Source organism: Cebus imitator, unplaced genomic scaffold (assembly GCF_001604975.1).
Source record: "Cebus imitator isolate Cc_AM_T3 unplaced genomic scaffold, Cebus_imitator-1.0 Scaffold268, whole genome shotgun sequence".
In the NCBI taxonomy this organism is placed as follows: Eukaryota; Metazoa; Chordata; class Mammalia; order Primates; family Cebidae; genus Cebus; species Cebus imitator.
The window spans coordinates 2,962,718-3,027,659 of record NW_016107583.1 but is presented as its reverse complement, the minus strand read 5'-3'; the positions used below and the strand labels follow the sequence as shown (position 1 = coordinate 3,027,659).

Genomic DNA, 64,942 nt, shown 5'->3' with positions numbered 1-64,942 from the left:
GTTCAAGCAATTCTCCCGAGCAGCTGGGATTACAGGTGCAAGCCACTAAGCCCATCTAATTTTTTTGTATTTTTAGTAGAGGCAGGGTTTCACTGTGATAACCATGATGGTCTTGTAACTGGGTGACAGGAGCTAGGCTGCAGGGGGTCCCAAAGACGCTCAGTGTTCCCAGATTAGATGTGTTTTCCCAGGTCATTGGGCCTCACTCACCCAAGAATGGGAGAGGGCCCTGGTGGCCCTGTGAGCTCCAGGTAAATATCGGACCCAAAGAGCTTTGCAGAAAAGCAATTTATTAGGCAGAGAGAGAGAGAGAGAGAGAGAGAGAGAGAGCACGCTCCCACGCTGTTGTGAGAGGGGATCCAGAGATGAAGTCCACACAGGTAAAGAGAGAGAGACAGAGAAAAAGGAGGGGATCCCAGAGAGGGAAATCCGTATAGGTAAGGGAGAAGGGGGAATTTACCCCAAGTTACTCCAGCCCCATTCAAGTTGTTGTGCAGTGAGAAGAGCTTTTTCAAACTTCCTTTGGAGAGACTGATCTTTGACTCTGATGCTGGATTGGCTGCCTGGCTAGCAATAGAGCCCCTCCTTCCAAGGCTTTTGGCAGGCTTTCTAAACAAAGGAAGCTCACCTGGGCTGCCTACCTTCCCACACGCAGGAAAGTTAGGCAAATAACTCTAGGCTCCCAAATGTGGGCCGGGGGTGGATAGAGGTATGGAGCTGGGAAGTTCTTGCCTTTGAAACCACGCCCCTTGTGGACCCAGGAAGAGAAGTTAACATAGTCCCTCAGTATCGATCTCCTGACATTGTGATCCACCTGCCTCGGCCTCCCAAAGTGCTGGGGTTACCAGCGTGAGTCACCACACCCAGGTCTGCTTATGGCTTTCTAAGTGTGCAATGGCACAAGAAAGGAAAGAAACTGTTTTCATATTAGTGGTAAATCTTACAATAAATAATGTTTGCCTAATTGGCTGCACTTACCAAGTATATTGAACAAATTCCTTTTAACCTCTTGCTTTCTAGAGGCCTTGCAGAGAATGTTAATTACGTTAATATTATTGGTACTAAACCATGACCTAAGTTTACAGGTGACCTTCAAATAAATATTTATGTAGCTAAGAACTAGACTTTTACTGCCACCATAAAGCTTGCTTTAAGGAGAGGGCATTCTTGATAAAAATCTAAATAGGCCCAAATCAAACAGACTCATTTTCTGTGCTACAATTATTTTTCTTAATTTCTCTGAGACAACAAATCTGCTATTCAGGACTGACAAACCTTGAATTCTGAAATGGACAACCAGACAAAATGGTTTTTGTGCAACTAAATGAACAGCCATAAAAGACCAAGCTGGAACTACAAACCTGAATGACTAATATATGTTCTTCTTTTCTTTATACTGGAAAACAAAGTTTTACCCAGTTTAGAATGCCTAATCAGCTGTTATAAAGACTTCTCAACCAAATAATTGGTTTATATTTTGGATTATTAACTGAAATAGTATAAATGTAACTTGGTATAATTAAAAAGTAATGACTGAAATAATAGATATTAGCCATATTTCCATCCATTTGAGGATTTCCCTGTTGTTTTTTAAACCTGGTTAACAATTCCCTTGAACTTTAATTAAAACAAAAAAGATATGTGGCCATTTTACAAAGATAACTGTATACGTCAACCATCTCTCTCCTTCATTATATTAAAAAAATAATGCAGATGGAGGCACCCCTTAAATTGGGAGATATATATATATAATTCTATGACATATGCTACATAAGTAGCTTTGATAAGAAGCTGTATTTTTCTTAAGGTATTTTTAACCAAGTTGCTCTTCTTCAAGTGAAGAGCAGTTATTGGCCATGGAAAGACAAAACTCAGTGCTGCAACACCTGTGATGAAGCCTCTGCTCAGTCCCTTATTAGCTAGGAGACATTGGGTTTGTCACTTAATCCTTCTAAGCCTCATTTTCCATGGCTATCAATCAAGAAAAATAGATTACTTCAGAGAGTGAGGATTCAAATTATATAATAGAAATGTATATGCTTTGTACATTATAAAATGCTCTATGAATGTCCTTAATGACATTTTAATAATAAAATCTGCCACCACCCTGGCTGTGCAAGTTTTAGAGATTATTTAAATAATCAAAAAAGAAGGCTGGGCATGGTGGTTCACACCTGTAATCCAAGCAGTTTGGGAGGCTGAGGTGGGTGGATCATCTGAGGTCAGGGGTTCGAGATCAGCCTGGCAAACATGGTGAGACCCCATCTCTACTAAAAATATAAAAATTAGCCAGGTGTGGTGGCTTATACCTGTAGTACCAGCTACTCGCTAGGTTGAGGCACGAGAATTGCTTGAACATGGAAGATGGAGGCTGTAGTTAGCTGGGATTGGGCCACTGCACTCTAGCCTAGGCAACAGAGTAAGACTCAGTGTCAAAAATAATAATAAAATAATAATAATAATCAGAAAAGAAAAGCACCAGAAATTGAACCTGGCACAATTAAGTATGAAGCCCTTACAAGTCATGCTTGCTTCCAAGACTGGTGGACCCACTCCAGGACCCTCCAGCTGTGGAAAAGGCACTCCATGGAGACCCGCGGGCTGAGGACACAAAGTACAGGTTTCTGGACAATTGTGACTAGCTGGTTTCTCACGCACTCTCTGTGCTGGGCTCTGGAGACACAGCTGGCACAAAAAGCCAAAGCACCTCCCCTTCTAGAGCTTAGCATCTAGTACAGGAGACACACATTTATCAAATAATCACTCACATACCTAAAAAGAGTAAAAAGCCTTTAAATGCAGAATTCAGAGGCTCTGAATCGTGTGAGATTTGGACTATCTATTTTTGATGTTGTCACTATGCCTTCCAGAGGAAGTAATATTTGAACTAAAATATGAGGAATGATAGGCAACAACCAGATTTGGGGAGAGGGGCAGAAATATTCCAGGCAGCAGGAACTGCCTTCTAAAAGGCCTTGAGACCAAAGGACCTGGAAGATGAATGCGTAGTTGGAGCCCAAGACTGGCAGCGCAGCAGAGGCCAGCAGGGGCCGTCTTTATCTGAGAGCAATGGGTCTTCATTATAGGATTTAAGGGAGAAGAAAGACAAGATTACTTGATTTAAGTAACACTGTGGAGAATGGATTGGGGGATGGGGAGCAGGAGTGAATAACAGGAAGTTTGATTCGTATGGGAAGTTTAATTCAATGTCTAAAAAGTAGGAGTGACAGCCTGTATCCATGGACATAGATTAGGAGAGTTTAGGGATAGGAAGTGGTAAGAAAGCAAGAGAGACCTTTAGAGGGTTTGGAATCAGGAAAAACAAAAAGCTACTGAGCGGTCAAATAAGACTATGACCAAAGAAATATTCTCATTGTATTTAGTGACATGGAGGTCATTAGCAAGAACGATGTCAGGGGACAGATAGGGACAAAAGCCAGACAAAGACTAACAGGGAATAAGGAAATGGTACTAACTTGCTTTTAAAAATTGGTTGTGAAAATTAGGAGTAAAAGATCATGACAGCTGAGGAAGAAGACTGGTAGGGAACTATTTGGGACATTTTATTCACCCCTCAAATTATAAGAGCCAGGTCACTTAGTTTATTGGTCTAGAATTTCTTTCTCCCTTTAATTTCGGGTAAAGTTGGTCCTATTTATACTATAGCTTTAGAGAGTATTTGAGGAGGAGGAGGAAGATGGAGATTGGATTAATACATATAGACTATTACATTAAAGGCAAGTGAGTTATTCATTCACTCACTTCCAACAAGCTCCACACTAGGGCTTATGGTTTCTAAAAGCTGCTTTCAATGGTATAGTTGTGGAAGAAAATAAAGCACAACATTTCTCTACATAGGTCTGGAGCTTCCCTCTCATTCAAAGACTTCTTTCCTCACAAGTATGCACAGCCATGTCCTGCTGCTTCCTAACACCTCTTGTGGGTCCCTCTCACCCATCGCTGTCTTCAAGGACTTGGAAACCTCCCCCTTACCTAGTCAGGTAAGAGCCCTAGGAGTACCACTACTTGCTGTCTCAGTCACCATGACTCAGTCCTTCTCTTACTGAGGGGAGACTTCCCCAAGCCTCTAGCTCTTGGTGTTATGCTAGTCTGTGCTATGTTAACCAAAATGAAATTCCAGACCGTCTTGTCACTCTTTCAGCTTTCCACTATCAATCACTGATAAGAAATCACATGTCAGGAGTTGGTACTTGGAGCCTGTCTTGCAAGTCCTGCTGATCCCAGCTTCCCAACATAGGTTCAACACCTTCTTAGACCCTGTGGCTATTTCTGGGAAGTTTCTTCTAGCTGAACAGACCTGTTGGTAGGGAGTATAGTATCTTAGGCAAACCTGACATTTTTTTTAAATGTAAATTTATTTTCCATTACTGACCTAATTTGTTGGCTAGTTAATGAAAACAATGAGAATCCCTAAGGATCCCAAATAGTTTATAACACTTAAAAAAATTAGAGAGTATTCTAGAAGCCATTTCCCTAATCCTGGGCTGCTGAGCTCTCAAGTGAATCTAGAGAGTACAAATATAAAGGCTATATCTCTGGGGAATGGGTTGGCTTCTGTCTTTGAAAGGAAACATGACAAATAACTTGTACATGGTATTAATATATTTTCCAATTTGAAAAAAAAATCACAACTTAAGTTAGAAAATTGAATATTTTTAAAATAAAGGCTGGGCATGGTGGCTCATGCTTATAATCTCAGCATTCTGGGAGGCCAAGGTGGGAGAATCGCTTTAGCACAGGAGTTTGAGACCAGCCTAGGCAACACGGCAAAATCCTATCTCTACCAGAAAAAAAAAAAAAAAAACAACCCGGGCATGACAATGTGTGCCTGTAATCCAACCCCTGTAATTCAAGCTACTGGAGGCTGAAGAAGGAGGATCCCTTGAGCCTAGGAGGTCAAGGCTGCAATCAGCTATGAATTGCATGACTGCACTCCAGCCTGGGAACAGAGACCCCTGTCTCATATAAATACATAAAATACAGTACAAGGCAGGGAGGGCAAAAGTCATGAACAGATATTTTACTGTAGAGGATATCTGGATGGCAAATAAGCACAAGAAAAGATACTGAACATCTTCAACCATTAGAGAAATGCTAATTAAATCCACAATGGAGGTCAGATGCAGTGGCTCATGCCTGAATTCCCAACACTTTTGGAGGCTGAGGTGGGCAGATCACTTGAGTCCAGGCATGTGAGACCAGTCTAGGCAACATGGCAAAACTCTTTCTCTACAAAAAATACAAACATTAGCCAGCCTGTCATCCCAGCTACTCAGGAGGCTGTGATGGGAGGATCACTTGAGTCTGGGAGGCAGAGGTTGCAGTGAGCTGAGATCATGATACTGCATTGCAGCCTAAGTGACAGAGTGAGACCCCTGTCTCCAAAAAATAAAAAATAAAAAGGAAATAACACTATGTACCTATCAGAATGGCTAAAATAAAAATAATGACAACACCTTGTGTTAATGAGGATGTTCAAAAACTAGATCACATATACTTTGCTGGTGGAAAGATTACTTTTTTACTAGAAAACAGCTTGGCAGTTTCCTATACATTTTAACATGCAATTAACATTCAACTCAGCAATTGCACTCATGGGCATTTATCTTCAAGAAATTAAAATTTATGTTCATATCAAAATCTGTACGTGAATGTTCATAGCAATCCTTATTTGTAATAGCCAAAACCCTGGAACAGACTAGATGTCTTTCAACAGATGACTGGTTAAACCAAGTTGGTATATCCATACCAATACTACCAGCAATAAAAAGAAACAAACCATTGAAACAACTTGCATATTCAGATAATTATGCTGAATGAAAAAAGCCAATCTAAAAGATTATATACTATATGATTCAATTACTGTGATTTTTTGAAATGACAATTTTATAAATGGACAGATGAAAGGTGTATATATAGAGAGAAGTGAGTGTGGTTACAAAAAGGAAACAAGAGGTATCCTTGCAATGATGGAATTGTTCAGTATCCTGACAGTGGTTGATATGGTTTGGCTGTGTCACCACCCAAATCTCATCGTGTAGCTCCCATAATTCCCACATGTCATGGGAGGGAACCAGTGGGAAATAACTGAATCATGGCAGTGGGTCTTTCCTGTGCTGTTCTCATGATAGTAAGTCTCATGACATCAGATGGCTTTAAAAAATGGGAGTATGCATGCACAAGCTCTCTCTTTGTCTGCCACCATCCACGTAAGATGTGACTTGCTCCTCCTTGCCTTTTACCATAATTCTGAGGCCTCCCCAGCCACATGGAACTTTGAGTCCAAATTAAACCTCTTTCTTTGGTAAATTTCCCAGTCTTGAGTATGTCTTTATCAGCAGCATGAAAATGGACTAATACAGTAAACTGGTACCAGGAGGAGGGTATTCCTAAAAAGGTAGCTGAAAATATAGAAGTGACTTTGGAACTGGGCAACAAGGAGGGGTTGGAACAGTTTGGAGGGCTCAGAAGAGGACAGGAAAATGTGGGGAAGTTTGGAATTTCCTAGAGATTTGTTGAATGGCTTTGACCAAAAGCCTGACAGTGATATGGACAATAAGGTCTAGGCTGAGGTGGTCTCAGATGGAGATGAGGAACTTGCTGGGAACTGGAGCAAAGGTAACTCTTACTATGTTTTAGCAAAGAGATTGGCAGCATTTTCCCCCTGCCCTAGAGATGTGTGGAACTTTGAACTTGAGATGATTTAAGGTATCTGGCAGAATAAATTTCTAAGAAGCAAAGCATTCAAGAAGTGACTGAGGTGCTATTAAAGGCATTCAGTTTTATAAGGGAAGCAGAACATAAAAATTTGAACAATTTGCAGCCTGGCAATATGATAGAAAAGAAAAATCCATTTTCTGAGGAGAAATTCAAGCAGGCTGCAGAAATTTGCATAAAAGTAGAGAGGAGTCAAATGTTAACCCCAAAGACAATGAAGAAAATGTCTCCATGGCACCTCAGAGTTCTTCACAGCAGCCGCTCCCACCACAGTCCCAGAGGCCTAAGAGAAAATGATTTCATGGGCTGGCCCTGGGGTCCCTATGCTGTGTGCAGCCTAGAGACTTGGTGCCCTGTGTCTCAGCAGCTCCAGCTATGGCTGAAAGGGGCCAACATAGACCTCAGGCCATGGCTTCAGAAGATATAAGCCCCAAGCTTGGCAGCTTCCACATGGTGTTAAGCCTGAGACTGCACAGAAGTCGAGAACTGGGGTTTGGGAACCTCTGCCTAGGTTTCAGAAGATATATGGAAATGCCTGGATGCCAAGCAGGAGTTTGCTGCAGGGGTCAGGCACTCATGGAGAACCTCTGCTAGGGCAGTGCAGAAGGGAAATGTGGGGCCAGAGCCCCCACACAGGGTCCCTGCTGAAGCACCATCTAGTGGAGCTGTGAGAAGAGTGCTACCATCCTCTACACCCCAGAATGATAGATCCACCAACAGCTTGCACTGTACGCCTGGAAAAGCTGCAAACACTCAAAACAAGCCAGTGAAAGCCGCTGGGGAAAAGGCTGTACTTTGTAAAGCCACAGGGGCAGAGCTGACGAAGACCATGGAAACCCACCTCTTACATCAGTGTGACCTGGATATGAGACATGGAGTCAAAAGAGATCATTTTGGAGCTTTAAGATTTGACTGCCCTGCTGAATTTCAGACTTGTATGGGGTCTGTGGTCCCTTTGTTTGGCCAATTTCTCCCATTTGGAATGGGGATATTTACCCAATGCCTGTACCCCCATTGTATCTAGGAGGAAACTAACTTACTTTTGATTTTACAGTCCCATAGGCGGAAGGGACTTGCCATGTCTTGGATGAGACTTTGGACTGTGGACTTTTGAGTTAATGCTGAAATCAGTTGAGACTTGGGGGACTGTCGGGAAGGCACGACTGGTTTTGAAATGTGAAGACATGAGATTTGGGAGGATCCAGGGGCAGAATAATATGGCTTGGCCCTGTGTCCACACCCAAATCTTATCTTGTAGCTCCCATAATTCCCATACGTTGCGAGAGGGACCTAGTGAGAAATAACTGAATCATGGGGGTGGGTCTTTCCTGTGCTGTTCTCACATCACCTGATGGCTTTAGAAAATGGGAGTTTGCCTACATAAGCTCTCTCTTTGCCTGCCCCCATCCACATAAGATGTGACTTGCTCCTTCTTGCCTTCCGGCATGATTGTGAAGTCTCCCCAGCCATGTGGAACTGTAAGTCCAATTAAACCTCTTTTTTTTGTAAATTGCCCAGTCTTAGGTATGCCTTTATCAGCGGCATGAAAACAGACTAATACGGTAGTATTAGAATAACTTCATGTGATACCTACATGTGATAAAATTGCATAGAACTACATACACACACACACACACACACACACACACACACACACACACACAAGTAAAACTGAGAACATTTGGATAAGTTCAGGGGATTGTATTAATGTCAGTGTCCTGGTTGTGACATGATACTACAGTTTTGCAAAATGCTACCATTGAGGGAAACTGGGGAAAGTACAAAAGGAATCTCTGTATTCTCTCTTAAATTGCATGTGAATTTATGACTATTTTAATAAAAAGTTTCCAATCAAATCGAATACAAAGCAAATTTTCTTACTGTAGTCTGTACTGTAGATGTGTTCTAAGCAAATGGTGATGAGGAATGTTCATTTTAAGCAAATATTTTGCCATTCGAAGGTTGACAGCTGTGTCAATAGGCTACCCCACCACATGAGCTGGAAAGTGATAGTTTAAACATTTTTTTATTCAGATAGTCAATGCATACTTTATATTCTTTTCAAATAACATGCCGATAGTCAATTCACTATATGAAAACCACAATCAAATTTTTTCCAAATCTGGTTTTTTTTGACAATCCACTTCTATGAAAATGTAGTAGGAATTGCTGTCGGGGCAAGAGTTTGCAAAAGGCTCTTTAATTTGCCCAACAGAATGCTGACTTTGCTGACTTTGCTTTCTACACAAAGAGTAGTTATGTGAGGAACTCCTATTAATCTGCAATCCATAATCCTATGATTTTAGGAGCAGGCATGGTTATGAATTCCCTTCTCTGCTCCTCCTCTCATAAGCTCATCTAAGATATCTGAATCATGAGAGGGGAGCTCATTCTCAGCTTCTCCACAGTTTATTACCATAGCAATCAGATCACATTTTTAAATTCCTATTACTAACTCTAACAGAGACACTTTCACAAATTTGACCTAACATTTTACCTTCTATATTAGAAAGGGTCGTTCATAAGAAATAACCATATAAAGACTATTTCTGCATTTTTTAAACTATGAATAAAATGTGTTGCTTGTCCTCTGTATTAAGTGTCTCATATGTAATGATTTTTCATCAGGAATTTCTTTTTCTTTAGTGTGCTGGGGAAAACAAAACACCCCTTTGGATAAAAGGTAAAATTCCTTAGATTAGATAATGAGAAATATATAAATCCAACATGATTTATTTTGCCCTGACTACTGAGAAACTCAGATGTTTTGTTCTCATTTACAACTTTTAGCCTAGTCACAGCTATTCTCTCCTCCCCCATTCTATGTACATCATTATAATTTGTCTTAAAGGTTGTTTTTTTTTTTTTTTTTTTTTTTTTAGATTGAGTCTTGCTCTGTCGCCCAGGCTAGAGTATAGTAGTGTGATCTCAGCTCACTGCAACCTCCGCCTCCCGGGTTCAAGTGATTCTTTTACCTCAGCCCTCCCAGCAGCTGGGATTACAGGTGTGTGTCACCATGCCTGGCTAATTTTTTATATTTTTAGTAGAGACAGGGTTTCGCCATGTTGGTCAGCCTGGTCTCGAACTCCTGACCTCAAGATCCACCTGCCTTGGCCTTCCAAAGTGCTGGGATTACAGGCGTGAGCCACCATGTCCAGTAAAGGCTGAGTTTTTTTAAATGTTACTTAAATTTTAGCCAACTTGACTAAAATCATTTTTGTAATACAATTTTAATTCTTTTTTACAAAAAAACAATATACTTGAAGGAAATATGTCTATTGAAAGGTCATGTGCAAGATTGCTTAATGGACTTGTGTTTCCACTCGCTTGAAAACTTAAGACTCAGGGATGCTTAGTCCCATTTTAACAATTTCATGTATTTTTCTTGATTTAAGACAAACTGATTGCTCAGATGTGAATTTAAATAACTAATACTAACTCATATAGTAGACCTAAAAAAAAAATAATAAGAAGAAAACACCCTGTCAGAGATTCTCCAGATGGTTTCGTTTCTGGCTCAAAATAAAGGAAATGATTCCTGCAAAAATATATTTTCTGCTGGGGTATAAGCAAAATCACATACGAAGAAAATTTATGATCACTAAAAAGATATGTACTAATTTTTAAAATGACTAGGATGCAAAAGTCCATTAGGTCACCACTGAAGGCATTTCTCTCTCTTTTTTAGGCGGAGTCTAGCTTTGTCGCCCAGGCTAGAGTGCAGTGGTACAATCTCAGCTCACTGCAACCTCTGTTTCCCGGGTTCACCTGATTCTTCTGCCTCACCCTCCCAAGTAGCTGGGATTACAGGTGCGCATCACCATGTCCGACTAATTTTTGTATTTTTAGTAGAGAAAGAGTTTCACCGTGTTGGCCAGGCTGGTCTTGAACTCCTGACCTCAGGTGATCTTCCTGGAAGGCATCTCATTTCTAATCTGCCAGTCTGCAAACCAAAAAGCAGTGATAAAGGACATCACATATTTCTTGGCTTTATGGAGCAATCTTTGTTCTGACCCTCTTCCAAGAGTCCAAAGACAGGATTTAATTCTGTAAGAGCTAGTCTAAGCTCCTGCCAAGAATCTGTTTACCAATTCCTCTCCATCTTTATTTCTGGTCTTATATCAAGAATAACTTTCATTGGAATTTTATAAAACATTGGATATAGACCACTGAGCCATGTGGTCTTCCAACTCGATCCTCTGTCTCCCCTTTCAGCAGCCACTTCCATCGTGAGCCTCTCAGCTATGATTTTCACTGGTTTCTCTTGACAGAAGTTCCCAATGTCAACAGTTCTGGGAGGTAGATTTTGGCAACTTTTCTGGTTTACCATGGCTTTCCTTGATGACAACTCCTACAGGGATGGTTATAATAAATAGTGGCCAATCTTTCAACAGTGTTCCTCCCTTTTGTACAAATCCACCATGACCCTACATCTAAGCTGAGGCCAACATGTTTGTGCAAGTACAAACCAACACAGGAGAACTCAAACATTGTTACTCTGCTCATTGCAAAAACTCCAGACCTCTACCTTTTTGCTCATAAGCTTTTTGTCCCTGTTCATCCTATTCCTAGATTCCTGCTCGACTTTTAGATGCATAACTGATTTGTTTTTTTCTGGGTTTGACCTCTAGTACTGTCTCCTAGACATATACTATAGACTAAGCTCTCTGGATACCTCCAATTCCTATAGTTAAATAGTAACAACCTTGTGTAGTACCCCATAGGCCTGTTCCACTCTCCCTTTAACCCCATTATGAGGTACTACAGTTATTTCAAGGATCATATTCAAAGCCTCTTGTGAATGCTAATTTCCAGTCCTTTAAGGAGGCTACCCCTAGTAAAGGTAGAGAGGAGATACTCAGCGCTGCTGCACAGATGTCTGCTCAGACATGAAGCCAAAGTCCAATTCAGATATAAAGGAAACGACCAAACACTCAAATTCTTTTTCATTTTTCTTGCTCACACAAGGCACTCATCTGAATTGGATCACAGGAGAACCCTTAACTATTTTGTAGTTATCCCAGCTGGATAAATTAACTGAACTCTAATGGTCAAATAGGACACCACTTATAAGGATGATTTTAAATACTTTGCTTAGATGTTCCCATCATAATGGCCTCCTTTCGATTCTCCATGTACACTAAATTCAATTCCTCATATACACCAGACATAATTGCTTACTAGGAATTACACAATCTGGCTTCTGCTCACTTCTCCAGACTCATCCTTTGCCACTTCCCTTCTCACCCCAGCCACAGTGATGTTCTTTCAGTTTTTCAAATGTTCTCACTGGCATCTAGGAGTCCACAGCTGCATTTGCTTTCGACTGACATTTTTTAACCCCAGTTCTTATTCATCCTTAGGTCTTAGCTCCCTTAACAAAACCTCCTTAGCCCAAGTTTGAATTGTATGATCCAACTGTATATATACACCATGTGGAACTGTAGGTATCATGATTTAGCAGGAATTAAAATAACATCTGTTTAGCATTTTCAAAATGTTATCTGTTACACCTGGTTACTTGATAGTCTCTATCATTAGACTGCAAGCTTTGGGAGGTCACAGGCTGTGTCAACATAGAAAATGGTCAATATGTGTTTGTTAAACGAATGAATAATCAAACTATAATTTTCCAATAAATCCCTCTAATGAAGTGTCTTACTTCTACTTAGCTTGGTTACACTATGGGAATATTTATGTTCTTTTGTGAACATGAAAATCTTACCCTGCTGGGCTTGCTTGACCTTATCTCCCTATATCAGTCTTACAGCTGGGCTTTGTCTGTTTTGACAGTGAGAAGTAAAATGGGTTGGCCTTGGTTTTGAAGTAAAATAATCTCCTGAAATAAGAAAAAACTCAGACAGCAGCTATACTACCATGGTCACAGACTAAGCCTATAAACTTCAACTGAAAGGTCCTTGAAAAGCCATTCCATTCTTTATCCTTTATGTATGAAAACACTGATTTTGACAGTTTGTAGTCCAAAACACAGGAACCTCAATGTTGGCAGAGAATATGATCTAGAGGGCAGTGTATGACTGAATACTCAGTTATTATCTCATTCCCAGGAAATATCCTATCAGTCTCTTTTGTTATGATTCTACCCTATGTTTGAAATTGAGAGGATTTTAATAAACAGTCTAGTTTTTCTTCTTAACTTTAAAAGCAATGTTTTTGAGAGTCAGTGGAAAGGACAATAAAGCTATGAATTTGTTTTCCTCTGGCCAACGCCATCCCTGTTTTTGCAAAATCACCAGCTATGGTATGCTTTCCTATTCCCTGCCCCCCTCCATAGAAATGTGTTTATGTATCTTACCAAAATAGAAACAATCCCTGTAATCAGTTCCCTCGGAAATGAAGAAAACATTGGCTCTTCCTTCAGAAAGAGGATGTTGGTCCATGGGAACAAGTACCAGCAGTGAGTCCTGACAAAAATACAGGGGGCACTGATTTTTTTAAAAAAAATCAAATATTTGTATCAGAATAGGTTTCAGCTACTTCAGAAGGTTTAATAGCTTTTGAGAAGAAAAACACTTAAGTATTGAGCTCATCACATCTAATTAATAGGTTCAGTTAATCAAACTTTCAAAGATGTACTATTTCACTCCTAAGCCTTTTAACAATGAAAGAAATAATCATTTTAAACTCTAACTTCAAAAATCCAGAATAACTTCCAAATAGTTTTATTATTAATGCAGACAACTGCCCAAGCAAATACATTAATCTTATTCAACATCTTCAAATCTTCAAAGATTGTCCTGAGATCTGAGATTAGAACATTCAAACTGCAGATCCTACAATTCTCAGATTAGTTCTAATGTCCTGGAGCATGTCTAGCTCAAGAGCCAGGATAATGAAATGGAGCAAGGGGATGGTTCAGTGAACAGCGAGACCAGCCCACTGGGAACAAGATACAGAAATAAGTGTTAATGATGAGGAGGAAGAAAAGATTCTAGACTTGAGTTGAGCCACAGACTATCTTAGGATAGTAACCCAAGGAGAGATGTCTGTACCTTATTAGCATTCTTGAGTTGTGAGAGCAACTTAACCAAAAAGGGCAAGCCCCAGGCATGGAATGTTCTGCTTATTGCTCTGAGCAAAATGATATCCTTTCTTACCCGTTGCATGTCTATCATGCATGCTATCTAATCATAGAGCTGTCTTTTTATGCATCTTGAGGCCAACATTTGTGCCCTATAATAATCTTTCCTACCATGTAACAATGCCTGGCACAGAATAATATGCAAAAAAATTTTTAAATAGATGAATAAATGAATATTATACTCGTTACAATACTTGAGCTTCAATGGAACAAATCACTGAAAAGTATACCATTGGCATCATTCAAACTGTATATTTAGATTATATACAATATATAATTTGTTTCTTAATTAATGCCTTTGGATTCACAAATTTAAGGAAAACAGTAAGTCACCAACAGAAAAATGTAAGACCATGTCTTCATATTTCGAATATGCTGGAATTTAAATGGAACAATATTCAGCATTTAAAAATGCTCAGTTTGGAGCTATTTCTGCCTTCTCATGTTTGCTAATGTTCATCCTTGTCACCAGCACAAACACATCCTTATCACCAGCATAGTCACACCTGTATTTATTCTACATTAGTTCACCTTTAATCGAAATGTGGTGCTTCCTCTTTTCATCCTTGTCACCAACACAGTCACACCCTGTATTTATTCTACATTAGTTCACCTTTAAGCGAAATGTGGTGCTTCCTGTCTTTTGCAATCTTCTGTTGGAGCTTCCTCCACAACAACCCCCATCACGCTCTCTAAAGCCATCTTTCATCATCACTGTTCAACAAAACATTTATTAGCAATAAGGACAATATTCATTGGCCTTTATTATCTCTGAAACATAACAGACATGTTTGATTCAGTCTTAAAATAATATTTTACAGATAATGAAGTTAAAAGTTTAGAAAATTTACATAAATTGTCCATAATCACATGGATGTCAAAGCCACTGTCCTTCAAATATAAATGGAACTCAAAAGAGGGGTTAATGTGGGAGTAATAAATTTGATATTATTAATTGACAACACATTGGTGATTGTTGATGCCAAGAGAATGCATGAAATAACTTAGGGAGAGAGCATTGAATAAGAAAAAAGGATGCCAATGCTTATGGCAGCACAATTCAAATTGCAAAGACAAAAATTTGAGCAATAGTGTTGATTTTACAAAGGGGTCAAGAAAGGTGAGGATTGAAAAAGAGGTTCTGGATTTGTCAATTATAAAGTTACTGGTAATTCTAACAAGAGCATTTTCTAAGAAGTTGTGAAGTTGTGGAGATAGAAGTCAATTTGCATAAAAAGATTATGAAGTTAAGAGAGCAAACATAGACAAATCTCACACAAATTTTGGTTTCAAAGGGAAAAAGAGATACAAAGCAGTAATTTAAATCAGGGAAGATTCTTTTCGTCTTTTTTTGGTGTTTTTTTAAGAGGGAGGAGACAACATATAAAATATGAATATGAAGCCACAGGTAACTGACTGAACAAAGGCCTAAAGGCGGAGGGGAAGGATTTGCTTGGGGACAGAGGTAGGAGGAGGTAGTGGTGGGTGACATTATCAATTCTGGACGAATAAGGGAAGATAAATAATGGGCTTTATTTCATCCATGACTTCAGAGGTAATGTCATACACTTAAAGTGAGAAAATGAGTAGGATAAAGAGTTACAAGAAAATGTAAAACATTTAGAGCTATCTTAGCTTAGAAAAAGTAAAGAAACTAAAAATAAATAAAGGACTGCCTGGAAGAATCAGGAGCCCAGATGGAGAATGGAAATCACCACAGATTTCTCAATTTTCCCCATAAAATTCAGGGTTGGCAAGTTCCCTGCTCACCATAGCTCTTAAAATCACTCTTTCTAGTAAGAGGATTTGAAGATGGGAAGCCAGATTGGCCGGCTCAGAAGGTTCCACTCTGAAATCAGCTGCATTCAAGGCACAGTAAGTGTTTAAAAGCCAGATGCAGTGCTCAAGTGTCATGACAAAGCCAACACCTAACTTTACCTTTGCCCTCTCCACCTTATTAGTCCATCCCAGAATATAGGTATCCTTCACTTTCCTCTCTTTCTTCTCGCCTGTTTTTCCCCAAACTCTACCCAAGTTGTGCCATAAGAATAAAAACTACAGCAGAAAAAATGCATGTGTGTTGTTTTCAAATCCATCACATGGTTGGTAAATATTTTTATTTTATGTTGTCTCAGGTCAATGTGGAGGAGAGAAAGCCAGTCACAAGACTGAGCAATCATTCTTAAGACCTGCCAAGCACACGGTAAGGGTAGGGGTGAGGGGGCCTCAGTAGCCTGTGGCCTGTCTATGGTCGGGCCCTCTGCGTCCAGCTGCCCGGGACCGAGCTCGGGTGTATGGGGCCACAGGAACCGGCTCCGGGGCCCCAATAACGGGCCGCCACCCCCCAGCAACCCGGCCTGGCCTAACGGTCTCCCTTGATCTGAGAATGGCTGCCTCTTGATATGAGCCAGTGGCAGAAATTGGTGTCAGTGCCTATGGGACAGTGTACAAGGCCCGTGATCCCCACAGTGACCACTTTATGGCCCTAAAGAGTAAGAGAGTCCCCAGTGGAGGAGCTGGAGGAGGCCTTCCCATCAGCACTGTTCGTGAGGTGGCCTTACTGAGGCGACTGGAGGCTGATGGATATCTGTGCCACATCCCGAACTGACCAAGAGATCAAGGTAACCCTGGTGTTTGGGCGTGTAGACCAAGACCTAAGGATGTATCTGGACAAGGCACCCCAACTGTGCTTGCCAGCAGAGACCATTGAGGATCTGATGAGCCAGTTTCTATGAGGCCTAGATTTCCTTCATGCCAATTGCATCATTCACCGAGATCTGAAGCCAGAGAACATTCTGGTGACAAGTGGTGGAACAGTCAAGCTGGCTGACTTTGGTCTGGCCAGAATCTACAGCTACCAGATGGCACTTACACCCGTGGTTGTTACACTCTGGTACCGAGCTCCCGAAGTTCTTCTGCGGTCCACATATGCAATACCTGTGGACATATGGAGCGTTGGCTGTATCTCTGCTGAGATGTTTCGTCAGAAGCCTCTCTTCTGCGGAAACTCTGAAGCTGACCAGTTGGGCAAAATCTCTGACCTGATTGGGCTGCCTCCAGAGGATGACTGGCCTCGAGATGTATCTCTGCCCGGTGGAGCCTTTCATCCCAGAGGGCTGCGCCCAGAGCAGTCAATGGTACCTGAGATGGAGGAGCTGGGAGCACATCTGCTGCTGGAAATGCTGACTTTTAACCCACACAAGCCAATCTCTGCCTTTCGAGCTCTGCAGCACTCTACACAAGGATGAAGGTAATCCGGAGTGAACAATGAAGTGGCTGCCGTGGAAGGAAGAAGAGCTGCCATTTCCCTTCTGGACACTGAGAGGGCAGTCTCTGCCTTCGTCTCTGAGGCTGTGGAGGCTCTACCTCCATCTTTCTGCAGAGGTTACTTTGCTGCCTTAATGACATTCCCCTTCTACCTCTCCTTCTGAGGCCCCTTCTTCTGCCCCCCTATTTCTCTACACTAAGGGGTAAGTTCCCTCATGTCCCTTTCCCTACCTTTATATTGGGGGTCTTTTTTTTATACAGGAAAAACAAAACAAAGAAAAAATGGTCTTTAAAAAAAATAATAAAGACCTGCCAAGCAAAGAAGCCTGTTGCAGAAGTGCTGATGATGTGGGAGCACTTTGTGGTTTAACTGGGTTGCTAGCCACAACACTGCAACTTTGAAGACTTTCTTTGAAATTGTAACTCCATATGTATTGATAGTACTCCCATGTCTACAATATGGATTTAAAATCATTTTAAATCAACTTGCTTTTATGAAGTAAAAAAATTATATGCAAGTATCCCCCACCCCTCAACACATACCCATTCACCTTTAAAAATGAACTTTTCAGTCGGGTACAGTGGCTCACGCCTATAATTCCAGCACTTTGGGAGGCCAAAGCGGGTGGATCATGAGGTCAGGAGTTCAAGACCAGCCTGGCCAACATGGTGAAACCCCGTCTCTACTAAAAATACAAAATTAGCTGGGTATGGTGGCACGTTCCTTTAATCCCAGCTACTTGGGAGGCTGAAGCAAGAGAATTGCTTGAACCAGGACCTGGAAGGTGGAGGTTGTAGTGAGCCAAAATTGCACCACTGCATTCCAGCCTGGGCTACAGGAGACTCTGTCTCAAAAAAAGGAAAAAGAAAAAAAAGAAAAGAAAAAGAAAAAAGAAAAATTATCAACTTCTCACTAAGTCAATATATTCTCTAGTCAAAAATTTAGAGTAATTTAGATATAGGGTAATTTTTAATTTATATTTAATATTTGATTAATTCAGGTGGTTTACTAATTCTAACTAGTCTTGGTCATAGTGTTTTATTATAACTTTATTTTAGTTTTATCTTTTGAAGTAGAAATTCACTTTATTCCCATGAAATTCCTGACAATAAAAACGTATTTCAAAAGTGTCAATCTATCATGCTTTGTTTTTTGATCAGAGGTTTCATTTTAAAAGAAGTAATTTTCAAAAGTCATGAAACTTCCTGCCTCATAGCCAAGTTAAAATAAAGAAAAACCTTTACCAGACAGCACTTTTCAAGCCATGTGTAAGATATTCTGTCTACTTAAAGAAATCACTGCTGGACGTGGTGGCTCACACCTGTAATCCCAGCGCTTTGGGAGGCTGAGGTGGGCGGTTCATGAAGTCAGGAGATAGAGACCATCCTGGCTAACACGGTGAAACCCCATCTCTTTATATTTTTTAAAAAATCACATCTGCTATAAAAAGACAATAATTTTAGTATTCATATTTTACATTAATTCTGTTAAATTGTTTCTATGTTTTATTTATTGATATGTATAATTTTAATGGAATTTTACCATACATTAAATAACCTTGACATTCTCTTCTATTTCATAGTACTTCTCCATCTATTCGTTCTTCCCAGAATATGGGTATCCTATTTTCCTTTCTTCTCACCTAGTTTTCCCCAAATTTCTCTAAATTTGCCTTTTCTGGAATCTGCACTAATTCTGTTAATACTTTCAGAATGGCCTGATTACAATTCTCTCAATAATGCTACAACTGTATTGATGCTACAAATGTAATTTGAGGACTTGTTATATCTAGCCAGACACTGTGATGGACACGATAACCCAGAAATGCATTCTACCTTTGCCCTGGAAAGCCTCTCTTCCTCCCTCATGGACTCCAACCCTCTGTGTGGGGGATTCTCAAGGCCTTCTCCTTCAGAACTCAGCTCCAACATCCCCTCCCCATAAAGGAGACCTGTGCACTGCCCCCATCGTGCTGTGACAGATGCTCCCCTCACCAGCATGTACTTTGAATTCCCCTCATAAAATAATCTTGCTTCATGAGAAGCTGTTTTACTGATTGGATCCTTCATCCAAATGCAAGCTCCTCCAGGGCAGAGTGCATTTCTGGACAGCAACTGGGGATCCAGAGAGGGTCAATATGGCTGGATTTTCAGGCGCAAAGGAGAAGGGGAGGGGCATATTCTCCCTGACTTTATAGTTATCTGAAGATTGGCTTTTAATGCTAAAATTTAAGTTGCTTCCACTTTGAGAAGAAAATTTATATCTAAGAGTTTAAAGTCACAGCTCCTCTGTTTTTGAAAACAAGATGAAAAATGGTTTCTTAATCATTTTTTAACTTGGGAAAAGGAAATGTTCAAAGGACAAAATTTTAAACTGTGGCGTCCTTCTGAGGAGGAAAGTCACATACTGCAGAGGGAGCACATGGTCCGCAACGTGGGCTGAGCAAGAAGCAGGGGAGCTTCAGGCCTGTGTGTTCTTATAGAGCTCCAGGCTGAGTGGCTTCACAGAGCTGTCCCAGAGACAGCCTACTAATGGAACAAAAGCCTGATGAAGGGCTGTCTCCTTCCTGATTATTTTACTTTTAATCCATCACGACAAATAGAAGGCAGATTTCCCAACACACCAAGGAAGTTGAATGGCCTAAAGAAAATCTGACATCTGCAAATCAGCATAGATTAGCTCTCAAATACTTTGCATGAATAATAAATTAAAACGGCAGCTCAAAGCAGGACAGGCAGGTGAGAAAACAAAAACAAAAACGAAAATCAGAAGCCTGGTTAGGAGATAAGCACCTGATAAAATCATTATTTTCAAAGAATGCCAGGAATCCAGATTTGAAGGTTGACCATGTCAACCTCTCCAGTCTCCGACTCCTCTCAAGAAAAAAATGTGATAAATAGATAAGAGTAATTTATAACGAGCATTTCAGGACTTGTTTACACAGTACTTCAAAGTCCTTAAAAGCAGTTCTTTCTAAGCCTCTTAAATGTTTCAGGAGGCTATTAATTTATGTTATAAAGATGATGACTTATTTAGCAAATGTACACAGCAGTCTACCCACTCTGACGAACCTCAAAATAGTAGAGTCCAAACCAATAGACTTTTTTGATGTGTGTTTGCTCATACTACTAATTTAGCATTTGAGGTTAAATTTAAAAGCAAAGCCCTTAATGTGAGGCTGCATCAGTTATAAACTAAGGACTTATGCATTCTTACACATTAAATACATATATACAATGCTTTTTAAGACGAAAAGAAAACCTTAAATAGACTATAAAGCATAAGGAACTCCCTAGTCAATTGGCAAGGTGTTCTCTGTTCCAAAAGATTCAAGCAGAGGAGCATCAGTTATCAGATAGGAGGCAGGAGGTGTCCAAGGCTCCAACTGCTTGGGAGGCAAAACTCTCTAGATCTGGGAATCCCAGCTTTAGGTAGGGGCCAAATCAGGAATTACTGTGAAGCCCTTCAAATCTCCAGATACGAAATATACCTCAAGGCATTCTAATAAAAAGTTTTGGGGCCAGGCGCGGTGGCTCATACTTGTAATCCCAGGACTTTGGGAGGCCGAGGCAGGTGGATCATGAAGTCAGGAGTTTGAGATCGGCCTGACTGACATGGTGAAACCCTGTCTCTACTAGAAATACAACAATTAGCCAGGTATGGTGGCGCATGCCTGTAATCCCAGCTACTCTGGAGACTGAGGCATGAGAATCACTTGAACTTGGGAGGCAGAGGATGCGTGAGCTGAGATGGTGCCCTGCACTCCAGCCTGGGTGACTGAGCGAGACTCTATCTAAAAAAAGAAAAAAAAAAAAAAAGGGCAAGGCTCTGACAAAACTTGGTGATAGTGCAGACAGTACAATTTGCTGATGATTTCAAAATCTAAGCTAAAGGATTGCTCCCAAGCTAATAATTAATGTGCTAATATAAGCCTAAACTTACAAAAAATCATTGTTGAACTCTGCTAAGTAAGACCTTTAGGGGTACTTTAACTCTTTCTGTTGTTAAAGGAAGTACTAAATTGGATATTCTCTCCATCCAATGTAAATGTGTTCACCGTTTTACAGGTGGGAAGCATGAAGCCAGAGATATAAGGAATTTTCCCTACATCATACAGCAAATAAATGACAGTTTGTAATATAATTCAAATATCTTCATTCAATAACTAGAAACAACAGTCACATAGCTAACCATTGTTGAGCATAGTTTTTATTTCTTTACTTTTTTTGTATTTATTTTCCAATCTATAATGTAGATACTACTGTCATTCCTATTTTGCATGTGGGGGAAATCAAGCACAGAGTAGCTATATAGCCTCTTCAAGGTCACACACAGCTAGTAAATAGAGAGGCAGGAGTGAAATTCAACCAGCCTGTCTCCCCAGTCCATGGTCCTAACCACTATACCTTCACCCTTTATTTCTCTACCAACTTCCCCATTGTAATTGTTTGTGGGTGCTTTATCTGTCAGACAAACTTAAGTGGCCCAGGTGTATAGCAAGTCCTCCAATAGTACAAAGGCAAAAATGAAATGACTAGGGTATCTTTTTGGTCTAATTATCAATAACCAGGATCTTCCCAAAGGAGGCACATGTACCCCCAAACTCCCTCACTCCTACTACCCATAATTCTTGTCATCACCTGTGGTCTCTTGGTTCAGGGCCTCAGTGCTCTGAGAATTCCTAACTCTACCAGCATTCACATTAATTTTACTGAGACATTCTCTCCATGTGCACAGCCATTTGTTTTATAGAAATGTAAACACATTTCACCACTTACTGTTGCTTAAATGCCCTCTATGATATTCTTGCCAAACGGCCTAGAAATTTGAAACCTTCCATGGTAGCATGTTTGGGCAACTTTAAATGTGAGAAATTTCTTCCTCACGTTGAAACTAAATATATCTGTAGCTGCCTTTTATTTTCCCTAGTTATAGCTTTTAGGTTTAATCTGATTTTTCTTATTTTGAGCATTGAATAAAAATAACACGTCTTATCTCCAGGAAAAAAAAAATTTAGACATGGATAAAAACTTTTACAATCTTTGGGGAATTGCAAGGTTCTGAAGGCCTATGAATGGTCTATAGACTTTGGGCTTAGAAACTCTCTTCAAATAACAGCCCTTTGAATACTGTGTAAGGCAAGTGCGTTCTTCACTTTACTGATATACTGTGTTCCAGTACTTAGACCTGTCTTCTCTCTCCACGGAATTGCACCTGCTTAGACTTTGCCACTCATTTCAGCCCATGGAAACTTTGCTGAATCCAATTCTATGATCTAATCTATTCACTTTCCCTCCTTCGAGTTGCTTTTAGGCTTCATCAGCATGCTCTAGTCTCTTCATCACAGCCAATGAAAAGATGTAGGCTCGGAAACAGCTGGAAACAAAGCACTGCAGTTGGCAACTAACAACCTGCCTCTCAAGGAACGTTACTCAGCGTAAGTAGGATGTGCCCACGACATTTCTTGCAAAGATCATTTACCGGGACCAAAGTCCATGAATATACAAGGAAGTGTGCATATTTAACAAACAGAATATAGTCATATGTGGTTCACTCTGTTCCTGAAAGAGACCTGCTTTTGTTCCATTTTCTTCTAGGTTGGCTTAGTTCAGGAACTGGACTAACCAACTCAGGGAGTATGAAAACACGTGTACCACATGATTAAGGGTTGAAGTACTGATTGCGAAATTTGCTTTTACAGTTTAGCATGTGACCTCATGAAATTCACATATTTTCCCAGGTACGAAGACACCAAAACTTTAAGCCCTCCTACATAAATAGAATGGCTACCCAATGACCATCCTTTTGGCTTGAAGGATTCAAATGGTTACTAATTTAAGTGCCATATTTGGTATTAGGGGATCATTTAGTGGTTTAATTTACTGTTTTAAAATAAACTTTTTTATGCTGTGAGGGCAGCTTTTACTTCCAGTGTTCTAGAGTTTTATGGACAAAATCACATTGACCCTGTCCATGTACTCCGTAGAGTTTATAAATGAAATCATATCCCTTTTAGTGTTTATCATTTCAGAACTAGGAGTTGTAATGAAGCCAGCATAGAAAGAAAATTGAAAATGATCTGTCTGGGGACCCTATTCTATTACTAACCACCCAAGAGATCATGAACAACTAAATTATCCTTTCTGGGCCTCTTATTTCTCATATGCATAAAAGGGGTCAGTTGTGTGACTTCTTCTCTAAGGTCTCCTCCATTTTTCAAAATTATGTCATTCTCATTTTGTTAAATTAGAAGGATGTACCACACCATCAGAAGTAAAACAAACCGGCCATGCATGGTGGCTCACACCTGTAATCCCAGCACTTTGGGAGGCTAAGGCAGGTGGATAGCCTGAGGTCCGGAGTTTAAGAACAGCCTGGCCAACATGGTGAAACCCTGTCTCTACTAAAAATACAAAAATTAGCCAAGCGTGGTGGTGGGCACCTGTAATTCCAGCTACTTAGGAGCCTGAGGCAGGAGAATTGCTTGAACCCAGGAGGCAGGGATTGCAGTGAGCCAAGATCTCGCCACTGCACTCCAGCCTGGGAGACAGAGTGAGAATCTGTCTCAAAACAAAACAAAAAAGAACAAAGACAAAGAGCAGCTTCTGAATTCCTTATTCCTTTCTGTGCCTTAAACTTTAAGAAGGGGATGGAGCAATTCGCCTGCCTCAGCCTCCCAAGTAGCTGGGATTACAGGTGTGTACCACCACGCCTGGCTAATTTTTGTATATTCAGTAGAAATGGGGTTTCACCATGTTGGCCAGGCTGGTCTTGAACTGCTGACCTCAGGTGATCCACCCACAGTGGCCTCCCAGGGTGCTGGGTTTACAGGCGTGAGCCACCGTGCCCGGCTGACAAAATATTATTTTAATATGCAAAGGCTATCATAATATAATTTTATTTTATTCATGGTGCATAGTAGATCATAGGATATAATGCCTCTAATCCAGTGATTCCTAAAGTTGGTTGCAGGTTGGAAACACCTAGGGAATTGTTAAAATGGCTTTTGCCTAGATCTTACTGTATTCGTCCATTTTCACACTGCTGTAAATATACTACCTTAGATTAGGTAATTTATAAACAAAAGAGGTTTAATTGACTCACAGTTCTGCATGGCTAGGGAGGCCTCAGGAAACTCACAATCATGGCGGAAGGTGAAAGGGAAGCAGACACCTTCTAGGCATCAGGAGAAGAATGATCAAGTAGGGGTAATTTCCACTTTTAAACCATCAGATATCATGAGAACTCTCTCACTATCACAAGAACAGCATAGGAGAAACCGCCCCCATGATCCAATCACCTCCCACCAGGTTCCTCCCTTGACACGTGGGGATTACAATTCTAGATGAGATTCAGGTGGGGACACAGAGACACAATCTTACTCCCAAATCTTCTGATTTAATTGATAAAGGGCAGTAAGGCCAGATGGATGAGCAAAAGTATAAAAACTTCTGCAGGTTCAAACAATTGGTCAAACTCATAGTCCTCAATGTTTGACTACATACAAGAATCACTTGGTGATTTTTCACACCTGCCAATGCCTAGCCTCACCTCCAGATTCTGATTTATTAGGCCTGTGGGACCTAGGCCTTGATAGGCTTTAAACTCTCCAGGTGGTTCTGATGTGCGGTCAGAGTAGAGAACCACTCTTCTATTCCCTACCACACAAGTTCTATCTAGTTGATCATCCTGACCTCCTGCCCCACCCAAACTGGCCACTCATCAAATGAAAGAACCTTGGACCTCATTACAAAATACAACTCTACCTTCATTATATCATTGTTTTGCCAACTTCCAGCTTTTTCTCTAGGACCATAATCCTTTCATCTTGTCAACCACTGATCCCTATCCTGTGACCTTATTTTTTGATTTATCAAATGCTTCTTTTCAGATCGCAACCCCACTCCTTTCTATCACCTACTGGCTCTTCATCCATCAGTCTCCAAAGTAGTTTGAATGCCTTTTCCCACTACTTCAAACTTCTGGATTACCCTGACCAAATTTCTCCTGTGATTCCAACCAACTACTATTAAAGAGAATCTAAAGGAGACATCAAACTGAAAAAAAATCTCATATGGCCAACAAACAACCAGATTCTGGCCATAATATAGCAAAAGAATTAAAAGCTCATACACATGCACTAGAATGATTTATAAAACCATGACATTTTCTTCCATGCAAGCTTGGCTGTAATTTTGGCCATGTACTTTAAGAAAAATAAGGATCAACCCTGAAAAAGAGCCAATATGAGAACTGTATATTATCAGCGGAATGAAGAAGTTACCAAAAGAAGATGAAAGTGGAAGTTAGAAATTTATTATAGAAAAATGAAGGCTGAGGGTGAATCATTTATAAATGAGAACTAAAATTATATTACCTAAACTATGGAATACAAGGGTAAAAGAAGAATGTTCTAGGAAAAATGAAAAGCAATATCACACAGTAATTATTTTTAAAACCCTAAAGTGCTTGTACAAGGTAAAAAATAAATGGGTTTGTGGAATGCTTAGGTAAAGTTTTTTTTTTCTTTTTTTTTGAGATGAAGTCTCACTCTGTCACCCATGCTGGTGTGCAGTGGTATGATCTTGGCTCATTGCAGCCTCCGCCCCCAAGGTTCAAGTGATTCTCCTGTCTCAGACTCCCAAGTAGCTGGGACTACAGGTGCGCGCCACCACACCCAGCTAATTTTTGTATTTTTAGTGGAGATGGGGTTTCACCATGTTGGCCAGGGTGATCTCTATCTTCTGACCTCCTGATCTGCTTACCTCAACCTCCCAGTGCTGGGATTACAGATTCGAGCCACCATGCCCAGCCAAATTTGATTATTGATTGAGGCATAATGGAGTTTGCAGAATGTAAGAAGGAAAATACCAACATTTAGGGAGACCTTTTAGGAGTTTTTAAAGCATTTTCATAGGCATGTTCTTCTTGAAGTTTTATCAAAAACCAAAAGTTAGTGGTGTTCAGAATAGTTTGAGGCCAGTGTTGTGAAGGCATCCACCATCTGCTCCCACAACAGTGCCTTTGAGATGCTGTCTGATATGTAATACTGTGCCAGCCAGACCTTTACTCTAGCGGTATTTCTAGTCTAATGACCAGAGGTGAATTTACCACGAAGCTAATGAAGCTTTAAGTTTTAACCTCCTTTCTTGCAGGAGATTCTTTCCAAACCCTGAGGAACCTGGCAATGGTTCCCACAGTCACATGTTTTTGTGAAGTAGCAAACATAAATTCTTGTAATTTTTAAATTTTACTTTTGTACATACTCGATATTGATAATTGTGTATTATTTTTCTTAAAGATGGAATATATACCCACTTCTTATGATCCATTATTACTAAGTCATAGTGTCCTGCTAACCACTGAAAGACCATTAATATCCCCTCCTCCTTCTCCAACAATACTCAGCCTTTGCATTTTACCCATTCCTTGCTCTCTCCTCAGCCATCTCCTCGTTTCTGATGATAGCCTCTTCACAGAGAATGTCTCTCCAGAGAAGGCACAGAGCATTGGATAAAGCTTTCCAATTATTCTTTTACTCTCTAAGTGGTCTTTTCCTGTACCATTTCCGGTCCTTTTCCTCCATCTTAGAGGAGTTGAAGAACTGGACTTCTACATTGGAACTCCAACCTCCTCCCTGTAGGATCAGCTCTCCCTTCTCAGTCCAGTCGCCCTCCCTCTCCCGTCTCTTGCTACAGAGGCCGGAGTGGGGCCTTTACTGCTGCCTTTGGGTACACTCTGCATTTTCAGCTCTTATGGTCTCATTTAGCAATTTCTCTCTTCTAATTTTCCATGTCTATAACCAAAAGGAAAAATACAGCAAAAACTGAAAATGTCTTTCATCCTGAGCAGTTTTGGCACAAATGTCCCAGAAGGAAGGGAGGGAACATTTGTGGCAGCTGATCCTGGGCCAAGCTTGGGAGCATCTAGTGCTTCCCCCGCTGTAGGAGATGTTGCCAAAATAGACAGTGGGAAATGCAGAAAAGAAGAAAAACAACAGCGTGATAGTTCCCCATCCCGCCACTAAGTGTGGTTTAGGTACACCTGGTTCTAAAGTCAGCCTGAGCCAGACAGAAAGGGCAGTCTGGGGGTGTGCATCCCTGAGGAGGGTTCCTTTACACACACGTGCACACCATAGAACCGGGTCAGAAGCACTGCTCAGCACTGATTCCAAAGTTCAGTCATGAAGATTCGACTGCATTCATGCCACACTACCCACCCAATACAGGAAAGGGAACATTTTTATTTAACAAAGATTTCATAACACAAGCTTAAGCACAAGGAGCTGTAGCACTTAGAAGTTTGTCTGGAAGACGTATTATGTAGACTATCTCAGAATATTTTTGTTATCATGGTTTATTCTGGATTAACTGACAGTTAATACTAACTAGTGATTCTGAAAAATGTTTAAAATATGTTATAATGCTATAATCTCTTAATTTTCTTCCCAGTAAAAACTTCTGTTTAAATCAGATTAAATAAAGATTTTAATAAAAATATATTTAAATAAGAGTCTAGGGCGAGATTAGCATTGTGATTGAACAGAAACACAGTTTGCCAAGAAAAACAAAACAAAACAAAACCAAAAGAAAATAGTTGAAGGGATTTGAACTTTACCCTAGATTTCAGTCTATGAATTTGCAGTAATTTAATGTGGCATATTTTGTTCAACCTAGAAAAATCCACAATGTTTATGAAGTCCAAGAGAGTGAACTTTTTGTTGCTAAATATTCTTAGTACAATAAAACATTAATGCTGTGCTAAAGTTATATGTTTTCACTTATTCAAGAACCAACTGCTCATTTCCTGAGTACAAGAGATTTAGTAATTAAAATAAATCATAAGCAAATGCATAACCCTAGATATTTTTTTAACATGCCATTTGATAGCTCTCCAGTACTAATTTGAGTACTGTTGTGCTGGGGATTTAAAAAGAGCATACAGATAATAACCAAATAAAATCCCTGAAAGTTTTAACATTCTTAATATAGAATCATTTTTGTTAAATGTATGTATCTCGATTTTTGCTTACTCATCATTATCAACCTGGCCACTTAAATTTCAATATTATAAGGTGCACATTTACTTAAAATGCTGAATCACAATGATATGAGATAGTCATGCAATCTCTTGCTTAGAATTACCTAACAAAGAAAGCTCAATGACCAATATGGAATTTAGTCCATTACTAACGTTGGCTATTTTTCTCTCTGTTCTTTACCTGAGTTCTACAAGGTTACTTTGCCTCTAACATGAGAAAACAATTGGCCACGCAAAAATACAGGTCATATTTCCTATTATATTAGACTAAGGCATACAGCATAGCATATGCATGTCTGTAAAAGACAGCCATGATATATAAGCTAAAAACGATAACCAACATGACCACACTTTCCTAAAAGGATTGGACTAGTTCCTTAGAGTTTATGACAACAGAAATGAATTCACATTCATCAGTTGTCAATGCCACTTAAGGCATATGCACACTGAAAGGGCACTGTGGCCCAAACATCATGGAACATGCAGCACAAAAAGTTGGGCAGACCCACGTCCTTTATAGCGATAGCCACAGCAATCATCTTTCTAATCTCAGAGAAATACACCAGCACACTGCTACTCAAGTTAGTAAATATTTGTTACAAAGGGTTGAAAACAGGTTGATATATTTTTGTGTCTCCTTTTTGCCACTGTACCTTGCTGACCTTGCTGATCTTTTACTTTTCTTACTTCAGTGCTTGGCATATAGTTGGGTTTTCTGTATGGTAAACACAGTAAGAAGAAAAGTGAATAATTTGAGATATAATGTAACTAGGTTTAATTCTTACAAATAAGAATTTTTAAGGATGCTTGAATTTGGAGAATTGTCCAAAGGGGAATTGTAAAAGATGACCTATTTTTAGTGCATCAAAAAGGTGTCATTAATTAATTGATTCATTAATTCATTCAACAAATATTTATTGAGTGTCTTTTGTATAGAAGGCATTGTGCTATGCTCCTATGACTCAGTGATCAAGGGGACTGCTATGATTTGAATGTTTCTTCCAAAATTCATCTTGAAATTTAATTGCCCTTGTGATGGTATTAAGAGGTAGGACCTTTACAAGGTGATTAGATCATGAAGGCTCTGTCCTCATGAATGGATGGATTAATGCCATTATCATGAGAGTGTGTTAGTTATTGAGGGATTGGGTTACTATAAAATAAGGAAGTTTGGCTCCCATCCTCTCCATCTCACAAGCTTGCTTGCTCTTCTGCCTTCCACCGTTGGATGATAGAATATGAAGGCCCTTGCTGGATGCTGGCTCCATGCTCTTAGTCTTCCCAGCCTTCATAAATAATAAATTAAAAAATTTCTGTTTTAAGTTACCAGTCTCAGATATTCTGTTATAGTAGCAGAAAATAGTTTTTAAGTCAAGGACAAATACGGACACTAATCTCACTGAATTTGCATTCTAGTGGGGACAATAGTTTAAAAAGAAAAAAAAAGCACATAAATAATGATACGATTATAACTGTGATCAGTGCTAAGATGGAAAACAGTGTTGGAGAAATAAAAAGGTGAGCACCCCGTCATGCAGGACCTCATAAGCCACATCAAGAATTTCTTTTGTATCCTAAGAGAAATGGAAAACACTTTAGCATTTAAATCAGAGGATATATATATTTATTTCATATTTTTTTGAGACAGAGTCTCACTCTGTCACACAGGCTGGAGTGCAGTGGTGCGATTTCAGCTCACTGCAACTTCTGCCTCCCAGGTTCAAGTGATTCTCTTGTCTCAGTCTTCTGAGTAGCTGAAATTACAGGTGCCCATCACCATGCCTGGCTAATTTTTCATCTTTAAAGATTAGTGGTCTATAAGTAGAAAAAAAATGAAGGAGATGAGCAAAGCAAGATGATGGCAGCAGTGTGGGTAAAAGTAAAGGTCCAGTTGGGAGGCTATTGGTATAGTTCATGCAAGAGATGGTGGCAGCTGAGCCAGAAGCACAACAGTGTATATATGAAGACATATAGTTGCAAGGTTTGTCTACAAGGTAATGCCTTGACAGATGTTTTAAAGGAGACAAGAGTCAAGGGTACCATTAGCATTTCTGTTATGAGCAATTGGGAGAATGGGGGATGGGGAAATTGAGACTTTATAAATAAAGAGTAGATTTGAAGGATTAAAAAAAATGAGTTCACATCCAGACTTGTTAAAATTGAGATATGTGAAAGGTATCCAAGAGCAAGTAACATACTTAGTAACACTTACTAAGTAAATGTATGTATGTCTTTGGAGCTCAGAAAGGTCTGTGTTTAATATTGGTGTATATTATGTATATATCAATCTCCAAGTCACTGGTTAACTTAACACTTTTTATAAGCTGCAGGGGTAGAGGAGACATCATAGGAAAATAATGTGGGATTAGCAAGAAACAAGAGTCCAAGACTGATCTTTGAGGAACTCCAATTTCTGAGTGGAGAAGTAGAATGAGAAGTGTTGGCCAGAGGGGGTAGCAGGAACACTAGATTGTGTGTCATAGTAAGTTGTGTGTTACAGAAGCCATGGAAAGAAAGACTATCAAATGGGGAGAATGATCATTCAGGGAAAACCAAGTGTGGAGAGCATTGGGAATATATATTGGATTTTGTAATGTGGATACCATTGAGATCTTAGCCAGAACACTTGGAGTAGTGTGGTGAATTGGGGAAGACAGCTCTGAAAGGGAAGTGAAGGCATTAGGAAAATGTGCACAGATAACTCTTTCTAGAAGTCTGATCATGGGTAAGATCTTGAGGTTCTATCCTGGGTTATGTAGCCTGCATTTCTCCATTTGTAAAATGAGGATGTGAATATAACCATACTTGGAAAATAACTTAAGAAAAACAAGGGTAAAGCCCTGTGCTTGGCATCATTATGATCAATTAAGTTCAAATAAGATTTATTGTGCATGTGCTAGATTCCAGGATAAAAAGATAACTAGGACGAGGTACATTCTTGCCAAGAGCTTATGATTTAATGAGGGAGACAGACTAAAATATGTGCATTTAAGAAAACATAGTACATTTGAAGATGCATTTGATAAGCTTTCTAGAGAAAAAGACACGTGAACTAAGTTATGAAAGAACAAACAGGAATTATCCAGGTGGTGAGAAGAAGCAAAGATACAGCACAGAGGGAAATTACAAACACAGGTAAAGGTCCAGAGACATACACACAATTAAAATTCTTTGTATACCCTGCCCACATACAGGGAATCTACAACACATCAGCCACTGGAATATACAGTTGCAGTATGAGAGTTAAGTCTGGAGAGGCAAGCTCATGGATAATTTGTGTGTCATGTTAGGAGGATTTGACTTTATACTCAAGTAACTGGGTTCAAATCCAAGATCAACAACGTGTTAGTGCTGTCATTTTGGATGAGTTACTTAAATTTACTGAGCTTCAACTTCCTCAATGTGAGTGTTTATTTTCAATTTTTTTCAATAAAAACTTAAATAACCTTCATCCTAACAAAGATGTCAACTCTCAATTAAGGTTAAAAATTGTTATTAGAGGAGGAAGTAGCCTTAGACAATCTCATTCAATCTATTCATTGTGCATATAAGGAAATTGAGTTCTAGGGAGATTGATTAAAGGCTAAAGCAATGAAAAAGTGAAAGAGCAGGCAGAGGACCAGTTGTCCAATGTCAAAGGGCCAGTAGAAATGCAATTTTCTGACACTGAGCCACAAACTGAAGATTGAAAATTAAGATAGGGACGGCAGGCAGAGTGCAATGGCTCATATCTGTAATTCCAACTCTCTGGGAGGCTGAGGCTGGAGAATTGCTTCACCGCAGGAGTTCAAGACCAGCCTGGGTAACATAGTGAGATCCTGTCTCTACAGAAAATATTAGCCAGGAGTGGTGGTGTGCATCTGTAGTCCCAGCTACTTGGGAAGCAGAGGTGGCAGGATTGCTTGAGCCTGGGAATTCAAGGCTGCAATGAGCTGTGATTATACCACTGTACCCCAGCCTGGGTGACAGAGTGAGAATCTGTCTCAAAAAAAAAAAAAAAAAAGAAAGAAACAAATGACAGACTTGAAGAAACCACATATTGGACAAAGTACTTTTATCTAGAATATGTAAGAGTTCTCCAAACTCGATAGTAAAAAATCCAAACAATGAAGTTAGAAAATAAGCAAAAGACATGAACACACATTTCATCAAAGAAGGTAGTATACAGAAGGCAAACACTTTAAAGGATATTTGACATCATTAGCCATCAGTGAAATAAGAATTAAAATCACAATGATATAGCATTGAACACCTATTAGCCTAGTTAAAATTAAAAAATACAGCTGTGCATGGTGCCTGTAGTTCTAGCTACTTGGGAAGCTGAAGTGGGGCGATTGCTTGAGCCCAGGAGTTCAAGATCAGCCTGGGCAACACAGGCAAAGGCAGTTTCTTATAAAACTAGAGGTGCAATTACCTTACTGCCCAACCACTGCACTCAGGCTTTATCGCGGAGAAATGAGAATTTATGTTCACCCCAAACCTGCACATACAAAGTTCACAGCAGCTTTATTTGCAGCAGCACCCCCAGTGCTGAAATCACTCCAAATGTCCTTCAGCAGGTAAATGGTTAAACATATCATGGAATACTAATCAGTGAAAACTAATGATACACCCAATAACGTGGATGAGTGAAAAAAGTCAATCTCGAAAGGTATGTACTGAATGATTACATTTACATAGTGCTCTTGAGATAAAGTTACAGAGATAGAGAACAAATTAGTGTTGCTAAGGATTAGGGATGGGGGTGGGTTGGGATATGAAAGGGTAGCACATGGGAGCCTTGCAGTAATGTAAAAGTTCTGTATCCTGATTGTTGTTGTGGTTACACAAATCTATACATGATACAGTGGCATAAAACCACTCAAACACACATAGGAACACACAAAGGGGTGTATGTAAAATTGGCGAAATTTGAATAAACTAAATTTTGCTAATGTTAATTTTCTGGTTTTAATATTTTAATAATCTTAAACTGTAGTTATACAAGATGTGACTATTGGGGGAACTGGGTAAAGGGATTTAGGGGAACGTCCCTGTATTATATATATTTTTTCCATCTTATTTGAATCTATAATTATTTGAAAATAAAAACTTTAAAAAATGCCCTCCCCACCTTTTGTTGAAACAGGGTCTCACTCTGTTGCCCAGGTTGGAGTGCAATGGCGTGAGTCATGGCTCACTGCTGCCTTGACCTCCTCAGGCTCAGGTTATTCTCCGACTTCAACTTCCCAAGTAGCCGGAACTACAGGTGTGCACCACAACACCCAGCTAATTCTTTTGGCAACGACTTCTTGTAGAGACGGGGTTTCACCATGTTGTCCAGGCTGGTCTTGAACTTCTGGGCTCAAGTGATCCTCCTGCCCTGGCCTCCCAAAGTGCTGGGATTGTAGGCATGAGCCACTGTGCCCGGCCAAAAAAATGCCTTAATTTAAAAAACATTTGAGCCGGGTAAGGTGCCTCATACCTGTAATCCCAGCACTTTGGGAGGTCAAGGCAGGAGGATCACTTTAGGTTAGGAGTTTGGACCAGCCTGGCCAACATAGTGAAACCCCTGTCTCTACTAAAAATACAAAAAAATTAGTTGGGCAAGGTGGCGGGCACCTGTAATGTCAGCTACTAGGGAGGCTGAGACAGGAGAATCGCTTGAACCTGGGAGGCGGAGGTTGCAGTGAACTGACATTGTGCCATTGCACTCCAACCTGGGCAACAAGAGTGAAATTCCGCCTCCAAAANAGATAGATAGATAGATAGATAGATAGTTTGCAAGAAGCATAGTTTTGACAGAAGCCAGGCCAAGCTCATATTTCCATTCTGCCATTTACTAGTTATGTGACTTGAGTCAATTATTTTCTGTATCTGTAAAATCTGAAAATTATACCTTACTGACTTCTAAAGAAGCTCATATAAGTTAGCATGTATGAACATGCTTAACAATCACCCAACACACAGGAGGCACCTAAACATTTTTAAAATTTTTTCTAACAAGAATACCAGTCAGACTGCCACAGACACAAATTGAGTATACTTAATAATATATACCCAGACAATTTATTCTCAAGACACCACAGAGGGTCTGGTAGTGGGCAGTAGGCTATTTTATATCTTCCAGATTCCTGAACAGATGATGACATGTTAGTCAAAAGCTCAGAGACCAAAGATCGGAGTCTGTATTGGACTTGGTGATGCCTTTAGCTAACAAGAAAGGGCCATGTGATGGGTTGCTGAGGTAGGTGTGGCACCTATCATAGAAACAAACACAACCAAAGGGAAGAAAAGTTGAAACAGGGTAACGTGGAGAAAGAGGCAGTCCACCAATTCTCATCATTTCAAACACAAAAAGTGCTTTGGCTGGGCAGGCATAAAATGCTTTCTCTGTAATTATTAGCAGCTGTTGCCTGAGAATTATTTTGAGCTTATTCCAACGTGAAAACTGAGACAGGACGAGTAAGCACTTTTCTTTAACTGCATGACCTTTAAGAAAGAAAGCATAGAGATTTGCTTGAAGTAGCAATAGGAACTAGTTCTGTAACCTTCACATGACTTGGTACGCTCCAACTCCCTGATGAAGAAGACAGGGGTCTTGACAGAACAAATCATTGGCAGAATGCACATGAAGATTTGAACCATGTTTCATCGCTGCTGCTTTCCTTTGCTGAAGTCTGCTAACTTCTCTGTCATGGGCCTTTGCTAACATATCTCTTGTTGAAACAGCAGAGCAAAAAACAAAGGGAGATGAGCTCACCACATCCTTTTAATCTTCAGCCTTACAGATGTTTTGATTTACCAGATTCATACCACATAACACCTTTCTTTGCCCAAGATTAGATAACTAATTAAGTGTTTAGAGTGAGGGAAAGGGAGCAGTAGTGGAATATAAATACCAATTGAGAACTTTAGCTCCTGGGTAGGTGGTGGTGAAATTATCAGAAGTAGAAACATGGAAGGACATAAGGGGGAAGAGTCATCTGAAAGACCCATAGGACACTGAGTTGGTGCTGTCCACAAGTACTTAGACATACATATGGATCTTTGTCTGAAGTAGAGAAATAACTGAACAAGATCAATACAAACCTACAATACAATGCTAAGAAGGCACCAAAAAATTGCATGTAACATTCTTTATCTCTAGAAGTCAGGTTTACTTAGGAATTCAAGTAGGAACTCTGGTGGTTTAGAAAGCATATTTCTATCTTACCAAAGGAGGAACAGAAGATGACTCACCACAAAATTTGAAGAAGACAGGCTGATTAACCTGGGAGATAAGAGAGATTTTCTAAGACAAAACACTGAGATCTTAGTAGAGAGGTAGAAAGATTAAAATGCCATCTTGAAGATTACAGGGAAAGGACACCCCCATCTCCACCTGCCCTTTTTAGGAGCTTAGAAAAGGGGAAGATGGGTCGGTTACTACCAAATAAGAAATCGTGACCTCTTGTAACAAAGAAGAAGACAGCTGAGAGAACAGAAAACTATTGAGAAGCATTTTTAAAGCCACAAATAGAAATGAAAAATTGATTGGGTAAGTTATTAAATAATGAGAGAAGTCTACAAAGTGATTACAGAGTATCTGGACTGATATGATGGGGGAAGATGAAGAAGAGTAGCCTCAAAGGCTTAGAGCATATTGGGTAACTAAGCGCAAACAATGAATAAGCAGAAACTCTAGGCAAATATAAAAGTAGAAAAGTATATATTTAGAATAAAGGGTGACATGGTTGATCAGGATTTTGTAGAACAGTACCAGCAGAGACAGAAAAGAGCTGAGTCACTACTAAGATGGAGAAGCGACTCTCAATCTTCTGACACTGGGAGAGCCATAAAATAACTCAGTTCCCCAAGTGTGTTGCATTCCCCATGAGGCCCACATTTGGAACTATTCCTGTGCTTCCATGAGATTTCTATTGCCTTACTTCTACAAATATCTTTACATTAAATCCCTCAGCACTTAATGGAGTCTGACATCAGTTGTCCCTTTTTCTGGCAGCCAAAATTGCCTAACATGCTGAGAAGTGAGCTTCATCCTTTCTACAGTGTATTGGCCCAAAATGGGTAAAATTCTATAGATGTATGCTGCCCAGTGAGGACAAAAAGAGATTATTATCTTCTCCACTCTGGACATTATCCCTTTCCTTCCTTCATTGGAAGCCTTATCACATTGCTGTTTATACTGACCTCTGTGTCAAACATCCTCAATTCTTTCATTACTTATTTATTCATTCAATATATATATGTGCTAGGCACTGTTCAAGGCACTGAAGCAACAATGTCCCTGCCCTTATGGAGTTTAGCATCTAGTGGTGGAGACAGATATTGGACAAGTATCACACTCATGGAAGTTTGATTCATTACACATGAGCAAGGGGATGGCCCCAGAACGACTCATGCTCACCATGAGACTGCCTGCCATCATCTTCTACCCCTCACTGGCAGGAAAACAGAGGCGCTTTAGAGCTCCCCGCCGAGGGAGACTCACAGTCTCTACCACTATCTCTGCTTTATCTTCACTTCAGTCAGCAGAAAAAACTCAGGCCTCTCAGGAGACCCCACAAACCCAAACTCAATATCCATAAGGCTGTGACTTCAGCTCCCACCCCACTTCCAACTCCTTCAACCCTTCTGGTGTCCCCTGAAGAGTGCTCAGTGCATCATCACTTCCCAGCATCCTCAGAATGTCGATGAATGTTCCTGTCTCCTTAGGGCTCCAACTGAAATCGGCCTCTTCCCTGGGTTCCCTGCTTCCCCTCCAGCCCTCTCACGTTGTGGCTGTTACAGCTCTCTAGGCCCTGAGGTGGGAAATGTGTCCGCCTTGCTCCTCTTCTAGATCTTTTTCCATCTCTCCTCTTATCCCCTACACACACACACATACACAGTTTTGAATCTTATGTCATCAAACAACACTATCTATTACCTTCCCTGTAGGAGTCATTTAATCACCTGTCCTTTTCTCTCCTCTTTAAATTTCTCCAACACATTTACCTCTCCTGGTATTCTTAACTAATGACCCAACTCCCCTTTTCAATGATGAAACAGGAGAAATCCAAAGAGAACTTAAACAAGCTCTTCACATCTACCTGCCTAATTATATCTGAGTCATGTACTCTGCATTTTTGTGACTAGTGATGAATTATTTGTACTCTTACTTAAAGTTACTAAAGTGTCTACTCAAGGGCTTTGCTTTAGCAACTCTTCCATTTCTTGTTCATACACCAGGGTGTTTCACAACAGCTATAAAGATAAACATGTTACATTTTTTTCCCATTTTAAAATCCTCTTGACCTTACTTACCCTCTAGCTGCTTCCCTATTTCTCTATACTCCTCTACACTGTATATACCCTAGAAACCTAGCTTTCCACTTAAAAATTAGGTTGCCCTTAGCAAGCTTTGTCATGTGTCTCATTTTCAGTTTCCTCATCTACCCAATGTGAAAATTAATGCCAATTTCATAAGTTTGTTGAGCAGGTTAAGTGACTTACCATAAGCAAAGTACTTTATACAAAAAAAGCATTCAATAAATTTTAGCTCCAAATTTCCTCAACACTGCTGGTTAAGCACAGGTAAACAATGGAGAAATGAAAACATGACTTTGTTCAAATGAACTGCACTCAAGCTATTCTGATAACGCACTGTACAAGCCTCTCATTATCTTTCATTTCAAGCTCTTGCCTTCACAAACCTATTATTTTGACCCTACCATTCACTACAGCCAAGAGGAGACACCAAAATGATATCTATTTTTAAACACTTGCTAAAGGGTGCAGAAAGGAAAATCCATTTCTAATGATTTTATGCCTGATCCATGACACCTGGCAGATGAAAAATTGGTCTCATTCTTCCATTGTAACTGTTCTTAGAAGTCACTTAATTTAAATATGTATATTAATCAATATAATATATATACATGGTAACAAAGCAAATAGGACATATGATAAAAAGCAAAAATAGCACCCATATATTTCTCTTCTTACCCCCAATACCACATCCTAGAAGCAAACCCTTTCAACTGTTTCTGTTCATAGTTTCAGTGGTTACCTCCCTCATTCTAGTATGATTTTATCTGTTTTGATGTATCCACTTTAGATAGTGTCTAATTACTCCCATATATGAGAGCTTAAAATTCAGGTAACTTACTCATCTCTACTCTTGTCAATATATATTATTAATATTAATAATTCTATCAGTTATCTTTATATCTTTAAATAATATATTTAAACCTCTATTTCTTACCTCATCAGCTTTTGCAGTATCTCTTGCAACCTCAGTTACTAAAGGCATAATTTAATGTAAGCTTCATAAGGGTAAGAAGTTTTGCCTGTCTTTTTCCCCTTTCTCTGTATCTCAAGTACCTAAAACAACATCTGCACCTAGTAGGTTCTCAGCAAATATTTGTCAAGTGAATGAATGAATGACTGCATTAATGGCATCAGTGTATTAGTATCCTTACCCTTTCTTCTACATGTTCTATTTTTCCTTCTATCCATTATAATTTTGCTTTTTTACTATGTAAGTTTATTGATATTTGCATCCAGTCCTGCAAGCACAGAAAAGCCATCTGTGCTTTATTAATAGGTGACTAGGAATAGGAGTCTTTGCTTTTCCCAAACATTGTTCAGTTTTAGAGTTGAACCACCAGATGTTTTGCCCTCATGTTGGTTTGGGGAATAAGGACTGGTTGCACCAGCTTAATTAAAGACCTCAAGCAAATCCCCTGATTTCAATTCCAGTTCTTATCCCCTCACTATGGACTCAAGCTAGAGACTTCCTAGGATTTTGCAGAAGAGATTGACTCATATCTCCTTGTACCTTATCATCTATAAAACAATGAATTTCTTAGCCTGTTTCATTTATCAAGATATTCCCATTCATTTTTAATCTCCCAAAAGTTTAGTAAAATCATTTGTTTGTTGGTTTATCCACAATTTCATTGTCTATAATGTCACTAGTTTATTTCTCTTTGTGCATCCCTACTTTTTTCTTAGTAGATGTTAAAATGAAAACTTGTACCTTGTCTGACATCTTAAGCTAGAAACATTAGAAGTAATTTTTAAAGTGTTCTATTTAATGTGTATGTATGTGAAAGAATTACAGAATACAGATGATTTGTTATAGACAACTTCTTGCCTTTCTTGCTCTGACCCTAACTTCTCACATGAACTATAATATATAACTGATCTTTGAACAACAAAGGTCTGAACTCTGCAGGTCCACTTATACATGGATTTTTTTCAATAAAAGTGACACCAAGTATGCCTTTCTCTTTTGCCTCCCCTCCCATGTCTTTATCTCTTCTGCCGCTGCCACCCTGAGACAGCAAGACCAACCCCTCCTCTTCTTCCTTCTCCTCAGCCTACTCAATGTGAAAATGAAAAGGAAAAAACCTTTGTAATGATCCACTTAATAAATAGTAAATAAATTTTCTCTTCCTTATAATTTTCTTAATAACAGTTTCTTTCTTCAGGCTTTCTATATTGTAAGAATACAGTATATAATACATGTATAAAATATGTGTTAATTGACTTATCAATAAAGCTTTGAGTCAACAGTAGGCTATTAGTAGTTAAGTTTTGGGGAAGTCAAAAGTTATACGCAGATTTTTGACTGCATGGGGGTGTTGGTGCCCCTAATCCCCATGCTGTTCAAGGGTCAAATATATTTAATATGTTAGTGTTGATTCTCTTGATTTTCCTTTCTTATTTTTAATTTATTTCAGAGATTTATGTTAATTATGTAATCCATATTTTAAGACACATTGTTTTAATTTTACAAAAATGCAGTTAATAAGAAAATGCATTTTAAAAATAAAACCTCCCTCCCCTCTGCATATATACTATAGATAAGCTCAAATCCTACCTCATACAGAATCAAGAAGAGGGAGGGGTGAGGAGGGATGAACAGGAAATTGTGACCTGGCTTCCTCCTTTTATGGCCACAGAGCCAATGTATGGGTACAACCAATATTTCCAAGGTTAGCTCTAGAGAATTCTAAAAAAAATGTCCAAAGACTGCCTATACTTATCACACTTCTACATGATGAGAAGCAATTCTCTTACCAATATTCATTGATTTAACCAGCAAACATTATTTTGGAAGGAAGGAGTCTCATATTTATTGATTATACTATGTTCTAATTCTTCTACCTATGTTACCTTTTCTCACTGTTAAAACAAACTTAAGAAGTAGGTATTACAATAGACTTGTCATTTGAAGCCTTAACCTTGGGGATTTTAGCTATTTGCCAGTAACCCCAAAAGTGTAGACCTTGTAATTTTTCAAAAGCATTCATTTGCTGCTGATGCCAAGTTGAAGGCTGAAGTAGTTGAGCAAGTCATTATTCAGGAAGTAAGATGGAATTATTCTGAGCATCTCTATTTTAGCTTGAGTTTGTATTCTCACCTCTCTATTGTAGCTCTCCAGAAATATTATGGTAGTATTCTTGCATTTGAGGATTTCCATGTTTTAAGATTGTTCCTTAAATATTTCAAGGGTCTATTATAATCCAGAGGTAAAATGATGTGACAGTGTTCACTCAAGAAAAATGTCAAACTGATATTTAAGACCATTTTTTTCTGGCCTCCAAAATTCACATTCTTCCTTTGCTAACCACTAAGTTTCCCCCCATGCTGGGGATAAAACTGCAGCAATAATCATTGGCTCCAACAAATCTACAGCCCCATAAGGAAGGGGATACCTCTCACAGCAGCACACTGTGCTTCAGGCAGGCTAAAGATTCCTCCAGAGTCAACCAGGCAACAATGAAGCTTTGTTACAAAATTAACCCCCTCCTAATGACCAAAAGGATAAGACAAGCAAATGCAAATCACTCAATTAAATCAGTCAAACAACCAATTTAATTATAGGTAGAGATTTGTGGCCTGAGGAGAATATGAATTAATTGTGAAAAATTGACAAAGAAACAAAAAATGAGTTAAGAAGCAATAGCCTAAGTTCTGCCAAACTCAGAGACAGTCTATGACTCAGGCAGCCTGTGGTTCACCAGCTTCATTGTAAGTTGGAGGAGTTTCATAAAACCCCATTGTTCTAGTTCATAATAAGGGGGAGTGTGAAGTGTTCCAGTTGTTTTCAGCAACAAGTCAGTAAATCAGTGCCTTTGGACATGTGCGATACTTGGTCAATGACCAAATCTGTTCCTCCCACCAAAATATCTCAGCTGGATTTCTTCAAACCAATTAATTCTATTTTAGTAAGGGGAGGTTTGTCCATACCTTCTTTAATGATAAGATCAAGCCTTCCATAAAATCACTAATGTATAAAAACAACCCAAAATCTCCATCCTCGATTGACTCCAGCAGATACTTATGAGTTTTTCCTGCTGGGTGTCACGTACACTGTTTGATAAGGATGTGGACTCAGTTCTGTTCTTTTTTCCAAGAACAAATTTCAAAACAACTTTAAAAAAAATGACATCTGGTCCCTATGCCACTTAGTTAGCTAAGATGCCCTTAGATAAGAATTGTAACCATTTAGAAGGCACGAAGGCCATATAATCAATGAAATTATCAGTATTTTCTCTTAAAGAAAATAGTACACAGAAAAGGTAAAATCTAACTCAAATTGCATATAATAATCACTCAAGACATCTATATGACACTTCAGAGCTACGGAATACCTTCACATCCATGACTTCACTGAATCCTTAGAAGATTCTTGGTAGATAGATGTTATTTTCTTTTAAACAGGTTGAATATCTTGCCTGAGGTGACACAGGTGCTGCATGAGTGCAGCCAGCTCCATTTATATATAATTTCTTTACTGGGAGCAAACCAGACCCCTGCTAAGAGAGGTGTTGGGATTACAACCCCCGATAATGTCTTTCTTCACATTGTGTTTGCAGTGTGCCTACACGTATTCTCAGTAAAATATCTAATGCTTGTTGGAATCAGATAGAAAGCCGTGCTTTTTGCCAACAAACAAGAATACTCCAGCCAGGCATGATTCCAGTTCAGATCTACCTGACCTGCTTCAGCTTTGACCTGGGCAGATCATAAATCATGATGAGAAGATTACCCAGTCTTTGCGCCCATTCCCTCTTTGCCAGATCCACATGAGTTGCCAACAAACTGATTTATCAGATTGTTGTTATGAGGATGACTAATGCCACATTCATCATGCCAGGCAGCTTCTATGCCCAAGCTCCTCCCTAGGAAAAAGCAGCAACAGTTGACGTTGCAAGAACTAAGAGGAAACTATGACCCAAGAGAGGTCACCTATGACCACAGGTCAGCTAGATGTAAATGAAAAATTCTTTTGCTGATTTATGAAATGGAAGATAATGTAAGGATCTAGTATTTATTCTAGAAATTCCATGAATTTTACTGAAATATTGTCAAAAAATATGTAAATCTTTCAAACTGTTGCCAAAGGTAAATGTTAGTGGTCAGATTAGTGGAGAGTTATCCCAGCATGTGACATGTAAAAGGTCACAAATGACTTTAACCTGTGTCAGCCTGTCCCTCCATTTGCCTCTCTCTTCACTGGGACACCGCCCTCTTCTATACTGAGGCACGAGCTTTGTCCCTCATATCTTTCCTGAACCCAGGGAGTTGCTCTGACATCACCATGACTCACTCTGCAGCTAGGAACCATCTAGAATCTGCAGTCATTGTCCTCTTTGATGGAGGCCACCCTTCCTTCACATGGGGCCAGCAACAGGAATGGTTGTTTCTTTTTTTTCTGCCCAAGCTATTTGTTTCCCACAGTGTCACCCCACAAAGCACTACAGGTGTATCAGTTGTTACCAAATTGGTAAGATAACCAAAGAACTGGGCATAAAAAGGAGTAGTTTAGTCCAAGAGAGATAGTCCAGTGGCAAAGCACCCAGCAAGTTGAAGGCCCTGGAGTGGTTCCTGCATGAACCCTCCCCAATTCATAACCTGTTGCCCTGCCTGCACCTTTCTGGTATAATCTCCGTTCCTTATGTAATCTCTGAGATGCAAACCGCCGCCTTTGTAAACCCTCACCCTTAACCCCAGTGGTCATCCTTCCCCCATGGGAAGTCCAAAGTGGTGCCATCCAGGGTAAACATCATGTCCGGGTCTTCTCTGAGAATTTCTCATCAATGAGGGCTATAGACATTCCGTTTCTTCAGCTATCCTGCAAATGGCTGTCAGCCAAGATACACATATCTCCAAAGGATAGACATTCACTCTCAGGTATGAGATAGCCAGCGTCTAATAGAAATCACGAAGTGGTGGCCAAAAACATGTTTTATTTGGGCCTGCATTTAAAAAAGAGACAGAGAGAATCAGTTTATGGGGAGACAGAATGATGGCCCCCTCCAGAAGTCCATGTCCTAACTCAGAACCTGTGAATATGTTTATTTCCAAGCCAGAAGGGACTTTGCAGATGTGAATAAGTTAAGGATCTTGAGGTGAAGAGGTTATCCTGGATTATTCAGGCAGGCCCGATGGAATTGCAAGGGTCTTTATAAGGGAAAGAAGGAGGCAGGAGAATCAGAGTGAGAGAAAGAGAGGCAATCAAGGAAGCAGAGGGTCAGAGACAGAGGGATGTAAAGGCGCTGTGCTGCTGACTTCAAAGCTGAAGGTAGAGACCACAAGCCAAGAAATGCAAGTGGCATCTAAAAACCAGAGAAGGCAAGGAAATGGATTCATCTCTAGAGCTTCAAAAAGGAGCATAGCCTACAAACACCCTGATTTCCACCCATGATAAACATCTGACCTCCAGAGCCATAAGATGGTAAATTTGTGTTGTTTAAGCCACTGTCTGTGGTAGCTTGTTACAACATCAATAGGAGACTGATACAGTTTCCACCATTTAAACTCAGAAGTTAAAAAAAAACCTTTCAGGCCTTTCTTAGAAAATTTTTTAAAAATCTGTCCACAGAGAGCCTACTTTCCAGGGGCGAATTGGCATAGTAGCCTCTGCCTCTGTCCGAAGGAGAATGAGGTCTGCAGCTCAGCACCACTCCTGCCTTCACTGTGTTCTCAAATGCTGAGGGTGAAGAGCCAGCTATCGATTACTATGGTCTTGGCAGTTGTGATTCACGGCTGCCCCGCTTCACTCAGTACCCTGTTATCGCAGGTGGTCACACCATTCTTCCTCTACCCTTTTATTGACTTGAACAGTAGCCTAAATGGGCAGTCATTTGAAGTTTAAAAACCTGCCAGTGGAAGGCTTCTGCTTTTATCTTTGCCTCTGAAAGCATGAACCAGGGATGAGAGGGAAGTGTGTCCACGGGCAAGCTAGAAGGAGGGACAGAATCACCGAGGTAATTCAGTGCGGCTCCATATGATCTCGGGTTCAGACAATTTACTTTGACAGTGTTATTTCATAGGTCATTTGTAGTAATCACCTATACAAATAAGGATTCTGTGGATTATGATCATTTGAAGTCTTGGCTTTTTACTTTTTTCAATTTGAGGGAAGAGAGATCCTAAATTAGATTTTGGCAAGATCTGGTCAGTGATTAAATGCACACAATGTTTTATAAAATTATGTTTTAAATTCAGTGAATGTTAGCCAGATTCTGCATTGTTTTGTCTGAAAAGAGCTTTGGTCACAAAACAGATTACTAACGGTCTTGAAAATAGAAATGCGTAATGCCAAATGTACTTAAAGCGTGCCCAAAGTAAAGTATTTCTGCCGTGGAAACCACCTGCTCAACAACTTGACCACTAAATAAATGTTTCCACTGTATAGAGAGAATCCTTGGCCAAGCCAGGAACACCAGTGCTGAGCTGTAAATGCCTGCGGTTATACAAAAGGCCGCTTTATAAAATGGCGGTTGGTATTTTTCTTTTCCAGTAACACTGAATATCAAAAGGCAGCACCGACAGTACGCTTCGGAAATCATCGTCATTTCCCCAGTTAAAAACACCTATTCAGAGCCTTCACTTGTTAACAGGCAACTTCACCTGGTTTTATTTTTATAACATCTCTGAGGGCTCAACTCTGCAAGTGGCCAATCACTGTGGACAGGCCAGTTCTATTATTAGATTGGTTTTGAAGAGTAAGCAGTCCAGAATAGTGGCAGAGATTTATTCTCCAAAATTGGCTGTTCCCTGTCAATGTAAACTCTAATCAAAGAACTAATCTGTCTGGGACATGGATTTGGAAAATGAGGTAGTTTTAAACTGCTTATGTGAATACATTTTTTCAGAGTGAACTAAATCACACTGTTCTCTGTGGCATGTGAGATGTCAATGTGAGCCACAAGAGGAAACAATTGTTAACCTGTCTGAGACCTGTAGTAGTGTGCTAGAGCTGTCTTACCAGCCTTACAAACTAGGTGGCTTACAAATAAATTTACTGACTTCTCAGTTCTAGAAGCTAGAAATCCAAGATCAAGATGTTGGGAGGGTTGGTCCCTTCTGAGGGCCCTGAAAGACAATCTATTCCGTACCTCTCTCCCGGCTTCTAGTGGTTTGCTGGCAGCCATGGGAATACGTTGGTTGCATCACCCTGGTCTCTTTCTAGCCTCTATAAGTCAACTTTCCTCCATATTATACTCTGATCCTGTTCTCTTTCCCTGCTCTGTCTCTTGTAACTACATTTATTCCTTGGCTCCAAGATCACCTTTAGGCAGCTGATTCTGTATAAGTTGCTATTTCTAGACTTGACTTCTCTACCCAGCTACAAACTCATGTTTCCAGTTGTTTGTATCTAAATGACAGTAAAACTAAAACTGACAATATCATCTCATTCCCCTTGAGCCCTCTTCTCCTATTACATTATTTCTGTTAATTTATTATCCTTGCATTCAGCCAGGCGTTGTACCTTGTGTTCATCACACATTTTTTTTCTCTTGTTCTCCCATATCCCATTTTTTTCTAGAAATCCAGTTGTCTCTGTTTCTGATGTGTAAGCTGCCTGTCTCTGACTCGTCCTAGTCCAAATCTTCATTACCTTTCACCTGGATGGTTTAAATTGCTCCCTGTTATCTCAGCCTCTCTTTGCTGCATTCTAAACTATTCCCTGTTCATCCACTTTAACCCTCTAAAAGTTCAGCTGAAAATCATAATTAGTTCCCCCATTCTCTATAAATTTTAAACTGAGACATAAGTTTGAAACTGGTATTTGTAACTGCTGTACTTTGGATATACAGTTTCTTCTGGGTTTCCTCATCACCTGCCAGTGCTGCACAGGTACCCACTTTGTATTATATCACACTGTTAATAAAGACATACCCCAGACTGGGTAATTTATAAAAGAAAGAGGGTTAATTGACTCACAGTTCGGCATGGCTGGAGAGGCCTCAGGACACTTACAATCATGGCAGAAGGGAAAGCAAACACGTCCTTCTTCACATGGCGGCAGCAAGAAGAGCAGAGCAAAGCAGGGGGAAAGTCCCTTATAAAATCATCAGATCTCGTGGGAACTCACTGCCATGAGGACAGCATAGTGGTAACTGCCCCCATGTGAAAATTACCTCCAACTGGGTCCCATCCATGACATGTGGGGATTAAGGGAAATACAGTTCAAGATGGGATTTGGGTCAGGATACAGCCAAACCATATCACTCTTCTTTGGCCAAACTAGACTACTTTCTTTCCTTTTCTTTTTTTGAATTAAAAGATTGGATAGAAATGGATTATTCCAAACTATGCATCCTTTAAGGCCAAAGACTTATTCCATATACTATATAAAGTCATTTTTCTGACAGCCTCAGGATCTGTGATGACTAGCATTTTATTTGATCTTCTTTTATTTTACTTGACACAACCCCTAATAAAGGGATGGGCTCATATTCTCAACAAATGCAGTAGCTCACAGCCTTTCCCAATAGGTCTTGCTTTAGAGTTATTAGCATGATTATCTTATTCTGTCTGCTAGATTGTAAGGTCCTAGAAAGTGAGGATTCTATTTTATTCATCTCTATAAGCCCTGACAAGTGTTTGTTCTGGGCCTCGAATAGACAACTAAGGAAAGACTATTAATTTAAACTAAAAACCATATTGGAAAATCAACTTGACACACCAAGAAATTGTGTTCCCAGCCAATAGATGAGCAGAAGGTTGAAATTATTATTTGATCTTAAATATCTTGTTAAATTTGCATTAACCACTAGGTTATGTAACTTTATCTTTGAAACAACCTAATACCTCTCTTACAAATGTTCTATGGACTGCTTGCTAATGGCTGGGGACTTAGAAAAGAGGGGTGGAAAACAGAAGAAGGAATCTTCATATGCCTTAAATCTTAAATCTTACTCTCAATAACATCCTCCTAGACAAAATTTGCAAACACAGTTATTTCTGTTGCTCTTTAATAGAAGATTTCTTGCAAGAGACAAGGCTTAGATTTGCCTCTTAATTATTTAAATTGAACAGTCAGTAATAAATGTTGGTCCTCCTGGGCTTCCTCACAAGCTGACAGTGAATTATCCTAGCCTATTTTTCTAATTTATCTTGGAGTCTGAACTCACCTACAGAGGGATGGCAGACTGCTTTCTCCAGCATGACATCCCTGGTTTCCCCTCAGCTGGTGGGACACATATTCAATTATAATGATGCTGGGATTTCTAAAAATATAGAAGAACTTCACACTGTAACAGTTGTCTGAGTGCCTTGCTTGAAACAATGAAATCTTAAAATGTAGGTAAATGAGTATGAAAAAATATTCACCATTTGTGTCTATGTAGGAGGTATAGGGATCCCTTCCCACAGCAAGCTGCTCTAGCCTAGGATACTTCAAAATGTAATTCAAGTTGTAAAATGTGATAGACATTATTTCCAGAAAATGTCTACTAAATTGTAAAATTAATTCCATGTAAGTCACTGTTTTGTAGATCCTGTTTCACAAAATGAAGTCACACTACATGAAAGAACTTGTCTGGGTCTTCAGAAATGACCCAATATTCAGGATAATTGCTGTTTACCGTGAAGGGCAGTCAAAAACCAAATGAGTTCTAAGTATTCAGACTAGCTCAGTGTTTCAGAGGTTAAGCACTGGAGACAGGGTCTATATCCCCTACTAACTGCATTAGCTTGGACAAAGGTATCTAACCTAATTAAGCATCAAGTCCTCATCTATGAAATAAGTATAAGCATTGTCTCCCTCGTAAGCTTACTATGAACATTTAAAAAGACCATACTAAACGGCCTACTCCAAAACAGCCACTCAAGCTACTTTAGCCATTTTTATTCATAGCAGTCACTCTAAGTTAAGCTAATAATTGTGTTTCTTATTTTATTTTGGCACTGATTTATTTGGATTTCTATGGCTTTTCAAAAGCAACTTTATTGAGATATAATTCATGTTTCATACAGTTCACCCATTTAAAGTATACAACCTAAAAGACTTTGAGCATGTTCAGAGTTGTGCAGCCATCATCACAATCTAATTTTAGAACATTTAAAATTTGTTTTTGTTTAATAAATTCATGAATTTTTTTAATTGTCATATTATTCCTGCGTCTTAAAATTGTTGCTAGGTTCTCTATAAGGATATGTTGAATGAAAGAAGAAAGCACTTTATTACCAGAACTGGCAGTATTTTTGAAGTTGGAGAAATGAATAAAGTGTGATTAGCATGAAGACAATTCTGGGTGAGTTCTGTCTTCCTGGCTGTCTCACAGGAAGTCTAAGACCAATCCAGCTAGCAGAGCAGAGGAAAAGCCACAAAATCGTTATTTTTCAATAGCTGGCTTGTAGTTGGATAGTCTGCCCTGAGAATAGAATGAGTCTCCTGACCCAAATATATATAATATTTTTTAAAGGCTTGGGGGAGTAGCAAGGGCAACTCTATACTCCTAGGTGGTGTAAATAGTAGTAATAAAAAGTCACAGTGTGGGAGATCACGAATCTCTTTAAAATTCTGAGGTCTTAAAAAGAACTCTGGATAAAAGGTATTTTAAGGTACATTACTTTGCTTTAAGGTGATGGGAGTTTATGGATGTTTATTTCATCCCTAGCTAAGCACAGATTGACTAAGATCAGCTATTCATGACTCAGCATTTGAGGGAGAGGGCTTTATTTAGTGTTAGCTTGGACAGGACACAGAAAGTTAGTACCTGGGCAGGAAATTTAAACCCCAGAAGCGGTATTCCAAGACCATGGTTCTGAAGTTGTGGTGAGATGGGCTAAAAATGAGATCAAATGGCAAATGAAGAAAACCTGGAACTACTTCACAAACTTTCCTTGGTTCAGCTGTGTTCAAAACACCCACAAACACATATTCATCCATAGACGTATTCTTTGGTTCAAACACACTGATTGAAAACGTATTAGATTTTGGAATTTTCTCAAATAAATCAATAGGGTCTTAGCAAGCTAAACGTGTACTGTTAACAGTCACCAGAAGTTTCTTTGGGCTAGTTCAGGCAACAGCTGCATAAATATTTCTCACATTGGCTGCCTGCCCCGCTCTACTTCTTTGCAGGAAAGACCACATTTTTTTTTTCCAGTCTAGTTCACTGGTTATATCTCATGTGGACTGACTAAAGAATGTTATTTCTAAAACTAGGAGTGTTCCAAGTATAACTATGACTTCTGGCAGCTAGAAGGAGACCACTAAACGATTTTTTCCTTCTATTTTGCTGATTCCTCTTCATCCTTCAAGACTTAGCTCAGAATATTCAGTATCAAGAAATGAGGACCTATATGAATAAAACCATAAAGTAACACAAAGATTTGAATAAATAGAAGACATGCTATTTAATGGAAAGAAAAATTTTAAAGTTTGAAGTCAACTTTTCCAAATAACATTCTCTGTATTGCCAGTCAAAATCTCAAAGAGCTCATTAGGAACAGACAACACAAATTCTAAGGCTCATATAGAAAAAGAAAAATGCTGGCTGCGCGTGGTGGCTCACCCCTGTAATCCCAGCACTTTGGGAGGCTGAGGCTGGTGGATTACCTGAGGTCAGGAGTTCAAGACCAGCCTGGCCAACATGGCGAAACTACATCTCTACTAAAATATAAAAATTAGCTGGGCGTTGTGGTGGGCACCTGTAATCCCAGCTTCTCGGGAGGCTGAGACAGGAGAACCACAGGAACCCGGGAGGCAGAGGTTGCCGTGAGCCGAGATCGCACCATTGCACTTCAGCCTGGGCTACAGAGCAGATCTCCATTTAAAAATTAATTAATTAAAAATAAATAAAAATGCTAAAAGAATGAGGAAAATTCTGAAAAAGAATAAGAACTTATCCATGCATGTTATAAAGCTGGAATTGGTATTGACCCATGAATTTTTAGACTCCAGTGAGTGCAAGAATAAAGTCTAGAAGTAGTACCACATATACATGTGAATTTGGCATCCAATAATAGCTGCTATTTACTCTTATTATGTGTCATGTATTATTCTAAGCCCTTTACATACACTTATGTATGAATCTTGGAAACAATTCAAGAGATACATAGTATTTTTATCCCTGTTTTACAAGTGAGAAAACAGATTCATCCAGTTAGTAAGCATTGGAACCAGAATTTGATACAGGCAGCCTAACTCCAGCACCTATTAATTACTATACCGCATTTTATACCAGCAAGGGAAAAGATTATTCAATATAGGTAACTCGTATAAAACCTACCTTTTTTTAATATCATAGCTAGTTCTAGATGGCTTGAATAAATCAATTTAAATAAAACTGTAAAAGTACCAGGAAAAAATATGAGTTTTTTTTAAAAACTCTATGTGGAAAGGCCTTTTTACAGCCCACCCAAAACTCAAAATCAAAATCGAGAAGACTAATAGACCCAATTCATAAATATTTTTAAATCAAAATTAAAGTGAAATAAGCAAAGAGGTGAAACAACCATAGTGCATATGACAGACCAAAACTAACATCCCCAGCATACAAAGATCTTCTTTTTTTAATAGAGGTGGGGTTTCTCGATGTTGGTCAGGCTGATCTCGAACTCCTGACCTCAGGTGATCTGCCCACCTCGGCCTCCCAAAGTTCTGGGATTATAGGCATAAGCCACCACACCTGGCCACAAACATATTTTATAAATCAGATTATGATAAACATGCCTATAAAAAACATGTATAATTCACAAAAATCAGAAAACTAGGCAAGAATTATGAAAAGTTTAATCTTACTGTTCATTAAAGAAGTACACATTCAAATAAAAGTTTTTATCAGATTGACAAAAGCATATAACAGACTGACAAAATCTGATGTTTACAAAGGCGTAGGAAAATGGTGATTTGAATTGGTACAACTTTTCTGGAGAGAATTTTGGCATTTATGAATCAAAATTTCAAATGTGTGTAACTTATGATCTAGCAATTTTTCCAGAGAACTATCTGTGGAAATTATTGCTCAAGTACCCAAAGCTGTATACACAATGATGTTAATTACAGCATTATCTAAAACAGCAGAAAAACAGTAAACAACCTACTTGTCCTCTGCCTAAATAAAGGCATAAAGTATGATAAAATACTACATGGCCATGAAAAATTGTAACATAATTTTAAATTTATTGATCTGCAGTGATATCCAGGTTATATTGTTGAATGAAAAATTATTGAGGTGCTGAATAGCTACATTTTTATAAAATTATGGGTATGCAAACACATATACATGCATGCCTGGAAAGTTATTCACTAAAATGTCAATGGCAATGATCTCCGTGAAGAGATTTTGGGTGAGTTTTACTCTCTTGTTTATATTTTCACGTACTATTTGGAATTCTGGTTTTTTTGAGATGGAGTCTCACTCTATTGCCTGGGCTGGAGTGCAGTGGTGCAATCTTGGCTCACTGCAACCTCCGCCACCTGGGTTCAAGTGATTCTCCTGCCTCAGCTTCCCGAGTAGCTGGGATCACAGGTGTCCACCACTATGTCCAGCTAATTTTTTGTATTTTTAGTAGAGATGGGGTTTCACCATGTTGGCCAGGCTGGTCTCGAGTTCTTTGGAAGTCGCCTCGGACTTCCAAAGTGCTGGGATTACAGGCGTGAGCCACTGTGCTTGGCCTGGAATTCTTTAATGAGCAAATAAATACCGCTAAACAAACAGAGCAGACACAACTGAAGCATGTCTTCTCCAGGAAGCTTCTCTAACTCCAGGTTGGTCTGGATATTGTCCTCTAACCTCCCATAGCACCATATACACATCACCACAGCACTTCCACATCACAATATAAAGATATTTATTTGTATGCTTTGCCCTTTCTTACGAAACATCCGTAAATACCTCTGATATCGTATTATTTTGTGTTTCCTGTGCTGAGCTCAGTGACTGACACATAGCAGGCACCAATGACTCAACCTATTTGGGAATTCAAACTAGCCTCCTCTAAAATTATATATTGTAGAAGGAAGTAGGTGTGAGTTCTATGAGATTAAGATGTGTTTTTTTTTTCACCAGTAGTTTTTATTAGCTAGATAAATTGTGGAGAAATACAAAGTAATGACCTATTTATATGGATCCATCTATCTTTAACAAGATTCAAGGTCTCACTAAATTAACGTCCTTCAGAATTCTTATTGGGAGTCCTGCTGTTTAAGTCTTGCTCATTACTGACGCTAACTTGATACTGGGAGTATGTCTACTTTTCTGAAACTCTCACTTCCTGTATCTGCAAATTAGAAATGAGAATAGTTCACTCCGCAATAGGAATCTACCTCCAATGACTGGTGATAAGGAATAGCTAAGAGAGGGTTTGCCTCAGGTCTCTATTTTAGGTATGCTTCAATTCAGCTCCAAATTTTCCAGTGAACTCTGTATTTTGACATTGAAAAACAATGTTTTGGCACTACACTATACTTAGAGACTTTCACAATAAGCTCCTCTTATCAGTTCATCATGTGATGTTTTCCTTTAACCAGATCACACATTTTATCCTGGGATTAGCACTTTTGGACTATAGTAACAGATATGAACTGTTGGTAGAAATGGTCGCTAACTACTAACCATTGTTAGATATTAACATAAAATATAAAATACATGGAAGAGGGGAGTAGGTAACATGTTGGGGTACCCAGTATGTAACCTACACAAAGGGTTAAAAGGAACCCCCTAACTGAAATTATTTAAAAGCTGAAAGACCTAAACTCCATGTTCAAACTGGTAATATATTCACAACCATACTTTAAGGGATGGTTTTGGTTTTGTGGTATTGATAGTTTTATTACTACTTCTAAAAATTCAAAGACATAATGGTATTAAATGAAAAGTTACAGCTTTACCCCTTGCTAGACTAACTAGAGATAATCACTTGGCATTATTTACATTCTCAGTTCTTCAGGTAGTTATTTCATCATTAGTTTATTTCTCTATGTTTAGAAGAGTGCGATTTTCACACACTCCTTCAGCCAGTTGAAACACCAGTTTTTAATAAGCATATGAAAACTGTGAGTCTTATTTTATAAATGTTGACACTTACAGGTCAATTCATGTCTGAGTATTTGTTTAATCTTTGGAAATTAAAATTGGAATTTCTACAACATGTTATGTTAAACACGTGTCACCATTTTGAACATAACATATTGCATAAAACTGTTTATAAAGACCTGTATATAAAGCATGTATTTGCTTAAAATCAGAGACCTAAGAGTTTTAAGAACTACAAAATATCTGAGAATATGAATGAAATGCTGCTAGGAAAGAGAGAAAAATAAAGGATTATTAGAACTGAGAAGAATGAAAAAAATATCAGATGCAAATAACCTACAAGCCATAGTCAACACATTTGCACATGATGAAAACAGTATAACATAATTTACAACACAGTATGACATATATTTATATTAGATGTCAATTAACTCAGTTCTAAGGCCACACGGTCTTTTCCTTCCTCTTTACTTAAATTCACTTTTCACTTGTAAAAGAAGGCAATCTTGCAATCAATTTAATGACCATCAACACATCACAACAGACTTTTTAAAAAGTCTGCTTATATCTTCCTAAACCTATATTTCCAAATGAATTGTATAAGTTATTCTCCCAATAAGTCAATCATTGGGCTCATGAAGATTTGTACTTGAGAAGAATGAGCCAGTTAATAAATGTATAGATAAAAGGTTTAGGTAAAGATTAGGATCTGCTAAAGTGGCTGATGTTAAGCCAGCTACATCTAATTCGCAGTACTACTAATATAGCTCTATTTCTTGATTTAACAACCTAAAACAATGACCCACTGTGAAAGACAAGTGATTCATCTCACTTTCTGCTTTCTCCCTAACCATTCTCCCAGGTTTTATTGGTTATTGTATACTTTTTATTAATTACCTTTCATGAGTTCAAATAATAAGCTTAAATTCTTTTTATTTTTTCATTTATTTTACAAAGTATCTCAACTTCCACTCTATAAAGTGAATGCTATACTATCCTTCACTTCTTCTCACCTGTAACTCTCAGGTTTTGTTAACTATACCATGACTTTTAAATTACCAGTATTGATAACATTTACAGTATATCCTATCTTTGTTTTATGAAGTCTTGGGCATTTTTAAAACATGTGTAAAATCTTGTGGTTGTTTTGTTTGTGTATTTCAGAGACAATATCTCCCACTGTTGCCTAGGATAGGGTGCAATCATAGCTCATTATAGCCTCAAATTCCTGGTCTCAAGTGGTCTTTCTGAGTAGTTGGGACTACAGGTGCATGCCACCATGCACAGCATATTTTTTTAATTTTAAAATTGTTTTTGATCATGAACTCCTGGTCTCAAGCAATCCTCCCACCTTAGCCTTCCATGTAGTTGGGATTACAGTAGGCATAATCCACCATACCTGGCAAAGTCTTGTTTTTATAAAGGCTTTTAAAATAAGCCTTGTTTTTTAAATAAAGTCCTGGTTTTTAAATAAAGTTTTGTTTTATAAAGTCTTGTCCTTATTAAATCTAAGCTTTGTTTACTGGTCTATTCTAAAAATTGGAAATGAACAGCATATAGAACATTATTATTATGTTGATATTACTCATTGCAAAATTAGGTATTATGATTAAACCTCAGGAGAAAGAAATGTAAGGAAAACTTTGCCACTCAAAGGAAATGACTTAAGAATCAGAGTATCCACGCACAGTGGCTCACGCCTGCACTTTGGGAGGCTAAGGTGGGTAGATCACTTCAGGCCAGGAGTTTGAGACAAGCCTGACCAACATGGTGAAACCCCATCTCTACTAAAAATACAAAAAATTAGCCAGGCGACTGGTGCATACCTGTAATCCCAGCTACCTGGGAGACTGAGAGAGGAGAATCTCTTGAACTGAGAATGTGGAGGCTGCAGTGAGCCGAGATCATGCCAGTGTACTCCACCCTAAGCCAGAGTGAGACCCTGTCTCGAAAAAACAAAAATCAAAGTAAACTTAATTTTCTTTTCTTTTACTCTAATAATTCCGCAGCATCATGCCATATAAAACAGTTTACTTTGTTTCATATGTGGAACATGACTTTCTTGTACAAGTTTTTGTGTTCTTCCTGAAGTTTCTTGTTGCCTTTTTTCCACATTCCACATGAAATATAGAAACCTTCCTCATTTCATTAAGGTAGTCCAGCTTCTCCTCTTATGTCCCCCACCCCCAGTTCAGCTCCTGTTTATCTGCTATCTCTTACTTGATTTCTCAATGGAAAGGTATTTGACATCCTAGATTAATCTTTGTGATCTCTTACTTTTTTTTCTCATAGTTACTTTGTTTGCTCTACTTTTAAGTCCAGACTTTTATTGAATGGAGGGAAGGAGAGGCAATCATATTTTTAATTTCCTCTTGTTCTCTTTTTGCATAAAATCGTGTACTTGCTTTATAGATACCATTCCTTCATCAATCTCGGAGGACTTGAACTAGAATTTAAAAAAAAATTTCTTTTCTAAATTATCTGTTTTTGTTGGTCCATCACTTTCTTTTTTCATCTTAGTCCTATCTGATGCTGTTGATTTTCCCCAGATATCTGGCTATCTGCACATACTCATGACAGAAAGACTAGGCTGATGAATCCAAGTAGCTCCTGTGGATTTCCTCTGTTGTTAAGTGGGGTTTTTCTTGAAAGATACCACACTGACTGGAAGGATTTCTGTGTTAGCGGGTAAGTCACGTCATTGGGTAGGCTTCTTTAAGGGCAGAGAGCACAAAGGTAAATCAGGGTTCCACTCCCATTATCAGAACAGGAAGGCATGTTCTGGGGAGTGAGGGGGGTGGTTACCTGGGGGGGCATACCTTCCCTAAGAGCATTATCTCCATCCTAATTGTTAACTTTCTTCAGCCATTCACTTGCAACTGTCACCATGTCAGTTTCACTGCAAATATGCTCTGCATTGGGGAGCAGCTGTTTTGTATAGATCCTTCTGCCCACTTCCCTCACTGGTTTTCCATATCTGCCAATCTAAGCTACTCCGGAAACGACAGTGTGCACCTGTGTTACAGCCCTTCGTACTGGGGCTTATGTATCAGTACTCACTCATCTGTTCATACTTTTTTATGCCAGAAATTTGTCTTTGATCTGGTGATGATTCCACCATAGGAATCCTCATTTGCCATAAACAAATAGGCCCCTTAGGCTATTTAGGATTTTCTGGCACTTCTCATTAGAAAAAGCTCATGCAAGTGTTGTGGGGTATGGAGGAGAGAAAGCCTTTGGACACAGACAGAAATCATTTTAGATTCTGTTCTGCTACTTACTGGCTGTGTTAGAACATGACATTTATTCTAAGACTGTTTCCTCATCTCTAAAGCACAGATGATATCTTTTTTACTGAGTTATGGTGAGGATTAAATGAATAAAGTGTTAACAAATAATAAATATTCAAATGTTAATTCCTTTCCACTGGAGTGTCTTTACTTAAATACCTTGGATTTAATAGGTAAGAATACATATATCTATTTGGTTAATATATAGTAATAAAATATATGCATCTATTTGGTTAATACATAGTACTAAATAAAATCTATCATTGGACAAACATTCTTTTAATTATCTTCACATTAAGCTCAAATATTACTTTAGATATAACTTAATATGTGACCATGTCCTGCTTATCTGAGATCATTTATTTTAAGGTCTTCAAAACATAGTTCTTCAAAACACGGATTTCTTTTGAAGTGTTTTAGTTACCATAAAATATATCTATTCTCTTACATCTTTAATCTATTTAACTAGATTAACTTTTGTATTATCATTATTACAATTGTATGCATTAGTTTAGAACAACCGCCAAGCTGATTTTGAACATACTTCAGAAACTTTGCAGTGCAGTTTTCTCCCAGTAAAATGCAATAAGGAAAATGTTCAAATAGAAAAATATATACTCACCTACATAGAGGCCAGGGTAAAGAGCACACACACAAAAAATGCACTTACTTGTATTGTACTTTGATCTCCCATCTGTCCGTTCTTTAGATAAAATACTTGCCCCTTTTGGACTTGAAAACAAGTCTCCTTATAAGGAAAAAAGTCATGTATAGCCGGTTCAGATTTGTGCTAATTGTGTATGTGTTGTAACAAGGTTCTTCTAACTTTTCAACTCTATTCTTGAATTGCTGTTTTATAAAACAAAAATTTTCTGGTAGTAAATATTTTTCTGGAAGGTGGAGCAAGAGGAAGACGACATTATGAAAAGAAGGAGCAATGCTTAACTGAAATTATACAGTTTGAAGGAGAAAAGCAAAACTCAGTGGTCTTTTGTCTCAGTTGAAAGGAATGGTGGATTAAATTTATTTTTAATCACAATAAATATTAATACTAGGCAAGTTGTATACCTATTTTCCTCTGTTCCATTAAAGTTGTAAATTTCTATTATCAACAGTCTTAATGCAAACATGACTTCTATTTTAACCTTCCTTAGAATGTGGGGGGAAAATACAGAACAGTCAGCAGACAGAGATATAATCTTGTTGAGGAAACCAAATGATTATATAAAAAGATTTGTTTTTAAAACTTCATTAAAAACAAATTGTAAGAACAAACCCTAAACTGTTCACAGTGGTGGGTACTTCTGAGGATTCAGCAAGTGGGATGGGAGAAGCGAACTTTCATTCTTTAAAATTTGGTGCTTTTGTCTTTTTCAAAACAGGAGTACACCATCTTCATCATTCCAGCAACTTGAAAAGCATTTTTTAAACGTCATTATCCTATAGCCCAATAATGCAAACACATGGAATAAAGGAACTATGTGGTAGAATTCACACATCAGTATGGCAAATAATAAATACACAGATTATCTGACCTAAAGGAATCTCCAATAAAGGATTCCTGATAGCTTAATATTCTTTACCACAAATGTCTGCCCAGTTCTTTCTTATTCTCCTACTTGGCAATCCTTGTACATGTATTCTGCTCTCTTCCTACACTTAGTAGCTTTAATTAAATTCTATTTCCTTGCTCACAAACAATCTCCCAAGAGAAAATCTTTTAAAATGGCATGTTATTTTGTTTGGCTAGCAAAGTGCTTTTGGCACTTTCAAATTAGTTTTTAGTATTTAAGAATTTGGAGATTCCAGGCCAGGGGCGGTAGCTCACACCAGCAAATCCTAGCACTTGGGGAAGCCAAGGCAGTCAGATCACCTGATATCAGGAGTTCAAGAACAACCAGGCCAACATGGTGAAACCCCATCTCTACTAAAAATACAAAAATTAGCCTCCAGCTACTCAGGAGGCTGAGGCACAAGAATTTCTTGAACCCAGGAGGCGGAGGTTGCAGTGAACCCAGATGGTGCCACTGAACTCCATCCTGGTTGACAGAGTGAGAGACTCCATCTCAAAAAACAAAAAACAAACAAAAAAAAATTTGGAGATTCCAGAATCCCCAGCTCCTCTTTGAAGATCAAAAGATCTGACAACGCAGGACCTACATTTCAGCATGGCAATGGGGAGTGCTTATAGCTGACCCCTGAGCCTGGATACACCCTATTACCACCCCAATAGGACTGCCAGGGCCATGTGCATGGCTCTTGCACTGTCTTTTGTCTTACAGGAAACAGGAAAGTAACTTCTTATTTACGTTCTTATTTTCTTAAAGGGTAGGGAAAAATGAAAAAAAAAAATCAAGCAGGCAAGATGTTTCCAAAAAAGGGGAATATTTCTTTGTAGAAATGAAGATGATTTACCTGTGTTTCCTATGCAAACAAAGAGTATCTATGCTGAAAGACTCAACTTAATAACCATAAGAAGGCTGCATGCAATAGAGAAAAGCAGGAAAATAACATAATGAATTTGTTTTTAAGTGGGAACAAAATTAAGTAATTTTGTAAAATGCAATTACATGTTAAATAAATATTTTCCTATTTCTAAATCTACTTCATTTTTGTGAACTAATTGGCTCTGCAGTTGAGTTTGACCCCATATTTAGAAGTATCCCCATGACACAGCCACACAGCACCTACCCCTGCCCTGCTTCCATAGTCTGAGGAAGTAAACAACAAAGGCTGTCCAGACCAGCAGTGTTTCTTTTCCACATCCTTCCTCTTCCTGCTCTAAGCCATAGTCTACAAAGGTAAGGGCAGCAGCTGTAAAAGTTCCTGTTAACACTTCAGCTCCCTGCTCCTTCTTCCTACACAGGGCCTCTCTCTCTAGGTGCACACACTGACAAAATGCCCATATTAGGAGTTGAAGCCTCCCCTTGCTAATATGGTTCTATTCATTTTTCAAGGTCATAGGCCTTCAGTTACAGCTGCAAACACTCAGGACAGATCTCTAAGCCCAGGCTTGACCCCTGTGGGAGGGAGCAGACAGCTAGTTCAAGACAGCAGCCAAACCTAACAGGCATCTAGTTTGCACAGACATCATGAGCAGATCAGAAGCTGCAGGGTGATGCCAAATGCTCTCAAGGTCCCAATTCTAGGAGAAAGGAAAGGAGACTCTGATCGACTATGTCTGAGTCCAATCTGCATCCCTAGGACTGATCACAGTTTAGATCAATTCCCAGTAAAAGTTTCCTTTATGTAGAATGTAGTTCTATTTTCTCTAGAGCCAGCAGGCATCTATCCTCTGCTCCCCTCATTACTAAGGTCAACCTCTAGTAAAAAGGCTACCGTGTCTTGTAGGTCACAAAATGATTCCACATGGCTTCTCTTATTTGATTCAATCAGGAAACTTGAAAGGTAGGTAGGATTGGTTTATACCATCATCTCCAATGAACAGAAGGGAACACGGAAGTGAGAACTTAAAAGAGCTTAGTGTAACATATTCAAGGTCAAAGAAAGAGTGCTAGGCCTCATGTTTACTACAATTTTATCCAGGCCACCATGAACCAGAAATGTGAACAGGGAGATAAGACTAAAAACCGTGACACTGTAGCCCTTTACAGAGAAAAACATGTTATCCAAAACAGATGTTCTGTAACAAAAACTTTGTTAAATAATTGGGGAACAGAATTCAGGAAAAAGAATTTAAGATTTTAAAAATATTTTTATATAGAAATTTTTTTACAAAGATTTTACAACATAGCAAATCATTATGTCATACTGTAGAAAGATGAAGCAAAGGATTAAACTCCAAGGATAAAGAAAGTGCTCATAGCAACATTTTGCAGTCTCCATGAAAGTGCATATAAACGGTTAAGGCAAAGTACCATCTTGGTACAGACATGTTGCAAACTGACTTTTAAAACAATTTTTAAAAATATATACAAACTTTCTTCTATTCTTCTCAAAGACATTTGAAAGGGATACTTTTATGAATATTCTTGCTGTAGAACAATGTAGAAATAACTTCTGGGTATAAAACAGTAAAAATAAAAATATTCTACCTGAGTGTGTTAAAAAATAAATCAAATGATTTATAAAACAAAATCTTTACAAGTGTGGGCTTTCTACATGTAACTTGTCAGACTGAAGGCCTACACCCCCATGTTCTAGACAGAGATCACTAATGATGGTAACATGCGTTAAAGTAGGATTCTTGCCCTTCTGTGTAGCTTCTGGCTTCTAGGTTCTATGACCAAACTATTGACATATTTGAAGTCTGTATGCAGTCATCATGTGATAAATCTACTTTACAGCTTTGCTTCTACCTGCAGCTTACATGATAACCATGCTCTGAAGTGCTACATATGCTTAATACAATATGTTGCCCCTTCTGATAATAAAAATACAAAGGTGCTCTTTAAGTTAAACCATAAACCTTATTAGAGAATTCTAGTTAAGTATTTTCTTTTTCCACATACATGTAAATACCTTAAGATCAATAGGATAATACTGGTTATCAAAATTTAGTCTTCATACTTAAAGAATTTGTTTTTAAAATATAACTAAGATGCAAAAAAATAAATTGGCCAGTCTTGAACAAGAGTGAGTTTTACAGAAAACTGACATATCTGAATTCTGGTACAGATAAGAATCTGCCAAAGGATAACTGAACTCACGTGACTAAACCACCCTTTTATGTACGATTGCATCTACTCATGAGAAATAGGGGAATTCAGTGTTATCATTATAGTCTCTGTATTTCAACTGAGTTTTTCTTTTCCAATTTTTTTTCCATGCCTAAACATAGGGAAATTAACCAGCTCATTTCTGCTGACTTAGGTTTCCTAAATCGCTTTTAGTCCTTAAGGCACAGCTGTGGTAAAAGAGAGAAATACCCAGTCATTTATTGGAATTCTGCAGTACAAAATAAGCACATGTGCTCTATACAATTTAGTAACAGGATAGCAACAGTTAACTGTCTCAAACAACAGATGTATTCGCTTGATTTTCTTTCCTAACTTCTTTTGCATCAGGACCGCAAGCAAAGAGCTTGTTTCCCAGAGTATTTTGGGCAAATCGGAAATACATAATGTGGCCCATTGCCACAAAGGAGACTGAAATCAATACGAGCAAGCCAAAAGCTTCAGGATTTGGAGCCAGGATGACCATGATGAAATGCAAAAGATCAAGAAGATAGTTCATGGAGTTCTGTACACCATTTATAATGCCTCTTTCAGATTCCATTACATTTTCTTGCAGCAACTGTGTCACAGTTAAATCAAAGGACCAAAGACCTATAATAAAATATTTTTTAAAAGATTAGATTTTAGTTTATAGGCATACATTTCAAATTACAGATTAAAATCTGTTGACACATGCAAAATACAGATTTTAGCCCAACTGCCTTTAAGTCGCCTTATATATATCATAGCCTTGCCTTAGAGAATTATTATTTTTCATAAAAAATATTTGGTTATTAATGCCTCAATAAATGATTTTTACAGTCATCAGAGAAAAAGAAGTCTAATCTACAAACTTCTTAGTTCTGTTTTTCTGTGACTATTCATACTACATAAACAAAACTTTGAAATCAGAGACATAATAAATCCTATTATAGTATAAGTACGATTATTTTTAAAGTTTCAAATGACCTAATATATGGTTATGGTTGAAGTATAAGGAAACTTTATTTATTTATTTTTGAGATGGAATCTTGCTGTTTCTCCCAGGCTGAAGTGCCGTAGTGCAATCTCGGCTCACTGCAACCCCTGCCTCCTGGGTTCAAGTGATTCTCCTGTTTTACCTTCCCGAGTAGCTGGGCTTACAGCCACCCTCCATCATGCCCAGCTAATTTTTGTATTTTTGTAGAGATGGGGTTTCACCATGTTGACCAGGCTGGTCTTGAACTCCTGACCTCAGGTCCACCCACCTTGGCCTCCCAAGGGATTACAGGCATCAGCCACCACACCCAGCCAAGTGTAAGGAAACTTTAAACCATTGTTACATTACTGCTAGAGTTCTAAAGCCCATACAATAAAGCTGTCTTGCTTGGAAATTAATATCTCCAATAAATTAATGAACTGCTTTGTATCACAAGATAAATACAATTTCATTTTAAGAGTGAATTCAGTCAGAGATAATTCAGCAGTACTCTATTAATGATTACTTAAATTTTGCTTTGCAAGAAGTCTTTACATTATGTTTCCTTCCAGGGCTGTAAAACCCATTTGTGTGGCAAACTGTGTAAGTACATATCGGCTAGAGAAAACCTTTGAAGGATTTTTTTTCCTACTTTCACGTCTTCTATTAAAGCCAGAAACATTACCTTTTTAGTGTTGTCCCACCGGAATAGTCACTAAACTACAGTTTCTTTGTTAGGGTTGTTGCAATATCAAGACTCTACTAGGTGGCAGTATAATTGATATAGCTAATATCTTTTATAAATTAAATTACATTTAAAAAATAATTGCTTGAGCTCAGGAATTCAAGACCACCTTTGGCAACATGGCAAACCCCATCTCTACAAAAATACAAAAATTAGCAGGTCATGGTGGTGCATGGCTGTAGTTCCAGCTACTTGGGGGACCGAGGCAGAAGGATTGCTTGAGCCCAGGAGATCAAGGATGCAATAAGCTGTGATTGCGCCACTGCACTCCAGCCTCGGTAACAGAGCAAAATCCTGTCTCAAAAAAAAAAAAAAAGTAACATTTAAGTTACTCATTTAGAAAAAATTTTCAAGTCTGAACCATGTTTTAAGTATACGTACATGATAAGGTAACAAGTACAGGTTTTCAAACTATAAAATGTACAACAAAAAATAAAGTACAAATACAGAAAATAATTTCACAATTAATAGTGTATTTTGCTTAAATTAATATTTGGGGAACATTTCACGTGATTATTAATGGATTCTCTGAACCCACATTACAGAAAGACACTTTAGTTCATACTTAGTTCATTAAAATACAAAAGATTTCTTACCGATTCTAGCAGCAATGACGCCTGCAAACAGCAGACTGACGGAGATTATGGGCACAGATTCAGGATTTGTCTCCGGGACAATAGTAGCAGAATTAGACCCGTTAGTCATGTGTATTTCAGTTGTAGTAATGGTTTCAGGTATCTTGGTAGGTGTGATTGACTCTGCTTGAATGAACCTCGATCGGATATCTTCAAAAGGAGAAATGGACAAGTCCAGGGGGCTTCCAGGCATGAACACAGAGATCACACACAAGATCAAACAGGAAAGCTGTGCCAATCCTGAGATCAGACCTGTCCGAACCAAACCACATTTTCGACGTAGCCAAGTGAAAGCCACAGTTCCCATTATTCCAGTTATAGCTGATGCTCCCATCAAAATACTGAGGATTGAACCACTCAGTCCCTGAGTATAGGCGTACCCTGTGGTGATGCAGTCGAAGCCCAGGACAGTCATATAAAGGAAAGCAAGACCCATGCCAGCCAGAAACACGGGCTGATTGTAGTAGGAGACCCATCCATCTCGGAAGGTACGGAAGGGCTCAGCCATCTGGGAGGCACAAGTAGGCTCTAGCTCACGTTCAAGCTCATGGATGTTAGAGCCTTTCACATCCATTAGATGAGTTCCCTCCATGGGTTTTGGCTCAGTATCTGTTAATAAAAGGTATCATTATTTTGTTGGGAAGGAGATGTGGAGATAAAAGCCAATTATTAATAGTACTTTTTCCTTCTCCTATTCCCCTCCCTCAAGGGTACCCTTGGTTATATATTATAAAATGTATTTTCTTTTACTAATAATTTAAGAATTACAGCCAAGGAATAATCATCCAGTACATTTTTGTTAAATAAACAAAATACTATTGATCTGTCCCTCTTTTCTTTTCTCTCTCTCTTGCTCTTAGGAATTATACTCACACCAAAGTAAACAGCAGGAAAACTCACCAGATAAAATATAAAAATTGTCTTAGAAAACACAGCATGTTATTTTCTAGGTCCCTGCAGAGCTGGGTAGAAGATTCCATTTAGCCAGAAGCCCAGTTTCCTCTTCTCTGTGAAGTACCCAGCTTGTGTCCTCACTCTCTTCTACTGTCCTGCAAATGACCACATAACTCCCTCCTCACAGACTTCAAGGGATTCTCTCGATATCTTTTTTTTTCCCCACTTTTTTCCCTGTCCTATAACTTAGCTTTGCCCAGCCACCTCTCAACTAATTGAACCTCTATGACTACTGCTCACATCAAGGAAGAGGGCCAGGGGACCCATTCCAACCCCACCAGAT

General features: G+C 38.8%; 1 protein-coding gene and 1 pseudogene across 2 annotated transcripts in view; one reads left to right on the top strand and one right to left on the bottom strand.

Moving 5' to 3' along the window:
• The first annotated feature begins 16,226 nt into the window (after positions 1 to 16,226).
• LOC108284070 lies at positions 16,227 to 17,104 on the top strand (annotated as a pseudogene).
• A 43,282-nt stretch (positions 17,105 to 60,386) lies between these two features.
• Positions 60,387 to 64,942, bottom strand: part of SLC40A1 (solute carrier family 40 member 1) — a 21,700-nt gene continuing 17,144 nt past the window's right edge. For both annotated transcript variants that reach the window (XM_037728568.1, XM_017500738.2), the window contains exons 8-9: positions 63,667 to 64,314; positions 60,387 to 61,979 (exon numbers count right to left, since the gene is read on the bottom strand). In XM_037728568.1, the coding sequence (XP_037584496.1) occupies positions 61,666 to 61,979; positions 63,667 to 64,314 (962 nt within the window). In that variant the 3' untranslated portion in view covers positions 60,387 to 61,665. The remainder of the gene's footprint in view (positions 61,980 to 63,666; positions 64,315 to 64,942) is intronic.